The following is a 72,089-nucleotide window of genomic DNA, read 5'->3' as shown; positions in this document are numbered from 1 at the left end:
TCTTATAAAAGAAGTAGAACCAAGCAACTTTATTAAGTACTGTGAGGACTACATGCTATGTACTTTAACTTTTACAGCAAAAACAACAGAGATCCCAGATTTCTAAGAGAGTATTTTGCCCACCACAACATCACTGAGTACATCTTGTCCTCTATATGCAACCACAAAAAGTCAAGTTCTCACCGAGTCCCTCTAATGGAGGGAAACTCTGTCTGCGCACTCAGTAGTTCTCATGTGGATGACGACCGTCGGTACGAATGCAAAACTAAAACCGGAGACCATGTATATACACAAATTGTTATTTTTTAAATGACATTTTTGAAGATGAAAAAAAAAGTAATCTGTTTAAAGAGAAACACTTGATGTCTTGTGGTTATTTACTGATAAACAGCATTGACTGAAAATAAGACATTATCAAAAGATGCAAGGTCATTGTTTCTATATCAGAGAAAAATATTTTCACCCGCAGAGCTATAGTTTTTTTTATTTTTTATTCTCTGCAATGCATTGTGGGTAGATGCATAAACCGTCGAGAACGACCGCGCTGTCTGCGGCACGGAAATAAACGTGACTTCTTTTTGTACTTTTCTGTTTGAACCAGAAAACAACGTACATTGCAGTAAAACAACAAATATATGGATGTGCAGCATTATGGGTTTTTTTTAGTTTCTTCATCTTTTTTTTCCGTTTAATTGCAAAGGCAGACCTTTTCAACTGTCATTTAAACACCGGTGGGTCTGCTCGGATCTAATCGAAATTGATCATTTGCATGCAACCGATGAGGGAAGGTTTGCTAGTCTGTTCTCTCCAAAATAAGAGGCTCTCCACCCGACAAGAGTACTGCATTGCAGCCCGAAGGCTGGCTCCAATAAAAACACTGAGGTTATGCTTTGTGTGTATGAGTATATTATTTCAAGCATCTTGTCATCTAACAGTGACTTCAGATGATGCAAACATGGTTACCCTCTGGGATTATTGCCTGGAAAGACACACAAAACATGCAGGAACACGCACACACACACGCACACACACGCACACACACGCCTCAATGCTGGCAGTCGAGGCACATCTCTTTAAAAAACAGGCTTAAATCTAATTTAGAGACAAAGCGGTGAGACGCACCGCCACACCATGAGCAGCTTTACAAGAAAGCCTCATCTGATTAACATGTTTTTTTTTTTCCTCCCCTCTACCGCTCTTGAAAACAACTTCAAAGCAACAAGGTTCAGGATTTTGTTGGGGTTTTTTTACCGTGTATTTACAGGCCTACGGATCTGTGTGTCAATTCCCATTGTGTCGCTGCGACGTCTTATCACAGCCGCTTTATTGTAAATGGAGGTTTGATGCTGAGCCATCTGCTGTCAGAGCTCATCACGTCAGAGCAGGTTGATTTATTCCAACCTCGTTTGGTCGACTCTGAACTAGCGAAAATTTATTTTCTGCTCCGCCGGAAGGTCAAAACAAACAAACAAACAAAAAAAAAGGTCCCGGAGAGAAACCTCTCCCTGTTTTTATTTGCTGCAGAGAACTCTGGCTGTCAGGAGTCGGCTCAACTTCCCTGCACCCATTTGTCCATTGATTTTGTTTTCTCACGTTTGACGAGTGCTCCTCTGGATTTCTCACCATGCAGAATATTTTAAGTGTTTATTTAGATTAATGTGAAATGTTACACCCAACCAGAACTTTCCGATTTTCAGCAAATCAAAAAATATTTAAAAAGTGATTTGAAAACAGCTGTAAAAACTGTGACTGGATCAGGAGGTTCAAAGCATAAGCATCAATAAATAGTGCAGTGAAAGGGAAAGAGCAAAAGGAAGAGCAGATGCGAGATGACCACAGATTGGTTGGGCAGAGCTTGGTTTCCCCTTAATAATTCATGCAGTGTTATGTGAGGGTCACCTCATCTGCAGAGGGGGGAGAGAAGGAAAGAAAAATAAATAAATAAAGAGAGGACAAGGCTGAGAAACTCAAAGAAACATGAGAGGAAATGGAAGGAGGAAGGAAGTGAGAGGTAAGAAAGCCTGAAGGCGGCAGATGCTGATAGAAGACGGTAGAACAACAAATGGCTGCGATGCAAGAGGTGGAAATGCAGCAAATAATACCGCAAAACAAAAACACACAAATAAAAATGAGCATGAAAACAGAACACCAACATTAATGGTGGTAAAAGCTAGAATGCGTATTTTGGATATCAAAACTTGATTTGATATCCAAATCAACTTGAAATCTTTCATATTATACAACAGAGAAAATGTGTGAGAGCTGCCAATTTATCCAGTGATCTTTGAAGCCGTGATGCTGCGAGGGAACGTGAGATAGCAGTTTGACCTTTCACCCCAACCGCCTCTTGGCCTTGATGAAGAACCGAAAGACTCAGCTAACAGGCATTTATTAAGTGTCATCCTTTTCTTTTTTCCCATGCACCATGCAGATTATGTCAGTGCTGAAATTATAGGTGACCTGAGGTTGACCTGCGAAATTTCTCTGACATTTAAGCTGCCATGGTCTGAGAGACCAGATGCTGGCAAAACCACTGATTTCTGACTTCAATACTGTCTCCATCAAAAACTCAAGGGTTTGTTTTAACTACACAGTAGAATATATTTTAAAAAAAAAACAGTATAATAAACTGTTAAACTGTCTTAAGTTCTGTTTACATGTTAATCCCCAATTTAAAAAACAAAGACATTTATATGTTCAGTATCAATATATATTTTTAAATGATACAAGGTGTAGATAAGTATTGACACATTTTAGTCCATTTCTAAGTGCCTAACTTTTCTAAATTAGGTTTAAACCAGATTAAAAGCAACAGATTTAAAATTTAAATAAAAATAAATTGCATGTTTTCATAGAAGTGTAACATTTTCACGGGTTTTACTAATTCATTAAAAGTACCAATTTTTTAAAAAGCTTAACCTGCCCATTCGGATTTTGTCCGATACCAATTTTTATTTATTTATTTTGTTTATTTTGTTGTCTGAAATGTTGCTCATTATAGCAAGAAAGTTGTTGAGTTGGCAACAGCGGGGTCACTATTGTTTATTGTAAATGTGCAGACATGACTTGGTGGGCCGGTCTGTCAGTCAAACCTCTCTCACCGGAGAGCAAAAGTGGACAGTGATCAATTCTTAGATCTTTGCCAAGCTAGATAAGATCGATGGATAAGATTGGCTTCATATGTAAAAATCGGCCGATCACCGATCTCCCAAAATGAAGGAAATCGGCACCGATAAATTGGCCGGTCGATAAATCGGTGCACCCCTAATTAAAAGCCCTCCAATACATACCCTTAATTTTAGTTAAAAAAACAAAAAACAAAAAAAAAAACAGTTCAGTTGTGAAATCATACTGCACATTAAAAAAGTATAAAATTTACACAGAAGTTTTATACTTTAAGTACTCTAGTTTCAAAGGTAACACAGCCTAAAGGCTATTCTTACTGCTTGAGTTTGCTACATTAATATCATTATGATTCTGCTGTTTATGACAACTACACATAAAAGCATCAGAAAACATAGCTGTCTAATGCAGTCTATTTAATAAAGGTTTGTTTTCTTTTTCTTTTTCTTTTTCTGAACAAACACCGTTGATGTTCACGTTGGCCACAGTATCTCTGTTTTTGAGCTGGGTAGGTTTCAAAAGAGTGCCCTCTAGCTCTGCATCTGATGCCTCTACAAGGGCCCGGCTTGCTGCAGGGCTCTGGGCTTGTTTGCTCCATCCTTTATGTGCAAACTGAGACAAAAGGTCACAGACTCTGTGCACGAGGGCTGAGAGCTGCACTCGCTTTGATCTTGACACCTTACAACATCTGCACACACACATTACACACACAGGGTGATTATGTTGCACTTTGTGTGTTTGTATAACACACCCTTTGGCTCCTGTATGACAGAACAAAGGTTTTGCAACGTGTTGTTATAATTTTGATTCTAGATGAGCAAGAGTGGTTATTACTTGAGCCAGAAGAGGCCTAAACAGTTTTGTGGTCTTACTCAAAAGCAATACAAAGTTATTTTGCTTTCCTCATCGTGGCATAAAATTACATTAAAAATGACCTAAATGAAGAAACGGTTCTATAAAAACACAAAATTCATTCCATCGTTTGACAGCATGCATCGCCAATGCAGTCTGTATCTCGCATGCAGACAAATCTAAAGATGGGTATCTTTAGATTTTGGCCCTCTCTTCATTGTAAGCCTACAGACGCACGCTCTGGTTTTGCTTTCTGATTGCATTTTAAGATTCGCTGCTGCACTTGAGATTACTGTCCTTTTGCAGGGCCCAGTTTCTGCAGATTCAATTGTCAGGCAGATGGCCTCAAGCTTATTAAAGCTTCTCTATTCACAAACAAGCACAGAAAGATATTATACAACTGTTCAAAAGAAACGCTTTCAAGAAACGTTGTAGTTTATCCAGATGCTACTTTGAATGTTTTCTTTCATAAAACTTTCTTCAAACAAATTATGTTTTTTTTTCTTTTATTATTATTTTTTAAGTAATTACCGTACTATGTGAGGTCTAAAAAGTCTTCGATCCTAAATTAGGGTTAGACTGTGGGTTTTGATGTCTTTGATGTTCTTGATGTTTTTTTTTTAAATCTCTTTAATGTTTTTATCTTTACTTTTTAATTTCTTTTTATTTCTCCGTTTTAATGCTTTCTTAAAATCTCTTTCCCTCTCTCACTGTTTATTCAATGTCACATGCCGTTTTTATTTTAATTATGTGAAGCATTTTGAAATGCCTTGCTGCTGAAATGTGCTATACAAATAAAATCTGATTGATTGATTGATTGATTGGATGCAACTCTGTTTTGGCGGTTTCTCTGCAGATTACACAACCTGACCTCTGGGTGAACTTGCTCGAACATCCACTCTTGAGATTGTTGGTAATTATATCCAATGGATTTTTTTTTTTGTTATTCTCAGGAATTACATCTTTCACTACAGAATTCACTAAGACTGTTAGCACATGTTTTTAACCCTTTCTATACCGAAGACGTTGGCAGTGACTTTAGAGAAGCACCAGTTGCCTCTTCAAGGTCGTTATTGATGTGTTACCTCCTTGCTAACACACACCTGAAGTCGTGCAGGGCTGCTAACAGCTGCAGCTTCTGCTTACATGAATCAGCTCACACTTCTTGACTAGTTAATCAAGTTCATTAGTCTATCCTCACCTTGCTGCTACTTCACTCCTAATCCTGGAGAAATGTTTGACTCTCACACCCCTCCCCCCACCCCCCACCACACACACACACACACACACACACACACACACACACACACACAAACACCCAGCAGCTGAATTTAGCTACATAAATAATGACTGAATCAAAGAGATGGCGCCGACTCTGAATGTTTAGGGCTTGGACACTTCCGATATTTAAAAATATACAGTAACTATCTACGATATTTAAGGACACATGTTTTAAATTTATACATAGATGGATTCATCAGCGTTCAAAACAAGGAAGGACTTGTCACAAGGCCTGCAGTCAGAAAAAATCCCCCGAAACAAGCGATGACGTCAAAAGATCTCCCACAACATAGTAACTGTAGTAACGTTGTGTGGCAGCATAGAGCAAAGATACATTTGACCACATTCATCACGGTCAGGATAAATGAAGTTTATCACAACTGGCAGCGGGTTTTAAAGTTAGCACTCAGTTGCTCTGCATCACCTTCTGAGATATTTTATCTTAAAAAAAAAAGCACAACATGCACAGTAGGTGTTTGCTATGTGCTGTGAGCAAAAAAAGAAAAAAATTTTAGAGGTGGAGGTTTTTTTAGATTGTTACAGGAAGCGAGGAGAAACAAGGAAGGCTAGCTTGAAAACAGAAAATTGCTTTTGTTCCCACTCTCAATTGGGGGTTGGCAGCCGTTATATTTGCTTTTTCATCAAAAAAAAAAGAATAAAAATCTCCTTGTGATAAGATTTGTGATTTATTTTGATAACAATTAACCAGTTCTTACCATTTGTGAACCACAACAAATTATTTTGGTTAGTGGGCTTGTGACTGTATGTCACTGTATAAAACTGCTGATGTGAAAAAATGTTCAGTGTTTGTCACCCATCCTGTCTGAACATCTGGGATTTGATATTTTTGCAAAAATATTCATGCAAAAGCAGAGCAGAGAGCTAAGAGTAAAAAAAAACGCAGCTGCTTTAAAAAGTAAAATAAATTAGTTAGCATTTAAATAAATAATGGGGTATTGTCTTTCCTACTTGGTTCAAAGCTGTAGCTCTTCATTGCTAACATTTACAATAAAAAGAATGGGGGGAAAAGGATCAGCAGAAAGAGCTATAAATGCAGACAGAAGACAAAGGGGGAAAAAGGTGAAGTCTGGGGTCGTACTTTAAGAGTGTGGCGTTCAACCAAAGGAGGAAGTGCAATCCTCCGAGACAAAAACATACGACTGCCAACAGTTTAAAAAATACTGGAGCTCGACTAGTTCCTCTTAAATAACATTGTAGCGGATGGGTTACATCTTCAAATGTTTGGCGGTCAAACAAGAAAAGACGACAACATCTTGGTGACTCTTGCCGCCGGGTCTCTGTCAGAAACCAAACCCAAATGACACAACACCACTGCAGCCAGGATATCCTGTCAAACGACTCTTCCACCAGCAGGTAGCAACTCCAGCAACGCAGTCAGTGGAGCACTTGCTAAAGTCTCGATCATAGGAGGTGACATAAAGCAGCTGTGGTGCTCCTCAGCGGGCAACACGCCAGGCGGAGTCTACGGTATACCTCTGACAGAGGTAAGGTGAAAGAGAGGCAGAACGACAGAACAAGGTACGAGCAAACCCAAAGCGCGCCGATGTGATCAGGGAAAGCAAGCAGATTGAGGTAAACAAGTGAGTCAGAATCAATTAAAGGTCCTTGGATGACGTTCTGCAAAACCCCGTTAATCACAACATTGGAAGCTATAAAAAATAAGAGGTAGGAAAAAGAGACTACACTTGCCAAAAGTAGGAAAAAAAATGTAGGGCAAAAATAAGGCCTCACAGGAAAACATGCAATCCATAAAGAGCATTTGTGGGGATCCTCATATTGCCTAGTAATTACTTTCCAATAAGTAGGGCCTTTTTCTCCCAAACCACATTCAGAGTGTTTCCGTCCTTCAAATCATGATACCTCAAAAGCTCAAACCTCTAAAATGTCATGTCTCTTTGATACAAATGGCTTCTGCACTTGAAACAAATAAAACTTATGCACTAGGTCAGTCAAAGAGCACATAAACTGCACTTATAGATTATAGCTGCTCCAGAATATGCCTCTAAAGGTAACGTTTGTTTCCAACGATAGCACCGTTGAAGAAAGTAGATCAAACACAACCACCACACCCTGAGGCCTACTGCATCCTGTGTCGCGTGAAGAAAACACACAGCAAAGATGTGAAAACTTACCCCCCCCCCCCCCAAAAAAAAACAAACTTGACAACTAACAGGACGGCGAGTCTTCCTAAATAAAAACACCAACCTGCTTCTCAAAGATGCGACGGCTTTGCGACAGAAAACAAAGAAAAGCTGCTTTCTCTAAGCAACTTCAGACGGACGGAGAGCTTTTTCAGCATCACAAGCCAAAGGCGAGAGCTCCACAACGGTCTGTGCAGCGCTTCGGGTAGAGGAAAAGAGCAACCCAGAGGGTTCTGAGAGACACAGAAGGAGGAAGTAGGCGTTTGTTGAGAAAGAGGAAACAGGTTTGTTGGTGAAAAGGCGGCAAAGTTTAAAGAAGAAGTGACATAAAGAAGACGCTGACAAAGTTCTTATTCACGTGTATTGATAAAGACCAACATCTCAAGAAAAAGGAGAGTGAAATTGAAATCCTTGCGAAATGTAATGCAAGTTTTTTTGTTTGTTTTTTGGTTGTTGTTTTTTTGCAAAACATGCCTTTCTAAGAAGATTTTGTTCATGCATTCAGTTGCATGAACTGAATGCATCCACCACACCAAAGGCTGAGAAGTTGAAAACTTTCTGGTTCAGATACATGGAGGAATTTTTCTGTCATAATCCAAGAGCACACATTTTCCACTCTGAAAGCAGGATTGCATGTCTTTTGTTCTCAAAACTGTGAATACTTTTGCTTTCAAAAGACATGAAATCCTGCTTTCAGACTGAAAATGCGTGCTCTTGGATGATGGCAGAAAAAAATTCCTCCATACAGATAGTTTCATTCCGTCACTGTGGTCACTTTTACTCTGAGTCAAAACTGACAGCCATTTCAGACTCAGCACCCAGCTATTCCTCTATGAACGGGACGCAGAAAACAACAACAAAAAAAAAACAGATGTTTACTCCACCCAGGATGAGGTCAGCTTTGGTTCCTGCAAGCCCCAAAAATGCAAACATTCAAGATATTTGCTTCCAACTTACATTCCCAGAGAGAATCTTTTCTTCGTCCACTCCAGCAACACCAGTAAAAACAAACAAGCCAGAGGAAGAAAATTATATCCCCTCTAAGGTTTTGAGTCAAGTGGGAAAAAATATGTGAAAGCAAACAGAGGGTAAAGAGTGTATGGCTGCAGTGCAGTTAGTAATTTAGGCAAAAGCAAACTTAAATGTTATTATGACCTTAGAAAATAAGGTTAGCTGCCCCGGCGCACAGTGAGACAACAGATTAACCACATTTATTTAAACAAGTTATATTTGCAGCAGCTGGGAAGCATGGTGATTACGTTATAAATGCTTGCTTAATTTTTTTGTGTAGATAACGTTCAGCCCAGGTTATTATGTTGTGAGAATCACTTTAAAGTCCAGACCACGGTAACAAAAACATTATGGAAAGTGGATATCCTCTGCTCCGTTTCACTTCTCGTCCACATGTAAACAGTGGAAAAATGTTCAAAAATGTTTCGTGAAATCACAGCCTTTTTGTTTAATTGTCTCGCTGTTATTTTGCAATTCAAGCATGAACCAGAAAGCTTTTTTTTTTTTTTACCCTCGTCGCACCAGAGACACGGGCTGAAAGGGTTTAAGCGTTGCAAGAAAAAAAAACGTACGAAAAAAAAGCGAAACTGTGGTAGTTTTGGATGATTCCTAGACAGAACTGTCTTGCTTTGTGTTAAGTTGTGCAAGTACTGACATGTGTCCCTTTTTTACATGCATTCTCATCTTCACAGAGGTATTCATTCCCAAATGGAGCAAATCTCAACAATGGTGCAGTCTTGGCCAAACGTCTTTGTTTTTCTTTTAAATATCCTGCCTTTTAGCACCTCTCCTCACTCTTGTTGTTTGCCTAAAAAAACAAAAAAAAAAACTATTTGCTAGTAAATTGATGTTCCAACCCTCTCAAAGCTGTCACCCACCCTGCTTTGAAACACAGTCAAACTCTAAATTACTGTGCTGAACTGCCTTAATCAGCCCCGTAAACACGTCACCTTGGCGTTAACGACTCACCACTTACTGGTGACTGGTACCTACACATGACTGATTCTGTCAACAAAGACCCTGAGCCTGTGAATTCAACCCAAGAGACCAGTGGATCATCTGCCTTAAAAGCCACATGACAGCATTGTGGCCGTAAAGCCATAATGCTTTCCCTTTGACCCCCCCCCTTTTAAGATGCTGACCACTCAGTTCGTCCACTTTCCACCAACTTACAAACATAGTGATTTTCTGGACTTAATGACAAATTTAAAAAGTCACATTCACTCAGTGACAAACACAAAATCAGAAACATTTCCCCACTCATCTGACTGAAAGCAAGATGGTGTTAATTGCCCATTCCGACATGTTGAAAGGGGGCTGGAAACAAACTCGCAACCTCTCAATAGAGTGAAGCAGCCCCTTTGGCTAGAAAGGAGTTCGACTGGCTTCTTTTCACACCTTCTCGGCTATGCTAATACCTCCCCTTTGATGGCTAGGAGATATACGAGCAGTTTGCGCCGCCCATCCCCTCCCCCACGTCCCCTCAGTTCCTCATGAAGGAGTCTCAAGCCCGACTTAAAAGTGTCACAGAACACAAACGGTCTCCATGTGTCTGGGATTTATTGCGAGTTACTCAGCCTCGTAGGTGTGCTGTGTGTCATAGCTTTGTTCATAATGGCTCATTATTTAACTGTGTAAAATAGTGTCACAGCACAAGGACTATTCATTAGTCATCGGAGCCTCGGTTAAATGGTGCCTTGTTTGTTTGTTTGCCGTCGTTTACTCCTGGAGGCTGAGTCAGGGTTTAGTTTTTTTTATGTTGTTGACGGTTTTTTTTTTCTACACAGTCCTCATCGCTGTTCAATAAGGTTGAAAAATGACCAGAATTGTCCATTTGGGATGCTGGTCATTTTTGGTCACTTATTATCCGTTATTATGTGGTTTTTTTTTTTTTTTTTTTTTTTTTGTCTCCTTTAAAAAAATTTTTAAATTACCAGCAGGGATCTACAGGTGGAAATTAACACTTGGAGCTATAATCTGGTACAGCACATCTCTCTTCTTGGAGTTATATTGTGCATCATCTTTATAAATAAATAAATTGTAAAATTGTATTATTTGGTACTTGTGGCGTTTTGGTAATTTCATAAAGAAGTTTTTTGTAGGAAATCCAAGCAGATTATTTAATGTAGTTTACTTTACTCAAAGGCTACAGTGATGAAATGACACCCTAATCTCTTCAAGACCTAAGAAATGGGAATTTAACAAAGGGTTTGCAAAAACAAAAAACAAACATAATTCTGCATGGACACAGTGAGGATCAGCCGTATTTTCCGCCGATTAGGCAATGCAACTTGAAAAATAATTTCTCTCATATTGAGAGCACCTGAGCCTTAAACGTCGTCTGCATAACAACAACAAAACAATCCACTCTGCCTATTTATCGCCGCAAACCGGAAAATATGACCCGAGTAAGAACCAAAAATAATTATCTGCAATTTTTTGTTTGTCTCACTGACGAGAAGCCATTATCAGGGAGCCGTGGCTCTGCCTGCAGCCTGCATCATGACTGCTTGTTTGTAATGTTGGTATTTCAGGAATGCAAGCTTATGGTTGCACTCACCCCTAAATGGCTCTGGATGACGGTGGCAGCGTAGAGACGAAAACGTAAATGCGTGTCTGAGAAAACATGTCAAACAGAAACTGACGTCAGCCGGTTTATTGTGGGTTGGGTTCTGTAACTGCATTTTCCCAATTTATAAGTTTTATTTTTATTTTTTTTTAAACATGAAATGAATCAGTACATTTGCACAATTTGCTTAAATTACATGATTTCTGGGGAAGATATGAGCACAAAACCTCAGGGGATGATCTATTATTTAACATGCATTTAATTGTATTCCACTTAGGAGTTTTAACCTTTAATCATCGTTTCAGTAACATACACACATGACTGTAGTTCATATGGTAACTGCAAAAATATAGAAAAACAGAAGAAATGAGCCCTTTTTGTTTCCAAATTGTTCATTAATCTATACACATCTCCACTGAAATTCGCCACATATCACACTGCACTTCAAAGCAGGTCGGGCTACAAAACATTACAGCAACTGCATCCGACTCCATAATGGCTTGTTCATACAAAGTACATAAAAACAAATAATTTGGCAGTAAAAAAAATGCAGTGCTTCTGGGTCTCTCTGCAACAAGGACGAGACAATTAAATAATAAAAGAATATTAGACGAAAAACCAACTGGAATCAAATCCCAAAACATTTCTGTGACATTTGCCTCAGTGAAGCAGACAAAACTTCTCTCAGATCTTGTACATGTGAACAAATGTTAAAAACCATGAACCCTTTTTCTTTTCATTTCTCTGATTTTTGGCGCATGACATAAAATCCCAATAAATAAGTAGAAATTTGGTGCTGTAAAATGACAAATTGTGCAATTCTCCAAATTCTACCTTTCGTTTGACATTAACAGCCAGAGTGTGAAACGGAGAGCAAAGAGCCAGTAACAACAGACGCCAAACTGCTAGCTTCAGCACCTACTTAATTGGACCAAAACACTCCTGGGTGTATCATGCGGCATGAAATGTCAGGCACAGTGTTTTTACCAGAGTCTTGCTGGCCACTGTTTGTTTAAGTATCCTCCTGTTATCCTAAAATAATAACTGGAATGTGTTCACACGGGCTTGTGTGGTGGCAACATCCAACTTCTCTAACAGTGCAATTACCAGAAAACAGGTTTCATGAAAAAAAATGAGTCAACATTGCGCAAATGGAATAGACAAAATGCAAAACATCACCTTCCAGATGAGTCACTTTTTTTATAGATGCAATCCTTGATCTTTTAAATACCTAGTGGATGCCGTCACCGGGTGCTTTACACCTGCATTTCCTGGTTTTGCCATTTCAAAGGGAGTTAATTACCTGTAAATTACATGCTCACGGCTACAGTCAGCTTCACTTAGTTCAGTCACCCAGACATTTTCGTTTTCTTGATTCTGCGTCTGTAATACGAGGGAAAAGCTGAAAACTAATATGGAAATTATGCAAATGTCAAGGCAGAGGGAAATGATGGAAATCAATGTCTATGATTCACAGAGGGAGTCATTAATGTCAACGTACACTTACTAACATCAATTATAATCGCACCATCAAGTGAGCGAGCAAGATGGAAACATCAAACAGTACTTCCCCCGTTAAAAAAATATACTGTCATATCAATAATTATATTGCCTATTTGGTTGTATTTAAATGTATTGCATACATTTATGGTAAGATTTCTTTTAGAAAAAAGATGAAAACAACCAACTTTCTCATATCATACCTGTGATAAGTCATGTTTTATAATTACTTGGAGTTCAAATAATTGCTTTTCTTCTTTCAAAATAGATAAATTAGATCACGTTTTACTCGTTTAACTACTGTGTGAAAACCATAAAACTGTGCTTTTGCCAGCCTATCCCACCATGTTGCATTTGGTTTCACTGCAAATCTTCCGTCTGGAGCAGGAAAAACAATGTTGTATGCTGATGTGGTGAATAAAGCTTTCCTACTTTACTCTCACAATAAATAATAGAAACAATGTCCAGGGTTAGAGCTGAGACTGAGAAGTAAGGTTTGACCTATAAAGTCTAAACGAACAAATATTATTCGAGTAAACAGCTAGACAACTGGAGTGGTCAAATGCAACCATCTGGACAGATCCTAAAGCGTTTCTCATGAATGAACAATGTCCAACTGTGTCATTATCCATCTCTGATTCATTTCTGCGCAGGATCATTTCAGATGTCTTAAAAGCTTATAAAACATAATCCGCAACGTTGTACCAAAAGCGTACATTTAAATCCCCGTCCACTTCCAGCGCGCATAATTCAAGAGCATTGCGTAAGGTAACTATTATACGTGTTGTTTTTCCTCTATTCCCCTGCTAACAGAAAAACAATAGGCTCCGTTCAAACCCAATGTCGTTTCCTCTTTGGATGTAAAAATAACATGCCATCCTCCCACATTGCATAACTCAATATCAGTCAGCATCGAGGGCGGCAATGAGAGCTTTAAAACCAAAAAGAGGCATGCAATTAGGTGTTTACCCTGGAAGCCTTTTCGCAGTCGGTGTGGAAGAGGGAGAATGAGCGCGAGTGTGAAATAGTGGGAGAACCCACAGGGTTACTGAGTCACTGACGATGTGACCCTGTGCTCTCGGGGCCTTTTGGAAGCAGCATAATCAGGTCAAACACCCACTCTCTCTACAGTGTATTTCTGTCAAACAGGAGAATATAGTACGACTGACTTAGGGGAATGTTTGAATCAGTGGCCAAGAAAGTTGATCTGGAGCAGGAAGCTTTTATAACAAAGAAACACAAACACACACACAGAAGGCGAACGGAAAACTACGGAGTTTGATTTAGACATTTTCCAGGTGGAAAAAAGTAAATAAATAATGTGGAAAAAAAAAAAATCATCCAATCCGTATGACCATGTATCCATCCACTGGTCCATCATTCATCGGTTTGTCCAGTTTCCATTTACCCATCCTTCAGCTTTTATCCATTTCTTGTCCATCTCTATATCTATTCATTCATGTTTGTTCATCCATTATCCTCCATCCATTAATTACGTATCCGTCTAACCAGTCATTCATACATTTCTTTATCCATCCACCATCAATCAATCTGATCATCCATCTATTTTTCCATCATCTAATCAGTCCATCAACTTATCCATCAATCCATCCATCCGTTTCTTATTCAACTCCATCCATCCTTGCGTGCATCCATTTGTCAATTAATCTGTTTGTCCATCACCCATCCACCTCGTCTTCCATCATTCATTCATCTGACTGTCCATTCAGTTTCATAAATTCAAAGCTAACTTTTGGAATAACAAAAGAACTATGTTTGTGTCTAGAAAAGAGTTTAAAAGTGTGTGTAACTGGTACCAGTAGCTTTGCATCGAATAAAAATGAATATAATCAGAAAATATAAAGTAATATCTCTCACAAAGTTAGATTTGGGAAGTCACATAGTGGCTAATTAAGCAGAAAGAGAACGTAAATTATATCTGCAGACAGAGAAGTCTGCAATTGTACTCTTCCTAGAAGGGAATTCTGCATTACCCAACCTAAAGACTTAGGTTTGGGAGATAAACATGTCAGCTATGCTGTGTGCGTCCTCAGAGCCACAGATGCTGGGGCCTGGCTGCAGGCCTCTGTGGTCTTACTTGGCTTGTCTAAAGGAATGATGCTGGATGAGAAAGCATGGATACTTAAAGGAACAGAAAGGAATCTAAAATAGAGCAACAATACTTCAGTGTATAGTCATCATCTATGAAAAGGATTTTACCAAGTAATCCTGTCGTTGTCGTATACTTGGAAAATAGTTAGACTTTAACGTTTTTTTCGTACATCTTTGCGAATCAATGGGCTGTTTGTCAGTCATTTGCCGTGTCTAGGATGATATTTAACCAACTAAAAACATTGTATTTCACCAAACAGTCAAGAAATTTCTCCAGCTTCTACTCAAACCACAGCCTCTACTTTCCCCTCCGCACAGGACTCTGAATTCCTTTATCCTTAAAAACTTGAACTTGGTTCAAGCGTACCTCTCTTGTTTTGAAACGTAGAAGTTTGTGTCGCAGAGAACATTAAAGTGCTTCAAAAGCAGCAGAGAGCAGAGGGGGTGGGGGGTGGGGTCTCCTTTCTGGATGATCACCATGGACAATAGTGATTAAAGCCTCTGGGGCCACGTTTCAAGGAACAAGTCATCCTGAAAAAGTTCACTGGACCCCTTCGTCTGTGCGTGTTTGGGTGAACGGGGGGTAAAATATGGTGGGGATGGTAGGAACCAAACAAAAAACCCCTGTCAGGTCATGTGACTAAGGAGGGAATAGATGGCGCATTTCGGTTGGTTAGAGAAGAAAGTCATGGAAACAAGTCTGTAGTGTCATTGTGTCTCTGTGAGAGCCTGTATGTATATGTCTGTGTATGTGTGGCTGTGTTGGAGGAGGTGGAGAGTGATGAGTCCTTAGGAAAGACCACCGAAACATTGTTCATTCACAACCAGAACAACAAAAAAAAAAAACGCCTCCATCATGGAGTGACCTTGACTACTTTGTCAGAACAGTCAGCGCATCAGAGCATCTCCGTTACACCCCCTCTCAGTCCAAGTGGGCGCATTTCAGAAATACCTTTTTAAACATAAACTGACCACTTCTTTTTTTTTTTTTTATCACTATGTAGTTCAGATTATGAAACTGGGAGAAGCAAAAAAAAAAAAAAAAAGACATCAGGACAGACATTAAGTCATGATGAGCTGCAGTCCCACGCCGCCATGTGTGACCAATCAAACTATGTTCCCGCCGGGCGAATCAATACCTCTCCACTTCCATATGCCGGCTGTACTCTGGCTCATACAAAGTCTCCCACAGCAGCAAAAATATCTCCCCTACAAAAGCAGCGATTGTGTAATCAAATTGCTTTCTGGTTGGTTCTTAAAATAGGCCAGAATTCCTGAAAAACAGACTTTAACTGGCACGGATCGTTCACTTCGGTGAGGTCAAGTGCAACAGTCTTCCAAGTTTACAAAAAAAAAAAAAAAAAAAAGGTCTTAAAGCTCCACTTCCTCAAAATATGCTAAAATTACAACTCATACGTCGGAAGAAGAAGAACACACCAGACAATAGGAAAAGATGCACACATCCTAAGGATCTCTGATCCCAGCAAACAACACGGCTCTTGAGGGATATTCCTTTATCTAGATAATCGCTGCCCATCACGAACTCGGCGTTGGCACAGCTGATCAATGAAAACAAAAAAGCCCCGGCGTTACGGGAAAAGTAAACCAGGCTGGAAAATGAGCTGTGTCCCGTCTTCCGAGCAGCCGGCGAATCTCGGAATAGAGATGCAGGGATTATGGGAGAACAATGCTGGAAATGAAGGTTTAATCTCACTCATTTTAGAGAGAAAGCATAATTCTATACTGCCTGACATCATGGTCAGCGTGGCAAAGGAGACTAATTAGCGTTTGGTCAACATGATCTCAAAAACAACTTAAGAAAAATCACATTCTATGCTGGAGGCATGTGTCATACAAGCTTAATAAAAGTTAAGAAACACATAGTCTTGCTTTTTTTTGTCATATTACATTATGGATTCGCTGCATCTTGTTGATATTTTATGTGATGGACCAATCACAGCAGCATCTAATAAGTATTAGAAAATTGTGACATTCATATTTATACATCCCCTTATAATCAGATACCCCCAAATAAAATTCAGTGCAACTACCTTTAGAAGTCACAGCTCACCATCCTCACTGGTGGAAGTTCAAGTGACAGATGTAATTGCAGCAAAAGTGATTCTACAAAGAATCTTTGTTTTAAAAATGTCATATTCAGGTACCCTTTTCCCTCCACTTTGCAATGATCCTTTAGTTTGTTGCATAAATATAGTAAAAATTGTGGTTGGGATGTAACATTTTTTTTAAAAAGTTCACAGGGTTTTAATAATTTTGCAAGCCAAGCATTTCCATAACTGGTTCCGCTATTGATGTTTTAAGCCCTTTATGAGGAATTGTTCAAAGATTATACAGATTATACAGCCTAAAAAACAAAGTAAAACAAATCTCTAGCTTTTACACAAATCTGTGTAAAAGTGATTTTTTTTTTTATGTAAACAAGAACCTCAAAACATTTTAAAGCAGGCCAGGGTGAAAACAGCACTACTGCATCAAACTCTGCAGTGCGGTCCTCAAATAATAATTAGTAAAATAACAATTGTAAGTTAAAAAAAAAAAAAACTAAGTGATTATGTTTTCCTACCTTATTTAATTATAACACAATAAGAAAGACAGACTTTAAAGACCAAATTTCAGTTATATACCACAAGCATAAAACGTTATGAGACACTAAAAGTTGGTTATAAAAAGCTGAAGAGTTATGGTTGCAGTCTTTGGGTTTTAAACTAAAAGGTTACAGCTAAGCTGATGGTCAGATGGCTTTTTTAGATCTGCTTTGTTACATTACGCGAGCTTAAATCCTCCTGCTCAGTGCAAAAGCAAGGACAGCATGTGTTACAATGAGATAAATGTTACGGGAAGGATTATGCATCCCGGGACAGGGTGTTTCCATGACAAATTGTTGAAACACCAGGTACACTATGGCATTTCACTCAGCATTTTAGATCAGCAAAAGTAATCGGGGAAAATCCTGACAGTTCTGTGCACAGAAAGATTATTTGTTCATATATTATTGCAATTAAAAAAGTGAATCTAGAGCTCATCAGAGTCGCTTGCGGATAGGAATGAAGTCCCACCATCCAAAAACAACACTATGGAGGTTAACTAAATACTTTAAACGGCCCTTAATCACGGTTGTTAGATATAGAAACTTTTAAGTCAAGACGTCTGACAAAGTATGTTTTTCTATTTGTTATTCGCTAATTACAAATGTGGCTGTTTTGTTCCCCCTCCCCCGATTGTATACTTCAAATACTGCACTTCAAACCAGTGAATCTTATAAAGACACATTTTTATTATTTATGCAAGACTGTAAAAAAAGTACTTGGTTCAAGGGCATCAAGTGTGCATGGTGAAGTATCAGTGGGCCTGTTTCCCTTAGGGAAGCTTGTCAGAAAGCACGGGAAAAACCAGGACATTTAAAATAAACTCTGTTACCTGTGCCAGAAAAATGGTTATGAGTTATAATTGGGTCTTGTTATAAAATATAAGGGTTAAGGCAATAAAGGAAAAGTACATTGGACACTAGGGATGGGAGATGCAGACTTAAAAGTTACTTGAGGTGATTATTTTAAAAATGATAAGTGATGATAAAAAGCATTGTGAAATTTAGCAATTTTTTTGAAAATAGATTGCATCTCTGGGATTGAATATTGTGACGGCCAGAGCCACACAAACACAAACAGTGCTATTAAAAATAATAATAATAATAATAATAATAATAATAATAATAATAATAAAATCAATGAAAAAATGTAATTACTGAGTAGGCTACTTCAGGACACCAATTATTTTAAGAAGAGCAGTCGAATGTATTCATATTTTCAAAAATACTGATTCATACTGCTACTCTCAAAAAAATGGTAAAAGTAACAGTTTTAGAGGTGTATCAACATTATTGTGTCAAGTTTATTGCTGGCACAATAAATGAAAAATTATTATGGATGATAGACGTTAGACTAATTGCCCTTCAACCTTCTGCCATCAATCATCTCGGTCCCTAAACCCAAACCCTCGAGAAAACATGAGAGGTGAGCAGCAGAGAAGAGATCATGAGAGAGAAAACCTTTGTTTCATCTGCATTTTTTTCCCCCTTTTACTTATATCTATAAGTAAAATGCGATGTATTTTACTTATACATCGCATTTCCATACATATCTTTTTCAGGGTCGTCTGGGGTTCTGTGCGATTTTCATTGCTTAGAAAAAAAAACAAAAGGTGAGGCAGAATTGGTGCCATTTGCAAGTCATATTTTAGTTTCTCACGGACTGCGGTGGACATCCTATACATCTCTACATGGAAACATGGTCTCCACTTAGCTAAATTCAATAGCTCAGAGGATTACCATCTCCACTGAAGTACGTAATAACCAAAAGGTCAGGCCATAATCATAACTCACCAATTTATAATCCGTTGCTGCCTCTTCAGTGGCTTTAAAATGTGCTAAGACCTAAACTACCACTCGGCACATTTTTGAGAGCATTCCCTCCACTTAAGTGCCAGTTTGACCGTCATTTTGCCCAGCTTTGAATGCTCTATCCCCTGTTGGCTCAAGCTAGCCTAGATTGAGATGCACACAGATTCATTGCTATTTTTACATGTCCTACTTGAAATTAATGTAGCAGATTCTCAGAAGAGGAAGTCAAGCATCACCAAAGCTTCCAGAACATCTAGAATCGCTATGAAATGCAGTTGGTAGAGACAAACTGGGTACTATGGGGTTAAACTTCTATGAAGAGAGAAAAATAAGCTATTAAGTAAATCCTCCCTACATTAGCGTGTGGTTTTAAAAGACTTCTGGTAATCCGAAGAACATTATTGTGCAGCGAAAGATAAATGCCTACATCAACACACACACTCGCATAGTTGTTTTTTTTTAATACAAGAGAGATCAAATAATGGCTCTCATGTGACCTTGCACCCTGATGAACACATTCTAGGCAGTGACAACTGCCTAGAATGTGCTGGTTTTCTCCCAAACCAGCACAGAAATGGTGCACATGTGCACAAGGAAAAAAAAGACTTTATTACACCGTAACTCCAGAGGCTGCACAAACAGCACTCATTAAATTAGGAGAGGACACAGGCTACTGGTGCTGCAATTATGTTACCACTGATGACTATCATCGCGAGCGTAATAAGTGTTATACGGGAGCACTAACATTATGGAATGCATGGTTATTGGCTCTATTTTGGAAAAACATCTGTCATAACAAACTCCTTGTGAGAAGACAAACATGGAGCGTGCGTGGCCTCAACGTGGCCTCAATTTGTGACTTTGCCTGGGGGACAACATCCTACCAATTATTGTATTGCTTAGATGCAATGATTTTAGACTTAAACACTCACTCTGAAAGTGTCTCTGAATTGAGTGTTTGGCGCTTGCTAAACATTTTTGTCGATGTTCTCCAATTTTGAAATAAGAAAGGAAGTAGCTCTTGCCCTGGTGTGTTACATAACTGCTAACTGTGAGGGCTGTGCGTGTGGCATAGCAAAGCTAACACGTGACCGACAAAATAGGATGGAACAGAAAAAGATAATGACAGTGACGGAAACGCAAAGTGGCAACATCCTCCAAGAACAACGCCAACTTAACAAATGTATTAAAAACATGAGGGCAGTGCTAGAAACAAACGGACCAATTGATTTGCACGATGGGAGCATAAATGGCCCTTTGAACAATCTGCAAGGCAACATTCCGCTTACCCAGACAAAATGCAACTACTGGCTAACAGATAGCACCTACACAGTTTTTCAAAGCAACGTTCAACTTAGGCCACGTTCACACTGCAGCTGAAAGCAGATTATATCCGGTGACGATACATCTTAAGCGCAACAACCCGAGCTTTTAAAATCAGGCAAGGAAAACCACTGGTGTGACCTGAAGAGTTCATCACTGAGAGCAAACGGGAAACAACGTCAATCATTTTAGCAGTGCTTTAGCCGTGCGTAGGATATTCTTGTTTTGAATGTAGATGTAATTAACGCCACCTGCTGAATCCAACAGACTATTTGGTTGTGAATTTTTCAAACATGAAGAATATAGTTTTAAAGCCAAAACTTTCGAGTTGTGTCCCTGCAGCACCATTCATCACCGATTACAGATTTTTTTTTTTTTCTGAAACAAAGGTTTTTAAAGTAGGGTCCAACAACCCAGAGGTTTCAAATTAACACCAGTTGGACCTTTAAAAAAAAAGCAAAAAAAAGCTATATAACAATAATGATGTGTAACCAGCGCATTTATATGTCTAGTAATGCTGCAAGAAATAAGAAAGAAAAAGTATATTAGACCTATGATGTTACAGTTTTGCCTTCAGTATTCAAGCGGCGGGAGTCATGAGTCTCCTACACCATTATTTCACGAGTCGGAAACTAATATGTTTGGGATCCAAAGATTTGGAAACACAGTAGTATGTGATTTGTAAAACCTTATAAAAACAAAAATTCTTACAAATGTTGCCAAAACCTCATCTCATCTCACGAGTTCTCCCGAGCTCTGCATCGTGTTTCGTCTCCTCCGGTGGGTCGCATGTGTTGAGTCACATTCCTATTCATGCGAGCAGAGGCCGAGCGCGAAGCTAGACTGTGTATCTGGTCTAGGTGCAATGAAAGGGTTCAGTCACTTCACAGATAGGCCGTCCACTCGCTGCGACTGGCACAAGCGAGTGGGAACAAAGGAGTCACTGTGGCTACCACACACACTCCTCGTTACAACGTAGCCTTTGGCCTGCCAGCTGTCTCTCTGTCCCTTCCATGTCCACACACCTCGCCACTCCTCCTCACAACCCCAGCTGCGGTTGTGCATCAAACACCCCCCCACCCCACCTCACCCCGCCCCTTAATTCAGGGTGCACACACAAACCGCCCTGCCCTCTGTGGCTCCAGAACCCGGTCACACCAGAACACTGCTCCCCACCCTGCCGGTGCTCGCTCTTTGCCTATCTGCCACGCTGAATGACTACCTGCCTACTCTGTTGGAGGCACATGTTTTTTTTTTTGTTTTTTTTTCACCAGCTCCCAACGGCTCATCAGTACCATTCAGACACACACAGCCACACATGAGCTCATGCTCCCTGAATAATATGGTGTAGCTGGTTTTCTAAATATTTTCCATGCACGCCGTTTCCCTTTCCTTTTTTTTTATATTCTGTCTCAGAGATGCTTGCTCTCGTCTGCTCGGTTTATTTTCCTAACTTCCATGTCCCGCATGGTGCACAGGCTCACCACACAGCCCTCCCTTTGCCTGACAGATGCCCCATCTCTGGCCTCGCCCTTTAAATTACAAACCCTCAACTTTCAACCGCTTTTCTATTAATTGTTTGTCTGCCACTTTTCTTTTTTTTTTCACAAAAAAAACCCCTTTCCACCACTCATACTTTCCCTTCCCTGTATTTACCGGCCGACTTAGAGGCTTCATACCCAAGTGGTCAGGTGGGTCAGGTGCCAGCTCTCCTCCACCCAAACAGTGTGGTGACTGGCCACTGCGAAAATCCTTTTCATCCCTTCTGCAGCGAGTTCAAAACCACTCGTTTGAGCTCTGCTTGTAGCTGGTCTATTATTGTCAAGTTAAAGGGAACGACTGTGGGTGGGGGCTCTGCTTGTGGCAGAGAAATGAAATGAGGCCGGAGGCTGACTATTTTTGGACAGGAGCTGAAGATTCAAAGAACTTATTTTTGCCTTTTACGGGTTAATTACATGTAATACACATTTATGTGCAGCAGAGAAAGAGAAGGGAAGAAAAGGGGAAAGACGAGAAGCAGTCGTGGGCATTTCTCATGTCTGGTTTTATATTTCTGCGGGTAGGAAGTCACTAAAATTATGCGACCCTAACTAAAACTTTAAAAGAAAATTGTGCATCTTCTGGTTCCGAATATTCAAGTTTTAAAAAGTTACACTTTGAAAACGGCTACATTTCTGTTGTTAAAGCAGTTGTTAGTGTTTGGATGTCGTTTTAATACGTTTCCAAATAAAGTGTAAAGCAGAGCAGCCCCTCCTCCACCTGTTGCTCCTCAGTCTCAGTGTTGTAGTTTCACATAGAAAATCAAGTCCATCACACACAATTCTTATAAATGTTAGCATCATTGACAATTATTGTCAGACTTAAACAAATTCAAATCTATTTAGATTGTCGTTTGATTGAACTACTTTCTTGTTAGTTTGTCGCTTGTTAATGCCACATGCTGCACTGCTCTAAAAACTAAGACTACTGGGACCATTTGAATCACATTCACACAATGCAGTTAGTTTTAAGAGTGATTATTTCCCCCCCCCCCCCAATTAAATCAAAATTTACAACAAAATAGTAAAACAATTTGAAAAACAAATTTGGTTATAGACGAAAGAGCAATCTATTAGAATGAGTTTGATGAAACAGTCTGTATTTGACAAGCAGTAGATAACCATTTGGTATAAATCCAGGTTAGTCTATCCCCGACCCTGAAATTAAGACCTGAAAGGGGGTCAAACCAAAGTGGGTTTATGCAGTCTTAAACCAACTTCAGTTTCAAAAATGTCAGTGGTTCATTAGAACACTATTTTATGAACCTTTAAATCGTAGTCAAATTTAAATTGGGTAGTTCTTCACACTGCAGCCAATGATTATTTGTGGGAGGGAAACAGAGGTAAGAGATAATGTGCCACAAGCGATCTTCCTGGCCAAAACGCCCTGAAAATAAAACACATACACCTTGTTTGTGTCAGATTGCCAACCTAATAAAAAAAAAAGCAAGTGTAAAACAGTGTTCACTTAAAACTCTGTTACCTTTATTATTATTTACTATTGTACTTTTTACATCAGATGGTTACTCTGACCAGAAGTGCTCTGAATGCTCAATCCTCGGTACGTTTTTCCCCTACAGGAAGATAACTGGAGGCGCAATGCCTTCTTCCTCCATTTGCTACGTGGGTAATCACTCTTCTTTGTCTAAACAGCCCAATTAAAATGCGCAATGGTTTAAAAAAATTTTGTTTATTGTTGCATAAACTGCTACGAAATGTTTGAAATTGGAGACCGGCTGTTAGGTTTCGCCTCCGTTACCAGCCAATCTGGAGTTCAGTAAATGAAGCAGCCATGAGAGTCACCTAAATAGAGATCTTAACCGATTATAATGCCATTTTAAAAATCTTGGGATCTATTAATTTGTAACTTTATTACAACTGTAATAGGCAATAATAATTGCCTGTTAGTAGGAATATTTCTTTGAAAATATTAGTACAATATAAATGTTTGTGTTAATAGGGTTAAATCAAAAATGTTTTCACTGAAATCTTGATAAAATCATTAACTTTTTTTTGTAACATTGGGTAGTGTCTGCATCTCTTGACCTTTCTTGCTCACACTTTCTGTCAACAGGATGTGAATGGGTACTAATGCAGACAGAGGCAGGAAGTGGGTCACCTTCCAGCCACAGCTCAGAAGAGGCCCATTACCACTGGCATAATGCACCCTTAACGCAAAATCACTGCTGTAAAGTACTAAATGTACACAGTGCTCTAAACAGGTCTCGCTACTGTTGTTGTAAAACTTCCCTTTCCTAGCTGAGCCTTTCTTGTCGCAGTGCTGTCTGTGCTGGAAAATCCAGCCAAACAAGTCAGACACTCATGAATAAAAATACAAACACCGGGAACTAAGCCTGCTCCTTCAGACAGCAAGAAGAACAAACACAGTAGCGTGCCCCGGAGGCAGCATTAAGCCCGGCTCGTCTGCCATCGCTGTACCTCTGCTCTCGATGAGAGCCGAGCACGACGAGCCGAGATGCAGCCGCATTTATCCTTCGGTGCAGGGCAGCGGGGAAGTGCAAGATGAGGGCCAGGCGTGTGGACAGTGCGCAACATCAGCAGGAAACGGAGGAAAGTCTGATGCGTGGACGCCGGCGAGCGGCCAGGGTGACACGAGGTAAAGCAGGTGGCTCACAGATGGGGGATCTGCTCGGGCCACAAACGGTGGCGTCTCAGCTGAGTCTGAGAGAGCCAAAACAATCACTGGATGTTTAGTCTCAGATGGTAGGAAAAACCTGTAGCTCCACACACAACCGTAGCAGCAGGAGAGAGCGATAAGAAAGCACAAATACCGATTAGTACCAGCAGGCAGAAGAAAAACCTGCACCCTAAATGGTGACTCTCACAAACCTGTTTAATTTTTCTCCTGATTTTGACACCATGTTATTTTTCAGTATGTTAAAGCAAACGTCTAACAGCTTAACTATATAGCTACTGTTTGCATTTTGGACTTAATTTAAAACAACTAGGGAAATATCCAGTGACAAATTTGAAATCCATTTTCTTATGACCGCAAACTCTGAAGACAGAAAATAAACTTGGGAGCAAATGAAAACATGAACCAAGACTTCACCCTGCCCGAGGAAAAAAAACAAACAAAAAAATCCATCCATTAGCATACACTTGCTGACCTGTTGTTCCACATCGGTCAGAGATCAACACGACCTTTAGCAAATCGTTGGCAAAGCTAATAGAAGAATAATCCTGGCTGTGGCTGTTTCGCAGACGCAACGCTTATCAACATTTTTTTGTTGCCACCAAGGCACCGCCAGGGTATGAGGATTACCATAGTTTCACTTCACGGCCTGTTAACAACAACAGGAGCTCACCTCAGGCTGCTACTCAGCTTAACGGCAAGAGCAAGAAAGATAACTCATGAAGCTTTAAGCAAGTGGATCTATCCCAGACGTCCTGACTAACGCTGCCGCCGCGGGTGCTCAATGTGTGGGCACAGCGGATAAGAAACTGGGGAATATTTACATGTTTTTTTCAATGCTAAAAACTCAAAATCAGACAACGCAGACGAAGTACAGTAAAAATATTACCAGAATTCGGCAGAATGCGTGAGTTTCATTCACTGCAGCCTCAGTTGCCGTCGCTATGAAAGTCCTGGGATCGTCCAAAAAATAGCACTACAGTGTCACCATTTCAAACTGAAGCATACAATTCTGCTTACAAAAACTGCAGATCCAAGAATATCACATGCTGCATCTCTGACATTCTTATTAGGCAAATAGAAATTTCACACAAATATTTTTTTTTACCAAAACATCATTACTTTAAGTAAAGTGCTAACTGGATGCTCAGAACAGGCATGAGGAGAACACTCTGAAATGATCAACGAAATCTGTAAGCTGCGAGTTCATTTCAAGCTTCCTCCACCATCACACGATGTTGTGCTAAACCCCAACTTGCTCACAAACCTCCATATCAAAGTGGATGTGTACCAATTGCGAGTGCAGCTGGTTGAATGCGACTCTAGTGTAAAATGCTTTGAGTGGTCAGTATGGCTAAGGAAAAGCACTCGAGTAGATCGTTTTTCATTCCACTAAATTATTGAAAAATGTTTGTTTTTTTTGTTGAATAAGTTAATTTAAGAAAGACATAAAGACAGAAAGTGTGAGAGCAAAAAAAAAAAAACGAGAGTGTTTTAGGTGTCCTTCTCTGTTTTGATTTATTCAGAGTCTCTCAAGAAGCTCCAGCATAATGCAACACATCTTCAGTCCAAGACTTACAGTTTCCCAGCAAAAAGGAACAGGCGAGATGATGACCTTGGCGCGTTGTGAGGCGCGCTCCACTCGTCCTCAATCTCTCTCTCTTTCTCCCTTCCTCTGCAGCCTTGACTAGTTTAATGAAAAAAAAAACCTGCTGCTAAATCACATGGCAAGCCTTGAGTAGTGACAGAATGGGTTTAAATCTGTTATCTTGGGCGATACATTAATTAAAAGCCAGATTTATATAGGTGGGAACTCTGTTCAAAAAGTTAATAGAAAACTTTGTAATTAGCCGTCTGAAGACTAGGCTTTAGGTTCTCTTTCGGCCACAGCGAGTGGGACGATAAATCTGAGCAGAGACATCGTTCATCCATCGTTCCTGTAGGAACTTGTAAATATCCGCCTCTATAGAAATTCAGAGTCAGATTTACTTGGGTGTAATTCTTTTTTTTTTTTTTTTTTTCAGAAAATATATTTGAGCGAATGAAATATTTAATTTTTCCAGAAATACGCTTTCAATTTACAGGACGTTAATTACTGAGCATGCTTTACATGTTATAAAAATTAATGACAGAACAAATTGTAAAATCATAGTTTCTCCTTCCCATGAAGTACTTTTTTTTTCACTGTTGATTCTATGTGAGTGTGTGTGTGCATGGTTGTGTGTCCTGTGTGTCTCCGTGTTGCCCTGTGACAGACTGGTGACCTGTCCAGGGTGACCCCGCCTCTCGCCCGGAACGTTAGCTGGAGATAGACACAGCAACCCTCCCGACCCCACTAAGGGACAAGGGTGTAAAGAAAATGGATGGATGGATGGATGTTTATTCTACAGTTATAAAATTGAAAACAGCCAGAAAACCAAGAAAATCTCAAAACCAAAATGTTGACGAAAGGAAAAATTTTTTTTTTACATCCTTTTACTCCCAGCATGGAGAAAGAAACATCAAACTCTGTCCACTGCCTCCAGCACTCTAGAGGCTAATGCTAGTGAAAGTTGACTTTTAGCCTGATGCAACAGGCATCGTTTAAAAAAAAGTGAAGTTGCAAAAAAACACACAAACCTCATCACAGATGCACCATGAGCGAGGCACTGCTGAAAAGAATTAAGCAGCTTGTTTAGCAAACAGCATTGTGGAAAAAAAACTAATTTTGTCTCCTGCCCTGACCCCAAAGTTCATTTCATTGGGATTTACCTTCACCGTCTTGAAAAGGTTTGCAAATCTATAAGTTCTTACTCGCCCTTTTAACTTAGTTTTCCTAGTTTTAGCCGTACCTGGCCAAGTTACTGAAAAATGGAGTTATATCCTGAGGTGAACTTCATAGCTGGAAACACATAGACAGCATGCGCTTGAGCGAGAAGATGAAAAATACAACAACTCTTACTTTTCCTTATGAGCCCACTGCCGCACCAGCCTTCAGTTTGTGGTATGCTTAACAATTCGACCGATATCAGTCAACATTCTCATGGCAGGGTTTCCATTTCACTCTGAACAAAAACAGCTCAGAGCTTGCCAGGCTTTTCTTCAAGCTCACAGTTTCTGGTCAAAAGACAAATGTTCGTTTCAATTTGGCAAACCACAGGCACATTTACGACACGACAGCAGTCAACAATGGCAGCTCTGATCTGCTGACTTGCTCAACTGTCTGCGCTTTCACCAGTGAGTTTGTTCAGAGTTTTGCGTTTATTTACTGTCCTTTGCAAACTATTTATTTAAGGGCTTTCACACGATATTTTAAAAAGGAAAGTAGAATTTTATTGTCTTGCATTTTGCAAAGATGTTCCGATGTTGTAGGTTACCAACTCATTTCAAGATTTTCCAGTTTTTGCTATTGGAAATGGAAGTTGTTCAATTCTTCAAGTCTGAACAAAGGGGTTAAAAGATCCTAAAGTGACTGGGAGCATTCAAGCACCTGCTGATCTTACAAGAGGAAATCCTTTAAACCTTGGGAATGTTTAAGGACTTTGTTATGCTTCCATCTAAGCCTTTAATCGCCCATTCCGAAGACACACAATACAAGAGGGAAATGGGACAAAACTACAAATGTCTGATGACGTCAGCGAGAAAAGTACTCAGAAGGCTGCATCCCTGCTGAGTACAGGCCGCAAGTCGCATTGCAAAATGCAATTCAGCGAACAGACGCCAGCTTCAACGATGTGAAGAAGCAAAAGGTTTGCAACGTCTCAATCTAGAACTGTTGGGGTTTCTGCTTTGATAACGTTCCAACAAAAACATATCCATGCTTAATTCTTAGACCTCTTTCAAGTGACAGAAATCAGGACTCATGAACTGCCTGAGTGACGATCGTCATGGACACAGAAATGGGGCAAACAGGAGAATGGACACTTAAAGTAGTAGTAGTAAGTTATTGAACTAACCACAAAAGCAGCTGTCTACGGAAAATAACCAATCAAGCATTGAGCCGTATTACTGAACAGTGCTCACATGGTTTGAAGAAGCATCTGTTACTAAAACGCACACAAAGAGACTCACTCGGTGGGTAATTGCTGCAGAAAAAAAACCTGCGATTAGCTCCTACAAAACTCACCAGCATGAACCTATGCAGCAAAAATGATGCAGGCAACCCATAAAAACTGACACAGCAGCGAAATTCTGCTTCCTGGTGCACATGTGCACAAATGCTATAAATCACACACAATGCGCAACCGTCATCACATAAGAACAAGATCACCAACACGCCAAGTCGACCCTCACAGACTCGGTTGTCTTTTAAAAACCCCAGGATTCTATGTCATCTCAAACATCCCCGCGCTGTTTTTTGGGGGGGTGAGAGGAGAACTTTATCCGTTTGACTGAGAGGCTCTTTCTGTAACCGTTTATCATGGTGGGTCAGTAGGGTTTGAGGCTGAAAGGCTTTTAGCTGGGAAAGCCTAAATACCACAAACATAGAGATACACTGTTCAAACGGGCTCTCTCTGTGTTTACCAAGCTCCGCAGCTGGAATGCAGCGGCAAGGGCAAGCACACAAAGGCGTCCGTATCGGTTTCTGGGTCTTTTAGGCTGTCTTCCCGCCGCATGAAGTCGGGACAGAAAACTCCACCTCGGGGTCCCCAGATTTACTTACAGTAGATCCTGAACGCCCTGGGGAAAGAGCATGCACATGCAAAGGGCTTACGTGTTGAAATCCATTCTTACAGTGGCAGATCCTGATAGCAAAAGCACAACCTCGCACGCAAATATGTGTAAAATCCAACCATTAATCTGAATAATTTTAATTTAACGTGGGGGGGAAAAATACCATATTAGTAATATGACCCACTGAAATACATTTTACTTAGTTAGATACCATTTTTTCCACAAATTGTTTTTGCTTTTCCGTTCAACTGAAATATATATTTTAGCATGTGAAAAAAACAAAAAGTAAATCAAACAGTTAGTTAAAAAAACAGAGCAATAACAAACTGTAAAGCTTTTTTTAAATTCTACTTACTACTTTTTAAAAATTAATTGTATATATGTAGCGTGATACTGAGGTCAGTTTCTCCAAGCCACTTTTCAAAATTGGAAACCCAATCACCCACACATAACTTGATAAGTCAGGAAATGGTGCAAGGAAAGTAGCTACTCAGCTACTACTCACATAAACTTACCCACATCTATAGTCAGTGTAATAATTAAAAAGCTAAAAGCATCTGGAAATCTGACAAGTCTTGAAGAGGAACATCATTAGCCTAATAAAACTGAAATTTAACAACATATAGACATAGTCTGATGTTTGTAAACTCCCAGTGCCAAGGGATCCAAATATTATTTCCAATTGTGGGAGTTACAACTGCACACATTTGTGTAAATGGTGCAAAGAAGACAGCCTGTTGATAATTAGTAATTTTATTTTTAGAGCGGTATCTGTAATTATGATGAATTTAAGAATACTTTTTCCTGACACATTTATTATCATCAACAAAATATTTTTAATACAACAAAATATCACATTATCTTAAGTCCATATTGCCCCAAATTGCCAAAGCTACATCCAGAGGGATACTACGAAAAGGCCTTTATGTCCCTTACAATCACAAATGTGAACATGAAAACTTTAAGTCATTTGGGACTTAAACTGAAACCAGGCTTTAGTCAGACAACGTAAGATCTTTTTTGGCAATATACAATCCAGTTAGATCTTGACTTATGGTATAAATGTGGGAAAAGATCTTTCGGACACTGTTAAGTATGATATACTGTGGGCCTGTTTTGCTACAAAATGTACTGGGAAACTTTTAGAATGTCTTAGAATGCCATCATGAACTACTATAAATACCAGGAGGTTATATAAAACGCTGTAATTTGCCAGAAAAGTGAAAGCTAAAGATGCACCAACCCAATCAGCTAAAGCTTGGAACTGGTTCATTTTTTCATGGCCTTTACAGAAAACATACTGGTTTTCGCCAGAAAAGGCCTGATTGTTGTATTTCTTCTAATATTGGTTCATCACTCGGTCAGGCTAATGATCACGACGGAAATGATTCACAAGATAAAGTATTTATCTCTTTCAATCTCCAGCAGAAAACCTGTGTGGTGAGACGAGGGGAAGAGGACATAAAAGAAGGCCCGGGACTCTGGCTACGCGGTGATTTACATGAATATTACCAGAGGCAAAACGTAGAGCAGAACATGACAACATTACCTTTGAGATGTCTTCTCACCCACCTTTGTCTGCTCGGCTGTCTAGCGCCGTCCCATTGCACCTTTAGTACCTACACACTGTTTTAATTAACTTCATACCACAGGGAGCAATTATGCAAGGCAACATTCATCCAATTTGGAACTGCAAATGAGTCCACCTTCAAGCTACAGAACGACAGGGGCTTCAATGCGTTCAGGACAAGAAGATACCGCAAAGATTCATCATTTAACACACGATTTTAATTGCTGCGGAAAAAGACTTTGGGAAGTTTCCCCGTTTCTGTTATTTAATGGTGCGATTCTAAGCTTTTAGGAAAAAAGAAAGGAGGCGGGGGGTGGCTCACGAAGATGGGCAGATAGCAAGCGGGGCATAAATGAAGGAGAAAACAATTTACATACCTCCACTTCCCCTGGGGAGTGACAACTGAGAAGGAGAAAGTGGATGAAGGGATTGGGGGAGGACGAGGAGGAGGATGAGGGCTGTGCAATAGCAAATGAGAGGGAAGCGCAAAAGATGGAGGGAGAAAAGTGTTAAAACTGATGGAAACCGTGCACTCAAAGGAGAGTAAGCTAATGAGAGAACGACGACAACCTGCAAGGACGGGGAATGTGACGAGAACTGCAAGAAATTGGCGAGACTGCACTTCGGAAGGTGGTGAGAGGATGCCAAACAGGGAGGCATGAGTCAGATAGATACACAATAAAATCTAACATGTGTTACTACTAATTGGTTACAAGTGCTTAAGGAGTAAGCACTTGTAGCCCCAAAAACCCATCCCAGCCACTCAGTTTCTGTCCATAAATCAGATTTTCTGGAATAGACCTGAATATCTAAAAAAAAAAAAAAAGGGGGATCAAAGCACTCAATTTCTGTTTTTTTTTAATGTGTCTATTTGGCTTTTAATTCATGATGCAAGTCGAGGATGTTGTGTTTTGCCTAGCTCTTTAAATCTCAGGCAGTTCATTGCTGCTGTTGGAAGTGTAACACCGCATAGAGGTAAAGAAATATTTATTTAGGAAAGCTAGCTAACAAGAAAATGAGCTTCGCTGAGGCTAATAAAACTGCTTTTTGCATGGGTGTGCATTCTTTTTGACATACAAGTCCCTCAGGTGGCTGTTAAAGTGAAATGTGATGCTTCTGCTACGCTGAATCATGCAAAGCTAGACAGCTAAGTTGTATATACCTGTTCAGTAGAAGAGTGAGCTAAAACCGGCAAACTTTAATACACAGTCCCTTAAAAAAAGTATTTATGCTCTTTGAAACTTTTCCACATTTAATAATAAAAATAAAAAAAAACTAATATTAGTACATTTTACAGGCGGTTTTATGTGACACATCCACAAAATTAAGTTGAAGGAAAATGATGTTTCGTATCTCCTACATGTGAAAATATTAATAAAAAAAAAGAGTGTGCATTTGTTATCAGCCCCCTTTGTGCTGATACATTCTAACAAAATGAAATAAAATGGTAAATCTGAAAAAGTTGCAGAGAGTACACAGGAAGCACGCGCTCTGGTGAGATGAAACCAAAGTTAAACACTAATGTTAAAACCATCATATCTACTGTGAAACATGGCGGTGGCAGCACCATGCTGTGGACAGTAAAGCTGGACAGAGTTGATTGTTTGGAAAGACATTTTGTCTTGAGAATTGTAAAGCTGACAAGAGACACGAAGCCAAGAAACTTCCTATGCATAAGCTGCAGTAAAAGACGGTTCTCCAAGGTATTCAGCGTGGCCGAATAAAAATGCACACCACACACAAAGAAAAACCCAAACAAAAGTGATACTCTCAATAAACAGAAAACTGAAATAACTAAAGTGCTACAAGAATACACACGAGAAATAAAAACAAAGTTTACAAAGGTTGTTTCCTGACATGTTTAAATACTTAATGAGGTATTACAGCATTTTCAGCTTCAACGCCATCAGCTCTGTGCTGAAGCGAGCCTTCCTCTTCAAACTCCCCATGTGCTCCTCTGCAAACAGGGCATTTTCTGCACCGTTTGCATTCCTCTGATGTAATAAAGAACTGTGAAGAATCTCAAAGACAATTACAGTATGTGGTAAAAGTAAAAAAAAACCTGTCGGTAAGGCAGGTAGACGTCGGGGTGCGAGTGCTTAATTGAGCACGTCTGTAAGATAACGTTTATTTTACGACTCGGTGAACTCTTAATGTCTGCCAAGCGAATAATGTAATAGAAGCACAGAGGCCTAACGGTTTTAACGCGGTAACGTTGTGGGAACCAACGGAAGGGTAAGACAACCCTGGACAGGTCGCCAGTCTGTCACAGCATTTAAGCTTCATATTAGTTTAAATTAAATGTTAGTTGCAATGCTGGGAAGCATAGTCAGAACTCTTAGCAATAAGCCACCCTTAGAGCCTCTCAGACTAATGCAGTTTGTGATGCTGTATCTCAACGGGCTTCCTCCGTAGTATTCATAAGGAACGGCTTGAAAAGATGCGAGCTACAAGTTCATCACGTTGCCTCGACGGAGAATCACAATCACGCAGAACAAAAGGTTATAGAGCTCGGTGAAATGAGAACTACCCACACGACGCTGACCTTACAATTAATCTCCCCGTAGGTCACTCCTCAGGGTCGTCGTTTCATCATTCAAGCATGTCCCTGATAGAAAGTCGCAGCAGCAATTCACACTTTAACCTGATGTACTAATTAAATGAAGAAGAGAGCGATAACTTTCTGTGATGAGATCCTCCACGGATTCAGGCCCAGAAGAAACTAAGACAGGACTGCACACAGTCCTGTAGTTTTCTTCGTAATCCTCACATTTACTTGTGCTAGTCGTTAGACTGGTTCGACACAGAAAACATGCATGATGAGCTATCAAAGTAAGTGCTTCATTAGTATCTAACTATAACTACCAGAAGTTGCTTAGATAACTGAAAAGAAGAGAATGAAGTGTGAAGGGGAAAAACGGTCCGATTCCAGGAGTTGTAATGGCTTATTTGTTTTAGTATGCTTATTTTTACCTACAGACAAATAGATTTATGTCTCGTAAGATCGAATAGGATTAGCTAGTCGAGTACATGTAGCTTCTGTGTAGCGTAGAAAAACCTTTAATTAGCATAAAAGCAAAGCAAATTAATCTAAAGTAAAGTTGTCTCTTGTCTGCAAACACACAAAGGAAAAAAAAAAGACACTGCTGCATTTCAGTGGCACACAGACATTCATGTACACGACAACTCTCAAGAATGAGAGGTGATAATGCACCGGCAGAAAACGTAAGCTTTTAAATAAACCAAGAAATCGTGTTTTAAATTCAGCTGTTATAAGAAAATAATGCAGTGGGGCTTGGCGGCTCAGTCTGCATCTGATGCCCAACAGAAGAATGAGTTAGATTACATAGTCTCCATAAAAACGGGAAAGAAGGGAAACACATTTTTGTTCTCACTAGGAACCATGCTCAAAGTCAGAGCTAATGCTCCACAGCTTGGATGCATTATATTTTATGCATATGTCTGTAGCAAAGGGCAATATCTCCAGTTTTTCACAGCTGAGCCACCAGCTGATGACTCAGCGCCAGATGAACTTGTATCACAGCAACATCGAGAGTATTAAAAGGAATGTCCTCAGCAACGACTACAGGAAGCCACTGAACACGCTCATTAAAGTCACTATCGATCAAAATGGTTCACAAAGTGCAAAATTCATTAAGCACACCATAAACGACTCCATGAGCTATGAAGCAAAAGACTCAGAGGTTTTAAATTCTTGTTTTGCCCCAACTTCCTGAAACGGGTAGGTGTGCTACAGCGCTATTGCTAGCTAGCAAAAACAGAAACAACACTAGGAGATTTCAGAGGTGGGGACTCGAGTCATGTGACTTGTGACTTGGTCTTTTACAACAATGACTTGGGGGCCTGAATCAGACTTGAACCTGTTCAATTGAAAAGACTTGATATTGTATCCAAAATCTGAAATTTAAAACAGATATTTACAAAGTGCGCACCAGTGATTTATTTCACTCATTCTATATTAACATCTTTCTTTTTTTTCCATATTCTGTGAGTCACCCAGATTAAAAAAGAAAACACTAAAAACAAGTGTGCTACCAAGAGTAATTTCTTTGGGGTACATAAACTACGGAGAACTCAACAAAAAACGAAGTGCAACATGCAAAACATGCAAGAAGAGAAACAGACGGACATGGAACAACTTCCAACTTTGCCCGTCATTTAAAGTTGCATAAATGAAGGTACGATTTCTACCGTACCTCCTAAGTAGACTAGAATATCTTTAAAAAAAAAGAAGAAAATTCACATTGTGCCAATTTTTAAGTTGAAATGTAAGTATGATGAAGTCATTGGTTATAGCCTGCACATCAAACTGCCTCACAACATAAAAGCACGAGCCAAAAGTCTCACTTGTGTATCATTCCAACGTTTAAGAAGCTCCTCGGAAACTTACTGGAAACTCAATCCGTCAGAACCCTTTTTGGAAGGAATGAATCAAAAGACCACTTCTTGTCCTACATTGGTGTCTGACCTCCCAGATATGCTTCTTAAAGAATAGCCAAACTTTTCTATGAACACATCCCTTAACCTTGTACACAGCCTCCAAAGAAGGGATGGAGTTATAGCTCCCAAATGTGGACCATGCCGAAGTAAACCTTACAGATTAGGAACCGTGTCACTCCGCTGATTAAACAGCTTTGCAATTATATCTTACTCATGCCAACAAGCTTTCACACCCAAAATCAATTAATGTTGGGAAATCTATCCTCTTAAATAAACGCAATGAAAAAAAAAACCACTTTCAGTAAAAACAACAGGTCAAACAGGGGAAGCTTCCCTCATATCAGATGTAATACATGGGCTACAGAAGCCATCAAGCAACCAACCTGCATATCGGTGATCATGTTTCTTTGCCTCCAGTAAAAACGCAACACTTCCCAAAAGTTTCTGACACATAAATCTGATGCATATAATAGGAACGAAGGCAAAAGCCTTCGGAAACTTCTCACGCAGAGATGCGAAGGAGACGAAAATGCGATGAACGCAACTGCAACGCACACGTGGATCGGTGTGATGTAAAAGAAAAGCAGAGGGGCTTTCAGTGCTCATCAGCTTTCCTCTTGGCCCACAGCGCGGCCAGCCTGACGGGGCCGGAGTCGGAGACCGCTAATGAAGGCATCTATAGGTGCTTGCACTTTCTGAATCCAGAACAACAAACGCGCACTTGTTCTGCAAACAAGCCCGAGGAGGGCAGCGGGAACGTCAGCTTCCTCGCTGCCCATAACGTCCCTGCGAAACACGCAACTTCCACGGCCGCTGCGCACTTGTTTCACGAAACCAGAACTCAAAGAAGCGCAGGGCGAACAATCCACCGGCCACTTTAATTCCTCCGCCGCGGCTGAAACGCGTTTGGGTGTGAAAGCCGCTGTGAATGACACAGCGATGGCTCTCCATACAGAACAACAGGCATGCGTGTCAATACAAAAACAGAGGGGGGAACACGGCGCCCAAAAGCCGCTAAAGGCCACTTCACAAAGTAAGCGACGTGCAGCGGGTGAAGGAGAAAGCCGCGGAGAGAGAGAGAGAGACAGACAGAGGAAGAGAGGGAGAGAGAGAACCGACAGGAAACACAGAAATATCCCGCTACAATGTAACCAACACACACGGGGGAGAAAAAGGCTCTGTGAGGCAAAACAGAACCAAAACATCGCGGTACATCAACAATTAGCGCATAACACAAAGCAAGGTGAAGCTGAATGTAAGCCGCAAATATATATATTTATATATAAAAAACGGAAACGTGACTGAACAAACCTGTCGAGTCGAGGAGGACACTTCTTCCCCTACAGCGCTGATGTCCGGAGTTTGTGTGTGTGCCGCTGCGACGCTCCGTGCGTGTGTCTGTGTGCCACTCTTTGGTGTTTCCTCCCACCCTGAAGAGATAGTGCTGATGTTTCCACTTCCTCCTTTCTTCTGCCGTCTGCTGGCTGCCTCGGTGCTGCCAGATACGCAGGATTCACGAAGGGAGCAGCGACACAAAACAAACACAAAAAGCAGACGATTAAAAACAAACAAACAAACAAAAAAAAAAACAAAAACACGTTTAACATATTACATTTATATTTCAAAAATGTCCATTAAGGGTTTTTGATGTGGAGTAAATGTGCAGTTGACCAGGGGGGGCGTGAGAAAGGAGGTGCACCAGAAATCAGAGATAAAAAGAAAAAAAAAACTGTCTGTTGTTCCTGGAACAAGTTTTGTATTGCTTTCATGCATATACAGGAAGTTGGAATGGGGAACTGTTTTACATGGTATGTGCAGGACTGCCCTGATTTGTGTCCCACCCCAGGGGTAAAATCGGTCCCATGTAGGCACAAATTGACACTTTTTATTTGATCACCTGCTTTTACCTATATGACATCATTGTTTCTGATAAAGATCAGTACTCAGCCACACTCAGTTGGGTTCAGAGACAAAATACAAGAATGCTCTAAATGTTATCACATAAATTCTGTTGGTAAATGATTTTACTATCAACCTAAAAACTCTTTTACCAGAATAAAGAGTTATTTACCTTGGGTACGGTACTATCTGCTTTTAACATATTCACAGAGCTTTAGTCCAAAAGTCTTGAAATATCCTTTTAATCCTGCATGGTCACAGGTGGAGCGGGACACCGTGGACAAGCCACTTTCCATCCCAGGAAAACTCAAAAACTGCCATTACAAACAAGCATACAGGCATAGATCAGGTAATGCAAATTAACGAAAAAAAAAAAAGTTTATCCAAGGAAATAAGGAGATTACCTTTAATCTACTAGTGAAATCCAAACAAACAGGCACAAATTGATAGTGGAAAGGAACAGCTTCCCTTTAGCAATAAGAAAGTCCAGCAGGCGACGGCTCGGTTGGTAGAGCACCACACCTGCTGCAGATGCAGGAGTTCTTGACCCGTTTGTCCTGGATTCAATTTCAAGTCTCTTTCCTTCCTATTTCCTGCACATACTGTACATGAGAGGCTGTGAGGACAATAAGGTCCACAGACGAGCAACGATGCTATTAGCAAAGACTAGCCCTGCCATAAAAAACTAGAACAAAACAGACTTATGGACAGTTTCTGTGAGCCTTTAACAATGCTTCCTTACACGTTTGATAACATTAAACCAAAAATGATTGATAAATGTGACTAATTCTAAGCTACTTTTCAGTAGCATAGATTAACATGTACACCGTCCTGCCCACAACAAATGCTTCGGACCGCATGAGGGGACATAGGTCAACACATTATGGGTGGCACCTGGGTTTATTTTTCATTTTGATGGATCAAACAAAAGGCATATCTATGTCCACTCCTGCAGGCGAGGAAAAGTAAACGGGGACAACGGCTTCAATAATTCACAATTATTGAGCGCTCTCTCTGGCCTGCCGTTCGGAGGGTGAGATTATGACCTTCTAATGTTACATTATGTTGGGAGCAATCCTGGTACAGCTCACTGAGGGACATGCGCCTCTTTATTTCGCAGTTTCATCAGAGGACAAACCCGAGGGCCTCTGTGTATCACAGGCAACAACTCCGCAGGGCCAGATGGGGCCACTTGCCCTTAATTTTTTTTTTTTGGTAATTACCTGCTGTTTGCTATATTGAACCCTTGGTCTCTGTGTGTTTGTGTGTGCGTGTGTGTGTGTGTGTGTGTGCGTGTGTGTGTGTATGCACGGTGGGGGATAAAGAAGTGGTGTCTCGCGGTAGACAGTGGTGCTGCTTATCACACAGCAGGAGCAGCAGGAGGGGGATTATACAGGAGCCCTGTTCCTCCTGCTAAATAATCTGAAGCGACACACCCAGCAGAGAGCTCCCAGTGCCCTCTCTTGCTGTCTGGGCTCTGCTTTCTGAAAAGCACGGGATGCAAAACCCTCAGCTTATTTTAATGACGGCCTGTGTCCTCAGCTAAGCTGTTCGTTTGGCCGAGCACACTGGGCGTCCAAGGAAGGAACGATCCAAAGATAAAGGGGGTCGGGGGTGGGGGGGGGATGCGCATCCTGTGACACAGGTCAGCCATAAACAATTCAAAGAGGAGAATTAATTGCCTCATAAAGGAAAGCCATTTCTATACTTAAGTGAGGCACTGCGATCTCTTCTTTTTGTGACAGTTTAAGAAACTAAATCTTAAACTGGTCTGACAAAGTTGTCCTTTCATCTGCGATTTTAAAGAAGCAGATGAGTAGTTTTTAAGACGCATAAAGTTTGAAAGAGCCAGCTAATGCATTTGGCAAAGCGAAGACAAAGCAGTAAGAGTCACTATTGTTACCCACTTTAGATCTTTTATGTCCCCCCCTCCCCGAAAACAGTTCTTCACAAAAGTTATAACTTCCCTTTGAACATTTCTGTCATGTACCCACAAAGCTCGATATATTTTATTGGGGTTTTATGTGATAGACGAGCACAGTGTGGCCTGATTGTGAAATTGAAAGAAAATATCATTCAAAAACTGAAAACAACAACAACAAAAAACTATTGTTCTGAGTCAATAGAAACACATTTTGCTGCAGTCACTTCTATCTGTGAGTCTTTTCCACGTCTAGAGACTGACATCTGTGCCCGCTCTTCTGTGTAAAACAGCTCCAATAAAGTCAGATTGGATTGAGAGAGTGTCTGTGAAAATTCATGTTTGGGTCTTCCTATGGATTCTTTATTAGATTCAGATCTGGACTTTGATTGGGGCATTTATGTGCTACCTTGTCTTGATCTACCAGATGAAACCCCAAATGAAATTACACTGAATTTTGTGGTGATTTTGTAACAAAATCCCAAAAAAATAGTAGAAAAGTCATGTATATTTTATTGCACATTTAGTTGAACTAGTTAACTTGCTGCAACAAACATGCTTTAATGTTTGGGGGTTGCTATTTGCCCACCAGCCCACCATAACTCCCCTTTTCACCCTGTAAAGTTCCTCAGTCGCTTCAGCTTTTTGATGCTTTTCTTCGAAGACTGGAGAGTTGTGTGATGCACTTGGCTGAGGCTGAGCAGGCAGAAGGCTCTTCTATACCATCCTGCTCACATTCTATTTGGAGAGAGACAATAAACCCCACCATGCCAGCTCTATTATCAGAAAGACTCGCTCAAGCCACGACAGAGGCACCGCCAGGTTTAACAGATGAAGCCGGCGCTTTAGGGAGTGAGTTGTTTTTCTCTCCGTCGTTTGTCTTATGAGTTCACATGAGGCTGTTGGAGAAGTCTTCCCGTTTCTTTTTGAACTTTTATCCCCCCTAATTTTGAGACGTATTTTGGATTAATCTCATATGAGGATTCCTGGGATGTTCAGGTTACGTCTTCTGTTCATTTTTGACTGGCACTACTGAAAGGTTTTTTTTTTTTTAATTATGTAAAATCCTTTTTTTTTCATGGTTCTTTCCTTGGCAACCTTAGAAAAGGTGATTTCTAGGATGAGTTTGTGATCATAAAAAAATCTTCTATGTTCAAAAGCAGTGTGCAGAGGCCAAACTTAAGTGTGTGAGGCAGGACATTGAGTCTGACCTGCCTCTTGTCCAAAATGACAAACTGCTTTAATAAAACGATTCCACTGACCAAAGGCTCTGCATGTGGCGGCACCTCCCTGTGAGCTGATCTCATCTGAGAGATTCATCGTCCTAAACTTGACCGTTTCACCGAAGGGGATTTATCTCTGCATTTCAATGAAAGCACAAGAATGAAAAAAAAAAAAAAAATTAAACAAGAAACAGAGCAGCTGCCATAGAAGGTGCACAAGCAAAGAGGGGAGTGAGATGAAAGGATAAATGAAAACTATGTTGCTCAGAATCGGCAGCGAAAATGGCTCTCCTGACCGGATGATCTGTCACGCTTTGATACAATTTCTCACAGAAACACACGTATTTTCCCGACAGCCGTTGGAACGGCTCACGAGGCTCCAGACTCGAATCTAAATGGAAATCTGGTTTGGCTGGTCCCTGTTGGTCTGCCGTAATTGTCTCACTATCAGGGCCATTAGGAAGAGGGAATGTTTCCAGTTTATTTCCACAGGGACACATGTTGGTGGGGAAGGAAAGTATCAGACTTCCTCAAATTTTCCTAAATACCTAACTTTGTTGGTTTTAATACAGAGAGGGCCTTAGACTTTTTTTCACGTTTTGTCATGTTTCAACCACAAACCTTAACACTATTAGACCAACATAAAGTACAATTCTGAGGTGGAAGGAACATTTGTACAAGTAACACTCTAAAAAGTGTAGCATATGCCTTAAACACCCTCTAAATAAAAACCAACTTTACTTGCCTTCAATGGACCAGTGTGATTTGAAAGTTGTTCTGCGAAGACCTCAGACATTTGAGAACATTAATGAACAAGCAGCATCACAAAAGACCTAAGAATACACCAGCTAGGTCAGGGATAAAGTTGTGGAGATGGTTAAATCAGGTGTTAGTTTATAATACTATCACACATGGCTGTTTCTTTTTTATTTTTTTTTAAAATGGGCTATACGAGCAGCCGCCCAGGAAAACAAAAGCAAGCGGTGTGCGCAAGAACAAGTTTTCTATTGCTTTTACACATGTGCTGTCAGTGGGTAGTTGGAGCCCCCATGTGTTGAGAAGACCTCCCTTTCTTACTGCTGGGAATGGAGAGAAATGCTTTATGCAGGACTGCGCCCACGGCAACATTCATACAAGAACTGTCACTGTGCAACCTCTACTTTAAACATGTCACAGAGAACCGCTCGACATACATTCTGAAAAAATGAAAAAAAAAAAAGGATGGTACGTCGACAACCCTGCCAAGACATGAATGGAAGAGAGGCCACAGGAAAGTTGATGATCACACAAAGCCAAAAAGCTGTCCTGTTTCAATGTTGGCACGAACGGAAACGCTACAAACATGTGGAGGAAGGTGTTCTACTCAAATAAGACCCAACATGTACGCTTTTGGAACCAGAAAATACAGCAAGGAAATGGTTTAAATCAAAACATATCCACAAGTAATAATGGTCCAGCCAAAGTCCAAGCCTACAGCCAAGAGAATCTGTGGCAAGGGTTCAAAATTACTCTGCACTTACTCTCTCTAGACTAAATTGTAAGCTATATAAACACACCATTAAAACATATTAATTTTTCTTTAAAATTTGTTTTTTCCCCCCTAGACAAAATACAGATTCTGGCAATAGCAGTACAAATTTAAAAAGCGGAGTACATACTCTTGGTGAGTTTTTTTTTTTGACAAAATATAACAAATTCTTAATCGTGGGCTACTCCATGTTGTTGGGATCGCGGAGTAAAGAGGAGCATTTCAGAAACACTGCAGTATTCAGTAAACCAGAGATGTTCAGAGGAAAAATGTTGTGGCTACTTGCAGAAAGGTCAGCCCGGTTCTCTCTTAATGGTCTGAGCTCCACACAGCTTCTCAACACCATGTTCAAAATATCAAACCCCCACAAAAAAAAAAAAAAAAAAGTCAAGCGCATTAAATCGAGGCCAAAGATGACAGACATTTTTTTGTACAGCTACAAAGTATAAAATAAAAGAGACTTCTTTATCCTCTGGACACAGACAATTTATTCACATACAATCTTTTCTCATTTCTGTGGTCTTTTTTTTTTATAGAGCAAATAAGCATATTCCAACCTCAAGTCATTCCAAACATTTCTGGGCCTTTACAAGCATTCAAACATTCTGGCTGCAGCGGAAAACATGAACCAACTGCTGCTTTTTATTAGGAGTTTTTCCACCTCTCTGAATTCAACACGTCTACAATCACTGTTGGATGAAATGAACAGCTTAACATAAAAGAAATAAAAGTACAATCAGAAATAATGCTTCTTTTTTTTGTCTTCATATCATCATGCAGATCTGGCCAAATCATGACAGAGAGGGGAACCAAACAGCTGAGAGAAGTCATGCATAGTGGATTTACAGTTTTACAGTGTGAATTCTCTGAGAAAGGCTTAAATGAGCCTCCCCAGAGCACTCTGCAGGACAAACTGGATTTTACATCCAAGTTCCACATTTTGCCCTTCCTACATCAGCTTCAGTCTGAATCGGAGTTGTCGGTTTTGGACGATTTGTGCTTTCGCTTCCTTTTCTTCTTTTTCTTCTCCTTCTTCTTCTTGTCCTTCCTTTTTTTCCTCTTCTTGCGATGATGGTCCGAAGAAGAAGACGACGACGAGGAAGAGCTGTCCGAGTCTGAGGAGGAAGAGGTGGTGTCCTGGAGCAGCTGCTGCAGTTGCTGAATCCTGTAAAGAAGAGAGGATGAAAGGAGGAGGCACCACGGCCGGATCTGGGAGGAAATACAGCCGGGTTAAATCCTCAGGACGGCGAGCCAGACAGAGTCCTTTCCCCCCCAATAGTGTCACTTCGGTCAGGCATAAGAGAAATAGTATTTTTAGCACCAATATGTTTTGATGACCATGATTCAATTTTACGTGTTCAGTAGCATGTGTAGCTGCATCCTTCTTTTCTCGCCTCTGACTTTTTGGACTTTTTTCCAAAAAGTCATTCTTTCAGGCCTTTGCTCGACAATGGCTTCCTTAGTGTAACTTGTCTTTTAAGGTCAGATTTGTGGAGTGAACGATTAATAGGAAGTACTGCCAAAACATTCAGCCCCACAGCATGATGCTGCCCCTATGCAGTACCCCATACCTAAAACGGAGAAATACGCTTGTAAATGTTGCAGCCAACCGAAAATTACAAAGATGACAGCTTTAGGTCTTGCAGACCAAACAAACATCCCCGCCCACTTCCATCTTATAAAAAGATGGACGACGTACTACAAAGAAACAATCCGTCAGAAATTAGGGAGAGACAGACTCGAGCGGCTCACACAATGTCAAGAGATCCTGCAAGAAAAACTTGACAAGTGATCCTACGGGAAGCCATAAGCATTGAAGAAAAGAACGCTTGAAATGTTACAGCGAAACGTTATAAGTGTCCTTGCAATGAAGACCACAAAAACAACACAATGGCCTAGACCTGAACCTTTAAATATTTTAAACTTAAATTTTTTTTAAAAATTCCATGCTTACTGTAAACAGTAAATTCCCACAAGAAAATCATGTAATTCGTTTTTAAAAAGAGGAGGAGGTGACACAAACAATTGACTAAGAAAGGAGAAATAAAGCTGAAGCTACATTGAGATGATTTTCTTCAAATGTCAGAGGTGATCAATAATCATTTAATTGTCCACGCTTACATAATAACCTTTAAATCTGATTTAGGTTTCTTTTTTTTAAATGTGTTTCTGCACACTGAATGAATCCAGTGCTTTCATTTCCTCTGAGAAATTTCCTTTATATTTTCTTTTGGTGTAAAGATGTTGAATCATTTTAATAATGGGATTTGTTTATAAATATAAACATAAAAGCTACAAAAAGTCAGAACCCTCGCCGACCTTCTACTCAGCAGGCCCCACTTCTTGGTTGCTTGTTAAGAGGACTGTTTCAAGGGAAATAAAAATGAAACAGTTTAGACTACCATTAGTGAGCGCACAAGAAACCTTTTTCTTTTAATAAAATATCATGAAAATTGCGCTTTACGCTTGAACAGATTGTCTTTGTCAGACTATCAGAATCATTTAAGCTACAAATCTTCAGCTAAGTTTCCGTCTTATTCTTTTAATGCAAGTAGATTAATTGCATCTGCCGCCTTATAGTTTGGATAAAGTTTTAGATGTTTGTTACACTTCAGTTTATTAGCAATTTTACCTTAATATTTTTTTTTATTCATGTCAGTCTTAAATTTAAATCCTAAAAGTCATAAATTTAACTTGAGGAAATAAAAAGGAACTGATGGAATTTATGTACTAAAACAATGAAATTAAAGTTTTTAATAATGGACTGGACGGAAAATTAAAATTGGGGAAATATAATTAAGGCTTTTGCTAACGTTCTCTCATCCCTCCGAACCCAGACGAATAAAAAGGGACAGTGAAGACTCAATTTGAGCATGACAAAAAAAAAAAAATAAATCAAATAAATCAAGGACAGAGATGAGGAAAAACAAGTGTCAACAGAAACAATGTAACCACCTCGGTGAAGTACGAATCTTTGCGTTAGCGCTGAAGAAGTTATTTGAATGACCAAATCTAACGCCGCTCATGCAAGTACAAGACACACCAGCTCAGGTTCTCACCTTCACTTCAAAGAAAAGGCCAACATGAATGTGGCAGGGAGCTGCGTAGCTTAAACTTTAAAATGCTTCTGGCCTTTCAATAACCTTTTTTGTAATGCAAGCTGAGACACACACACACACACACATGTGAGTGTGCTGCTGCTGCTCTGCATGCACTCAGGCACCCCCACAGCGCGTTTTCATGGTGAACTAACCTCACTTTCAAACATCCTGGTGTCAAACCCTATTTGTTAGCAGAGGGCACAGAGAACCAGCCGCTGTGACATTATTTCCAGGTCATCTGAAATTGACCAAAACCTGCTGGAGGAGCAACAAACATAAATGGCAGCGTCTTAACTGTACAGAGGTCTTGGCTACCTGAGGGTGGCTGAGAAAAGGCTTTCTTCCTGTTTAAAACGTGTACCTATATGAATCATGCTGACGTAAAAAAACAAAAACAAAAACAAAACATGCTTACCTGGTTTCTTTTTCATTTCTTTTGTTTTCTCGGATTAAGTCATACATGGGATCTTCATGAGCCTACGAATTAAAAATGTATGATTAAAAGGAAGAAAAAGAGATTAGTTGCTACCATTCCTATAATAGAAAAGGGCTGCCCCTGCAAATTCCAAGCAATGTTTTGTAAGCACTTTTAGAAAGACTAAGACAATAAAAGAGATAAAAAAAGACAAAACTGCACTTATAGTAATCATTGCAGAGGCTGAGTTTTTCCACAAAGAGTTCTCTTCTGTCTCAGGCAATAGGCAGCCAAGCTGCATTACAGTCTGTTGCAATCATTAGTGAAGTTGTTTCACATCAATAGGAGTTAAACTCACAACTCTGAACTGCTCCAGTTTCTGGTTGCCTTTAATGAAGAAAGGACACTCCCTGTCTCCTGTCCTGTGACCATAGCGCTTGCACCTCCAACCTGCAGAAAGACAAGTAGTAATATTAATTTAAAACTGGAACATTTCTGAAGGGGCCTACCAAGGTGTGCCTGTAAGTTGGAACCCAGCATCCTGGTGCTATAAATTAGCATCAATGCTGAAGTAAGCTACAATGTTCTCAACAGCATGTGGAGAGTCACAAGCATGTTGCGCAACATGGACGTACTCCATTCAGTATGTTAAAATTAGTGTATAAACTAAAATTAGCCAAAATGCTAATGTTAGCCTAAATAATGCCATTTAACATTCAACGCATGACAAAAAAATAAAACACACACAAACACAATAGAAGTAATAACCCGCATGACGAGTATATATGGTGGGGGTGCACACAGCGGTACGAGCTGCATTAACAGTGAAAGGAATGTATTATAATAACACATAGACAGATGCCTCCATGCATTGCATGGAGGCATTTCAATGCTCTCCTATGCTTTACTATGGCAGGCCCCAAAAATAATAATAAAAAAAGATTGTCTTTTGTCTTTAGTCAACAGCTTGCTGCTTGCCACAGCGAGTGCAAGATTAAATCATTCAGCTTCATGAGAACCAAACCAGAGGTGCACCAATCAGACACTTGCAGGCTGATGATAATTTGGGATTTTCTTTGAGGTTTAACCAGCTGATAAGAATTTTTTTTTAAATCTTATTGTTATTGAACTAAAAAAAGGTGCATAAAAACCCTGTGCGTGGATAGGTATTTTTATAAAATTATCTTTTAAACTTTTAACAAATTTATTGAATACAACTTTTTTCCACCTGTTTTGAGCTGATAAAAAAAGGAATCGGACCAGTTCCGATCTTTAAAGAATTGAGTGTCTCCAAACTAACTAGTAAATAATACATTTAGGTTCAAAATAAAACTTTAGCAGACAGACAGAAACTGCAGGGATGTAGTAATTCTGTCCGACACTGGATCTTCCTAATAGAACCCTTAAAGTATTTTTTTTTAATGGTCCTATTAGTGATTATTCTATCATTAACATATAAGTCTGCGACTTCAAACTATATTCAAAACTTAAGAAGGCTTTGGAATGAATAGTGGAATGTCTTCAAAGACACAAGAAGGTGAATTCCCTTCTACTTCATTACTTGTCATGTCCTAGATGCCTGAGAATCTACACCAGATGATTCAGCACATGAACAATAATGTCTCTTATTTACTTACTGGGCTAAGATAGAGAAAAAAAGACAGAGTCTTTTGAACAAATGCCAGTTTAGTGGAGAGACCTTCTGTGTGCTCTCAAGAGTCCCTGACTGTTCCAGCAGCATGACAATGTGTGGGATGAAGGAATGAATGGACCCAGAGTATAATGACACTATTTAATGTGTCACAACAACAGAATGTTATCTCTACAACGCCATTACTAGGCTCTCTCTCCTGTTAGCCAGAAAAATCAATCACAAGTGTTTATATGAGGTTTTATTATCTTCCGAGATTTCTGCGGAGTCACTGGTGAGGATTTACTGTCAAGTCATGTTGGCGCTTTAAAACTAAAGCTATGGTCTTTATAAAAAAAGACCATATATCTACTGTCACCTACAACTAATTTATTTTTACTGAATGTACTTTAATACATGTAGTAGTGCTTTCGGGAAATGGTACTGCATAGTTTGATGTTTAACAATAATTTATGATTATTTTAGTTTAAGGCTTACTCTCATTTCAACATTGGTTTTCCCACAAATAGATACAAACTATCTGCGTGACCTTTAGAGTGAAATCATGTAGTTGCAGGTCTTTTACATGCTCCTCTCAAAGGCAAAACATTTAAAAAAGGCTCTCACTGAAATGGACAATAGATTAATTTCATTAGAAATGAAACACTGCTGGTCTCACTGAGATCTTACAGAAAAGAATTAAGACCACGGACGTAAATGTTTGGACAGAAATCCAGATTCATGATATATGTTTCAAGCCTGAATATTTGAAAATATGATGTACCACCAGTTCCTCAAAACGTTAGATCGTAATGACAGAAAAAGGAATCTATCCTCAAAATGTTAGACTTTGAGGAACTGAGTGGAAAATTTGCCGATTAGTAAATGGTTCATTCCAATAATTCCCTGCTGAGATTTTATGCTTTCATGAAATATATTAGAATCAATGACAAAGCCCAATAGGCCAGAAAGTTTGGTTCTACGAATTTATAGTGGATTTTTCTACACTGGTGAGTCTTTAAACATTAATGAATGGAAAAGAGAGGAATGGATCAATAAACAAATGGACAAATGTTTGCTCTGTAGAGAAGATGGACAGATAGAATAAAAAAAAAACAGAGAGAACTAGATGTACTGCAAGATAAAGGGATGAGTAGGTAGGTTTTCAAATGCATATATCACAATTATACATGGATCGAAGAATAGATTAATGGACACATAAATGTACACAATTAACAGACAATAAGAGACAGAAAGAAGTCTGGAAATCCAAATACATTTCAATGATCTATTTTAATTTAAAGTTATCCAGATCTGAGAAAGAAAAAAATAAATTCTATTCCGTCCCAGACTGCAGGACACCAAGTTAACTGGGATGTAGTAATATGATTGTTGAATACTGCAACAATCATTCCACCCTTCTCAATTTTTTTTTTTTTTCAGTCAATACGATGCTTCCAACACTTTGTTACCTCTAGCATTATTTGGGCTTATTGTGAGACTCCATCTAACAAGCCTGGTGTATATTTTAGGGATGTACTGAGTCAATTCATGACACTTGAAATGTAAAATACAACAAATACTGCATTCCAAATAGTTCTTGGGGAAAAAACTGTGATGACAAAGTATTTGCAATAGCGCAGTGCTAGCCAGAACACGCTCTATGAACACTTTTACATAAACATGTGTTGTATTGGGAGTTTAGCTAATCAGAACTGCAATATGCTTGTGAAAAATCCCGCTTAACAAATGTAGAGCACATTTTTGTTCCAATCAGAATAAATGCAGGTAGAGGGTAACTGAATGCACTCACACTGCATCACCTTCACCTCCTTCCCCAGAGGCATCCAGAGCCCCTTGGTGGGGGCGTTTGCCAGGAAGTTCCTGGCGTCTTCATTTCCAGGATCAGCAGGAATACAGTCTTCTGGTTTTTCCTCGTGCTCCTGTAAACACAAAATGTTATTAATAAGGGAGGAAATTTAAAGGAAACCTTTAGTGAAAAGCATTTTATGAGTTTGTATGCATTTCAAAACGGTACCTTAATGAACCCTGGTGGGGGTTTTTCATAACTGCACAGAAGAAAATAAAGAAATTAATTTCTTTTTTTTTTTTAACTCAACACGTAGAAATTATCTTTCTTTAATGTGAAGTAGTATTTAAAGTCACTTACAAAGTCTCGATGTGTTTCAGTTTTTGTACCTCTTGGTTGAGTTTCTTCGTTTGTGTCTTCAGTTTGTCCAGTTCATTTTTGGATGTCTTGTGTTTCTTGTGCTCCCTTCTGTCCTCACTCTCCCTATCTTTTGTTCGTTTTCTTCCCGACATGGTTTTAACGACAACAAGCACTTCTTCTAATTAAATGAAACTTTACTGCACTTCATGATGCATTATAAAGCATTTCGAGTTGAGAGTTTTGACGCAAACTCGTCCCTTTAGGTTGCTAACGGCTGGCTAACTGCTAATTGCTAGTTTCTCTACTTCCTGTGCGGTCGGGCTGGTTATTGAAAGTTCAGCGCCATCTGCAGGACACGGGTGGGAAAAAACTCTAGACATGGTGTGATTTTTTTTCCCCAGCAAAACGAAAACGACACGTTCAACGTTTTAAGATACCCTGACCTAAAATAACATCTTTACACTGGTATAAATGTCTATATTACAAAGCCCATAACAAATTTTACACTTGTTGATATTGGATTTAACATTTCCTGTTGTAATTTCTATCCAATTTATTCTGGCCACCTGTATAATTGACATAAATCCATGTGTGATCATATTTCAATTAACAGTACCATAAAAACAATATTCACTCTCTTTGGAATAGATCACATTTATAATCAAAAATCAAATCCATTTTATTGTAGTGTTATATTATACCCCAACACGTGCTGCAAATCACATATTTGGAAGGCGGAATAACAATAATATGGTTTATAAAAAGAAATCTGAAAATCTAAAGCCGGAATCTAAAGCCTAAATAAATGGGGGAAAAAAAATCACCTTAAGCTTTGAACATCTCACACAGTTCTGTTTCATCCATCATAAAAAACTTGATTTATTAGTGGCATTTAAGGAAGAAACCAAAAAGAGAAAATCAATTTATGAAAGGAAGCTGGTAAAGTTTCTGTTTGCATGTGGTTGACTTAGCAAATGGGGGAGAAGAGGCTCTGGTCACACAGAACCTAAGAACTCACAGCGAAACGTGTTTCTGCAAACCATTAACAGATGGGAGGGAACATGTGACAAACTTATCAGAAGAACATCTATTTCTGCAAGCAACTAAATAATTTTAATTTGCTTTATAGTTGTTTACTGCACATAAAGTTGTCTGTTAGCTATTAACAGACCACTTTTAACAAGGATCCAAAAAAAAGCTGATCACTATTATGCATCATTTCACAAAATGCATTAAACTTCTAGGTCATAAAATTAGTTGATTATCCTATGTTATAACTCTAATCAAGACCTTCTCCTTAATCAGACAGGCTAGGTGCAAGAAACAAAGCATCACACAAAAAGAGCATGAATGGTGAAAGTTTTTTAATATTGAAAAAGTTTAATTTCAGAAGCAGTTTGAATACAAATGTGAGGTATTTCAGAATACAATTCACTGAACATTTCCACAGTATAGCAAGAAATCAGTCAGTACAAAAAAACAAAAAAACAAACACTAGATTCATTTAATACTAATGCTCTTAAGAAATTGTTTAAAAGAGTAACTGTATTTAGCCCAAGGAGTTATCAAACAATCTCTTAAGGAGTTTTGATGATATTCAATGTTCAGACAATAAAATAATAAAGTTTACTGTGTGATATGTAAACGTGTGATTTCTTTTTTTCTCAGTTAAACTTGTGAATATTGTCAGTTTTGACTTACACTTTCAAAAAAATGTGTATACATATACAAAATTGCTTTGGCAAAATATATACACAGACATGATTAGCCTCCCTATGCCATTATAAATGCCTAACAATGAATTAAAGGCTAAGAGTTAGCAAAAAAAAAAAATTAATTCCAAAACTTTTTACATCACATTGTATGAGATCAGCTTGTTTTGAAAAAACAAAAAAAACAAAGAGGAAATCAACCTATGAAAGGAAGCTGGTAAAGTTTCTGTTTGCATGTGGTTGCATGTCATAAATGTGTGGATGCAGAAAAACTAAAGAATATTGGTGTGTAAACAAGCTTGGTGGAAATGCCTCAAAAGTAGCAGACATTGTAAGAGAACCAACTCCAGTTTAGGAGTTTTCAGGAAGCATTCCACTTCGCCTGACACAGCAGAATGTGCGGGAACTGATTGAAAGCTCAACGCTTCTCGTTATGAATTTTAGGACGTTCAGGAGCTCCCTTCCAATCAGCCCGGCAACACTGATCCTTCCCACACCACCTCGGAAACTTATGCCATTTAAGTTCCTCGTTAGCCTGTGCTGTAAACAAGTTGGAACATTGGTCTTCCTTCTCGTTTTTTTTTAAGAGCGAGAGTAGCGACAAAAAGTCAGCGAGGACCTCAAAGTGAGGAGAGGAAGTCCTTCAAGCTTCCCTTCTTTTTGCCCTGGCTGTCCTCTCGTGTGAGGATTTTGCTGAGACGCTGAACCACCCAGTTTTTGGATTTGGAGGAAGACTTGGAGGAAGAAGAACTCGACCCTGAAGTAGTGGAAGTAATTGAGGATCTAAAGGAATGAGACAGAAGATACAAAACTCAGATAAATGTAGATTTTAATTATGCTGGGAAAACCCCCCAAAAAAACTTAAGTTATGATTTAATTATTAACATCAATATGATTGGGTAATGTACCTTGGTGTACTAGACGGTGTCTTATCTTTGCCAGGGGTCTTGGGTGTGGTCGTGTTGGATCTGCTGCTGGACTGGGGAGTCTTGTATTTGCCAGCGCTCCCTGGTGTGCTGTGGGTCTTAGCGAAGCTGGATATAAAATCTCTGTTCACCCCTTTGTGTATGGATGTCTTACTGCAAGCGTGGCAGGTGGCCATCTGGAATAATGAGAGAAACAGGACATATTCATTAATTCTTCATGACCCGAGTTCTCATGCGAAATGAAGTTTTCAGGTCAAGGTGGATGCAGGCTCGTCAAAAAGTCCAGCAAAGTTTAGTTTTTTTTTTAGTTCACAAAACATTTCTGGGAGAATATTCAAGACTTAGTAGTCAGGTTTATGTTTTATACCCTCGTCAAACATAATTGTATTTTTCAGGAGCGGTATTGATATGATGGGGCTGTTGCTGTGCAGTTTGGCCTATTTGAATAGCAGATGTCGGCTCTAAACGTTAAATACTCTAGACAGAATTTCTTCATGAGTATACAGTTCCGACACACTTACACATGACCTATCTCAAAGCAGAGAAATAAAAAATAAACCTGACATATAATGCGGATGTCGGAAAATAAAACATCTGGCTATGTCGAAGAAAAACCAGTAGACGCCAGTAAACGTCAGAAGGCGAAATGTTCCCATTTTTAGAACCTCATGATTCAAGACGGCAGTCCAAGATCCCTGCCTCCAGTAAACATTAGCGGCTCATTAGGTTAGAGTCGAGCATGAAGAAATACAATTGTGTTGTTGCTTACAGAGTTAGATCGTCAGTAATCAAATTAGTGAAAATTGGAGTCTTACAAAAAAAGGTAATTTTAACCACATTGACTGATCAAGAGAGCAAGTCCAGAGGTGATCAACAACCTTTTGTAAAATGTGCAGTTTTCCAACAGTTTGCTTTTCTTTTTAAAGCATAAATTTAAAGCAACTGAACCAGATTAAAAACACAGTAATTGAAATCATATTGAACCAGATTAAAAACACAGTAATTGAAATCATATTAAGAGCCAAAGTTTCCAAGAAGAAAAGAAAAGCCAGAAAACTATTTTTTAACAGCAAAAACAACCCACTAGTTTTCTCCTTGAAGCAATGTTTTTGAACGTATAAAATGATCCGTAGATTTTAATTGTTCAACTAATTCCTAACATGATTAAAAGCAAATCTAGTCTGTCTCAAGTCATGTAGAGTTGGCAAAGTTTTAAAACCGGTTGGAGCTGCTGACAAATGCTGAGGAGGTGGAAAACTCACCGAGACGAACGTAGCCATTTCAAGAGTCTGACAGGTGGTATGCGTTGAGGAGTCGAGGATGCCGGAGTTCAAACTGACTGAGTAGAAAGTGTTTACTACACCAGTCTGCGTGTCCAGCTTTATAAAGGCCCTCACACTGACCCTCCCACTGTTACGCAGGGGCGTGGCTCAAAGGAGAACCAGCCAATGCTCTGCAGAAACACAGTCTAGAGTAGTCAGGAATATGTGAACCTAATGCAGGGTTCATGTAACTGCAACATGCACCAAAAAGCTAATTTATTGATGATTTAAATTAAAAAGTGATAAATTAACTAATTATTTCAGTTAACAGAATTATTTTCAGCCAGTATTAGCAATAACTGCCAATGAGCCTTTTACAAACAAGTCATTGCAGACTTGTTTTAATTCAGCCATATATGGGTTTTCTAGCATAAATGGCTCATGCTGTAGAGCCTCAAATTTATTTAAGCCAGGACTTTGACTAATCCACTCCAAAACCTTTTTTTTTTTTTAAGAACCATTCAGAGGAGGAGTTAGACATGTTCTTTGGATTACTGACCTCCTGCACAACACAAGTCTTCATTGACATCATCAGGATATTTTTTGGTGCTGTGAGTCTTTTGGTTTCTTTTGGTCAGTTATGTTTTTGTTTTTTTTATCACAAAAAACCCCCAAGAAACGCTTGTTTTGTTTTTGTAACCAAGAAACGTTTCCATTAATGTCATATCTGCTTGTTCTTACTGTTGTATCATAAACACTGACTTTAACTGAGGCTTCATGGATGAGTCACCAATCCGGTCTAGAAGTAATTTTTGGAGGCCAGCCTCTCACATGGGAACTTTCACCACTAAACCATTTATTTGTTGTTATTATTTATGTGTTGCCCTTTGAGATCTTCATCAGACAGACTTTATGTAAGCAGATAATTGACATGATGCTGGGCCATGTTGGTTTTTCCCTTAGGGAAAAAAACCAAAACAAAAAACAGAAGACAAATGTTTATATTAAGTCGGATTGTTCTTGTGAGATATTAATAATGAACTTAATCATTAAGCAAGAAAAAAAAAGAAAAACATAAAACTGTAAGCAGACAAATACTGTTTGATAGCACTAAGTTTACTGTCTGATTTTAATAATCACAAACTTGGACTAAATATCAACAACACTTGGTAACTATTTTATTAAATATGCTTTTTGCTCATAATGTTGTCTATAAAGTAATACTTGGAGACAAACAGATATTTAGTTGGCTAGACAGGCTATCTGCTCAAGTAGCCTGCTGCTGACTAACAAACATGGCACCCCAAACCTGCTTGTTGTAGTTTTAAAGCAGCATTACTCTCATAACGCTTTTATAGTTTGAACAACATTGTCACCTGTACTTGTACCTGCTAAATTCGTCTGCCTTGAAATTAAGGAAAACATATGTGAGGCGTCTTTCAGTCAAATGACAGCCAGTACCACCTACAGAGCAAGGTAAGTGATATAGTAAGATAAGTGTATGCTCCACACAGAGAAACCTCCAGTCATTTGGTTGGTGTGTTATCAAGATAATTTAAAAAAAACAGCAAAAGCATGACATGCAACATTTGTAGTTTTTTTAAAAAGTGTAATTTCTTAAAGAATTGGTATACCTTCCTACCAGAAACAGGCTAATGCTTACTTGGTAAGTCCTTTCAAGTCAAATTTTTCAGCATGTAATATTCTATGATGTTTAAAGGCTGATGTTGCCTCTAAACGTCAATGTCATCAGATATTGTTTATCTGGCGACAAACAGAAATGAAACAATACACACAGAGATCTGAAGAAATGAGCAGTAAGGCAGGAAAGATTCCTATCACATTCTACTGGTGTTCCGGCAACAACGACCTCTGCCTTCCGGTAAATCATTACAGCTTCATCAAATTAAGCCCAAACAGAAAACTGAAAGCTACGGTTTGCTCTAGCTACTGCAGCCTTCATCAACACATACTGGAACGAATTATGGTCATAGAGACTTATGTAAACGCTTTGATTTCACTGGTTTGAACTCGCTGACCGGTCACGATGTTTGCTGGGATTGATGGAGTGGCTTGTACTGAAGGGTGTGTTGCTCAGAGTTCTGGATGAAACGCAGACGGACAGCTGGCTACAGATGTTTACAGCTGCTGTGACATCATGCTGGTTTATCCTCCGTTTTGCACTGCCGACCCAGAAGACCCTGCAGCACTGCAGTATTGGAACACAACTTTGAAACGGCAGCTCTTTTGCTGGGGAACTAGATTTACGAAATGGATATAACAGGAAGTCCAAGCCACAGCGCCACGTGTGCCTGTTTAATTTACGCTAATCCTTTGACATGTTGCGAATGCAACTTGGAGGGGCACACGTGAGCTGCTGCCATGAAGAGATTTAATTTCTTCATCTTCCGAGTCTGGCTGCGGACAAATAAGCACCATGGTCAATCAAGCATATGGCACAGGTGAAATGCTTCAGGACAGAACAGGGGATAAGAACCTATTTATGCACATCTGGAGGAATATTAAGAGTATTTTCTATTGGTGAAAGTTAAAAAAAATAAATGGAGGTTGACCATATGGTCAGACGGATCAAAAAGTACATAGGATTCTTTTATCAGTCTATTATTCTCTCCATGTTGTGTATTTTTAGAGAAGTATTTTCAGCCCTTATCCTTCAAAACAAATATATAAAGTTTCTTATCAGACTTGCATGCTTGTGTGTGTGTGTTTTTTTCCCTCAATGGCCAACACAGATGACAGAAATGCTTAACCTTCACCCCAAAACAAATATATCATAGCTGTTTAGTTTTGGATTTCATGCATGACAGCAGATGCAGCTATTAAGTTTAATGCTGTTGGCAGGTGCTGTTATGAAGGCAGGACTAATTCATCTGTCAAGTCGCACGATGCCTGGATACTGAAGAACACTGGTTCTCACGCATGCACAGGCTGGGCAGAAACGGCAATGTCATATTGCAATTCTGAACAAACTGTTTTACATAACAAACTGCGCACGGACACGTTAATCCTTTTGGGGTCGGACTGATCACGTATCAGACAACTTAAAAGAATAAGCTGCAGAAACGCTGATGTCACCGTCCACAGTGGAGCCATTTTCACATCAACAAGAACTGAAAGGGTGACAATTGAGAAGAACAGCCTTTGCTCCAAAAGCGACACCTTCAAGCTCGACTGAAATGTGCAGCTGCCTGCTTGGACCAAACAGAGAATCGACCAAACATTAGCGGGTCAGGGGGTGTTTATACATTTGAGTCAGCACATATAATCTCATCCCCAATGGTTTAAATAAAACAAATTTCAAGTCTGTGTGTATAAACTTCTGGACTTGGTAGTTTCTCTAAATTAAGAGCAAATTTACCAGGAGCATCATCTGCAATGTGAGCCACAGTCTCATTAAGCATGAGCTTATGCATACGTTTAAAAGAAATAGCTTTAGGATTTAATAAGCTTAGAAGCTAAACCTATAAAGACACACAAGCCCAAACAGACCCATATAAATCAATTTTGCAGATGGACTCCTTCTATATTTAGCCTCGGCTGCATAAATACCTCCCCTTCCCGTATTTCTCTCTTGGTGCCAGAGGTTGGCTTGGGTTGATTAGTCTGACCTTAGCATTGTGATATAGCCAAAGGGATGAAGATGAGCCGACCGACACGGCGACTGACTGAATTAAACGCATGTTGAGATCCTGAGCTCAGATAATCACCCATCACAAATGTTTGTAAGTGCAATGTGTTGATGGTGATGTAGACAAATATCTGCTGGGCTGTGAAAGTCATCACAGAGAACATCGATTCGGCACAATGAACCTGAAGGAAGAAGAGCAGCCGGGGGTGATCGATACGCGTCCCAGCATGGCTGAGCTTTTCTATAACAACAGCTGATCACTGTGATCGGATGCCATTAGACAGTTTCACCGTTTGGAGGCCAACGGCTCGATAAATGCAGAGAAAAGTGTATGTAATCTGCGACATGGCGCCATTTTAGAAAAAAATAAATAAAAAATGTCATGTGCATTTATCTCTTCCAGTCAGTCTCTGGTCATAATAGAGGTTACATTTTCTCCTGCGCCACTCATCTGATACAAGTCAAACTGCACCACAGAAAGGACAGAGAGGCTTCTGCTGAATTACTGGTAGTCTGTGGCGTTGTGATAATGTCCAGTCAGTCAGATTGGACAAGATGATTTTAATCGTGATGCTTGAACTTTTATAATCTGTTGCCTCTTCCTCCCTGGTATGTGCGAAAAAGTTATACCAGCCTGCACATGTTGTTACAGAGTTCCTTACCAAAGACTATCAAAGATATAATTTTATGACATAATAATCTAATGAATTTAATCATAACTAGAGGAGACGGAGCCTTTGGTTCCTAAATTGCGGGATGAGTTCCTGCTAACGGTCAGGCAGCCCTGTCTCTTCCTGCTTTTAAAGCTAGTTTAAAAACATTTTTTCTCTTTTGGTTTTAAGCCCAGAGTGAGTGTCTTGATGTTGCACTCTGTGTGTTTGTGATGTTTTTATTCCTATTGTTTAATACTTGTCTTTTTGTTTTACTGTTGTTCTTTGTTTTTATTTTTGCACAGCACTTCGGTCAGCTGCTATGCTTTAGAAATAAAATGGTATGGTACGGCATGATATAAGCAGAACCTCCAGCACCTACTGAAATACTTAGGAGGATTTATGTATGTGCATATTCAAGCCTCCACATATTGTTTTGAAGCGTAAAAAAAAATCCACTATGAATTTAAACTTCTGTGCTCAGCTCCTATTGAAAAAAAAAATAATAATAATTCAAGTATTGAGCTGTACAATCACAAAAGCAGCAAAAAGAACAGCTAAAATAAATCTTACTAAACGATTGACCGGAACTACATCTTTGTCTTGCGGACACGCACAAAAAAGATTCCAATGTGTTTTTTCACATCAAAGATGTTTAACACACAGAGAAATGGACAAAACAGCTTGGAGACAGATGTGAATTTAGAAATCACCGATTATCATTAGAGGTGATGAATGGGGCCTGGGTGGCTTCATGAATGTCACTAATGTGAGGACGTGCTGCTGGATTCAGTTACAGCTGAGAAGAACCGCAAATCCTGGTGAGTCAAGGAATCCAAAAGCTGCTCACTGGGGGCTCATAAATAAGGACCAACATGATTCATTACAGTTAAAGCAACAAAAGGATCACAAGTATACAGAATTATTAATAACATTAAGATTAAATAACGTGAGGCAGAGAGCAACATAGATGGCATGCCACAACGATGTAGTAAGTCTCTGTTTGTATTTAGCTGGACAGTGTGTACCCTAATTTAAAAAATACATAAATATGAAATAGAAATGATAAAATGCACTATTTTATGTTCAAATGAAAGGACTATTTAAAGCTGTACAAGAATTTAATACTACCATTTTTCTTCTGTTAAGGGGAAAGTTGTTTAGTTTACGTGCAATACTTGTCCTGTTTTTGAGAACATGTCTGCTTGAAGACAAACGGCATGACAGGAGAGAACAAGGGGCTCGTGAGGTTAAAAAAAATAAATAAGAAAAAGTGATTATAACCGGACAACTAAATCAACTGTTAGTGAATCCAAGTTCTCTTCGGTCATTAACTACCCAAAACACCGTGAGTATATTTAGCGGGGCAAACGACTGAACTGAATATGTCTCCACTGTAATAAATGATCCTCCCGAGAAGTGTAAATCTACTCTCAAGGAGGACGGAGGGAAATATGGAAGAGGAGAATATGCTGTTCTTCTTCGCTCCATTTACGGTCCGTCTCCCTCTTGTGGGGGCTGCAATCCAACTTATTTCCATATCCGCTGCGAGATAACCTGTCTAGCATGCATAAACATTTCTGATTTATAATATCTGCAGGACATAAGCTCCGCAGGGCTGAGGAAAGCCTGTTGTGTGTTGGCATCCACCCCAAGGGCAGCACATACATGCACACACACACACACGTCAGGGAGGCAATATGGTGTGAAATTAGAGGGTGAGGGGTGATTTACGGCTTTGAGTATAAATATTCTGAGCATCTCAGTGAATGAGTGTGTTTACAACGGGCACGTGTTTTTCTTAAACCAGCATCAAACTTTAGAGACAAAGCTGCAAGCAATCTCCTTGGAACCACATGGGTAAAAAAAAAAGGCACTCAAAAGAATGTAAAAACAAAAACAAATAATGTGGAGCATTAATAAATAGTTCACGAGCTAATTTAAGTAACTCACAGCATCCTTCGGTCTAAAACAGGACCGCACAAATGTTGACACTTCAAGCGAACAAGAACAATGGGTACCAAGATCTGCTAATACTCATACCTGGTTTAAAATAAACTTGTGTCAGGGGCTACACACTCACACACACATGCAATCGCGACTTGGTTACAGTAACCTAGCGCCGTGATTCATATCTGATGAAGCGGCTTTTTGTATTTGACAGCAAGAAGATCAGACAAATGTGAGCACAGCCATAAAGCTCTGTGTTGACACAGTGGTAAAGCACTAGCAAAGGAGTTTAAACAAGTCTAAAGGAAGACAGAGGAGACTCCAGCTAAGGGAATGTAAAATGTTTTAATGTAGATGTAATATTGAACATAGATAGACTAAAGTCTACTTGCTTTATCCAGGCTATTAGAGTCAATTGAACTTCTGAACAAGTTGTTAAGACTTTGGAAGAAACTACAAGTATTTATATTTTGTACTGGGTTGTCAGCAGTTCATGGTTGGAGCTTTAAAAGGCTCAGCTATGGGATTATTGCTGATTTTTTTGTTTTTAAGTAAAATTATGATAAGTATGTCGATTACAGGTGAGCAGCTGAGTGACAATAAAATCTGTCTATGTCTAAATAAAAGCAGTTAGATGGTGCCAGGTATTCTTGTGTCTGTATTTTCACTCACAGCTCAACTGTGAAGATACAGGTCAATTTAAAATTCACACAGCAACAACCTGCAAAAGGATTTTTAGAATATTTTTGTTTGCAAAATGACCAACCATCTATGTCTGTCCTGCTAAAAAAAGGAATAACATCCACAAAGTGCTCAAATGAAAAGAACTAAGAATCACCAATGCAGATGTTTGTTTTTAAAACATAAAAAAGGAACCTACATTTTGCCAATTCAGCATTTATCACACTTGGTGTGTTTCATAAATACATAAAAAAAACAACATAAAAAGCAAAACAATTGTAAAATGCTGAGTATTACGGTTTGGGCCCTTTGAACCAGGGTTGATTTTTATCAATAATAAATTTAAAACATTTTCTACTTTTACCTCCAAGTCAGAGCTACAGAGTCTGGCTCTCAGACTGACAAACACCTCACAGTCTGAGTTCTCAGCTACCCCGCTGTAAAAATAAAGCAAGTAAGCATCTCTGCATTTTTACAACCTGCTTTTAAAAAAAAGGTACTGGAGGTATATATACTGCTAAAAAAAAATAAAGGGAACACTTAAGTGTTCACTTATTTAATTTCCCATAAACATTAACCGCTATCTTCCTGAGAATGACTAACAATATAACAGGTGGAAAAAAACAAAGCAAAGTTCTGACTTTTATCTCATCAGGGAAACTTAAAACGGAACTAAAGCGAGCAGCTCTCGAGTGAGCCAGAGCTCACACTGGGATTAATCTTTTTCACACACATACCGTATACGAAACAGGGTTCATTTAATTAATTATCTAAGCTGAATATTTTTGGAAGTATGCCGTTTAAGTGGAGGTGAGGTAAAAATAGAAGAAAGGAAAATTCTCAGGTATAAACAGTCCTTGAAGCACCTCTGCCGCTTCTATTTTGAAACCATGACTGCCATCTTCTATGTTTAAAGAACACTAGAAAATATTTTCCTCCTGCCACTTTGCTGTTGCCATGCTCTGCTCATCTGCATGGAATCTAGGAGCTAAACAAAGAGGACCACTCCACATTCCTCCTCTCTCATCTTTACCGATCCAACAAACACCTTGCTATTGCCCCTCAACTGAGGGCAGGTGGAGGCCAATTCCAGTCGACTCGCCAGAAGACGACAGGGCAGCGACCATTTGAACAAAAAAAAAAAACAACAAAAAAAAACAGAATAAAAATATCTGTGGGTGACATTCACGGAGCAGATAATTTCACAAGGAAGTCTGCATAAACACTGTTCGTTGTAATGACAGCTGACACGTGAGTAAGAGCAGATATGCGCAGTCACGGCTGAGTGAGGCCCAAAGTAAACACAGAGGACGTTTGATGACAGCGTAGTTTAACAGGAGAGCTAATCTTGGCTGAAGCTGAACCAGAAATAATGATACTTATTACATGTTCTGTGGTACCAACAACTTTGCTCCCATCTGTAAATCCAATTTAAGTAACAGATGCATAATTTTGGAGCATATTTTATTCACGAGTTCATACACTATAAATACTCCATGATGACAGTGGCATCAAATAGAGTTAAAGAGACGTTCAATTAAAGTTCAGACAGGTATTTTCTAGCTGATAAATTGATTTAAAAGGTATCTTTCCATTGCAAACACAACACTAAGGGATGAGATAAATACAACCTTGCAAAATGAGACTTGGTAGTTCTTAAAAAAAAAAAAAAAAAAAGTTATACATGCTTGTGTTTCCTGGGATTTCTTGCAATGAATTTTGAACACCTGAGAACTCAGAATCAAACTCCACTGAATCATGGAGCAATTTAAAAAAACAACAACTATTTATAGACTAATAAACATTCTTGGTGTTATTTTTCTTCACATTATTACACATACAAGAGTAAAAATGGCTTAAAATAAACAGATTACGACACTTCTCTGATTTTTACTTGTAAAGGGACAATAAGCTTTGTTTCTTATTCACTCCTTTTTGGTTATGCCAGCTACTTTTCCTTGGTTATAGTGTTCTATAGTTATTGTGCTTCCTTCAATTTTTATTTGCTGTTGTGCGATGTATGGTATTACGCAACAAGTGAGAAGCTAGGTATTACTTGCATATTCAAAATAAATAAATAAATGAACAAAAAAATTACAAAATCTCTCATTTTGCATCCATTGTCTAGCACATAAAAAAAATCCAAATAGACACACTGGAGTTCAACAGGTCATGGCATATCAATATTGATGGAAGACATGACTTCAAAAACTCACAAGTCTTTCTATCTATGGATCCATGTATGCTCCCACTGTATAAACATGCCAAGTTATGTGATTGTTATTTTCAGTGCTGTCACAGACGGAGTTCCTGCTCGCTCATGATTCTGACCGCCTATTAAGCAGCTGTCTCCTCTCTGATTGGTGTCAAGGAGTCGACAACTTCAGTGTGAGACAATTTATTATGGTAATATTGATGGAGCACTCACAGGAGTCCACAAAGGCAGAAGAAGAAGAGCACACAGCGAGCAACGGGTGTTAAAATTACTGCTACTGCTGTTTCACGTTCAGAACTTTGCTGTGCTCGTCCTTTCGCTACTTCCCATCGCTATCTACCCCATTTGCCCTTAAAGTAAATTGCATAAAACAATAAGGGAAGGGTTCAGACTTTCTCGTGAGGCAAAGATTCTGCAAAGCAAATGAACCCAGGCAGAGTTTATTGAGTGCTCTCACTGAAGCAGCATGAGGTGAATGTCAGACGGGCTCTTCAGTGTTTCTCTCCAATTTCAGCTGACGGATAGAAGGGAAAGAAGACCCCGTGGTTGCACAATCCATCACCAGCACCCTCTTCTAAATGAGATAACCAGGAGAGTGGGAGTGTGACAGCCAAAATATGCTTTCCATTTTGTCACTGGTAGGTGCCATCCATTAGGAGGACAGGGGGAAAAGAAGCAGTGTGACCAGCAGCGGAGGACATGGATTCTCTTCCAGGTACGCCAAATATTAAACTAAAGGCCATGGTAAAGGGAGAGGCATGAACAAAACATTATTAAATAGCTACTTTGTATTACAACAGGGATTGTTTTCTAACGTGGAAAATAATAAAGATAAACTTTATTGTTTATCTTTGCATATGAGCAAATTTGGGTTCAAAGTCAAGAGAATGATTGGAGAATTATCTTTATACACCGACCTGCAAACATACATCAACAACATACCATCAAATTGATCATCAAGCCAGGTTATATGAGTTCATAAAAAATAAAAAAAAACCTTTAACTTTTAATTAACGTAGGATTTTATGTACTGGAATAACAAAATACTGCACCACCACACATCCAGTTGAAGGGATTTTTCAAGAGTGTTACATTTTCTGCAACATTTAAACATAGCTGGGCTGCTTTACATAGATTTTTGTAGCAACTCTGCCTTAAAATTATGATTTTGGATAGAAGGGAAATTCTAAACTCAGACTAGCGTTATCTTTACTCACCACCATTGAAGGCGACTTTTGGAAGCGGATCAGGAGCTTTTTTTGCGCCAGGCTCAACCATTTTCCTCTGGCTCTCCTAAGCAGCACTTGCTTCACCCGCGCAGAAGGACGCCGCTTTGGCCGCAGCCGCACCCGGTGGTTATCGGGCTTCAGCCACTGGCAGCAGTACGAACACAATGACATGTCCTGCAACAAGCTGTGGACCCAAACTTTGTTTATCTTCTCTTGTCCTGAAATGACAAGAAGAAATCAGTCAAATGTTCCGCAACCTACCAAATTACAGCAGCTGACATTTCTGTGGTACAAAAAGAGGAAAACTAAATAGCAATTGAGAAAGTTAATTATATTTATGCATCTCCAATCACATTAAACTCAGTCTCATCTATTAAAAATCAATCAGAATTGCAAATATGTTAATTGACCAGCAAGCCCTTATGCCATACTTTAAGAAATAAATATGAATATATTACAAAAATATATTTTTGAATCAAAATGTCCCTGTTGTGATACAATACAGTCAATCAACTAGAAATTGAAAGACTATATTGGATCGAGTCACTACTAATCAATCGTGATTGATTAATTGGAATATATTACAATGATTAATTAAAGAGAAAGAACACAATATAGAGCATCATGAGTTGATTATAGGTTTAACTTTAGAAACATTTTTCCCTCTCTCCAAAACGCAAACTCAACCTCACGCTGATGAGCCCAGCTTGAGAATCTCTATGTAAGGTGCATGAAGGCAAAACAAAACAAACCTTGATAAGAAAGATATAGTGAACAAAGCAAAAAAGTTAAACTAAATGATAAGTTTGGAACCAAATTTAAGCCAAGTTCCGTAACTTGAAGTAGGACTCTTTAAATATTCAACCAACAGGAACAGACACAAGAACGCATTACGTTTTCAGACCATTAATAATCGTGGGTCTTTAATTCCTAAGATTTTAATTCCACAGTCCAATTAGTTGTTCTCACAACAATACTGTGTGTTCTGCAGACAAGCCAGTTGTTTCTTTCTAAAGCACCGGCTCCCGTTCTATTTGCAGAGTGAAACCTTAGCAGTCTTTGTTAAGTAGCGTCATTCTCCGCGCCCTGATGTGGTCTATGTTGGCACGGGTCAGAACACGCGTGTGCGAGCGCGCGCTTGATCCCAACCCGCAGTCTGCTGCAGACAGCTGGACGGCGGGGTATGTTTGGCCGCGGATTTAGTGAGTTTCATCAACCTTGACAAGCCGGTGACAAGGTCCTGCTCGCTACTTTGTTTTGTGGTTCTGGCTTTTACACATGCAAGAATTTAAAGGACAACTTCAAATGAAAGGGGAGACCAGAGATAAAAAAAAAGAAAAGATTCAACTTACTTTCAGGCTGGTATGGCAGATGCCTGTGAAAGAAGAACATGAGATGAGATTAGGCTTTAATAAAATTGTAAATAATTTAAATCATTAAAAAAATATATGTATGCTTTCTTGTGCATTTTATTAGGTTACTTGTGCATAACAAAATAAAAATATATATAACTTTTTTCTTTATTTCTCGCCTATGAATGGATTTCCGGAAACAACCTATTAGAGGGTGGAAAAATCAATCTAGAAAAAAAATGTTTGACACCGACTTCTCTCCTCCTGTTATGTGTGGTGGAAAAACTCCAACCGGAAACCCGGTGGGGTCTCTCCCGAGCAATATAGGGCAAGTTCACCTTCCCAGAGGGCCTCGTCTACTTTTAGAGCATTCTCAATTAGATATTTGCACAAACATTTTAACTAAGCCACCGATAAGCCCTGCTAAAATTAGCTCTGGGCCTGAATCAATGACTGGGGTCATTTGGCATCCAGCTGCACGTGAGGCCGGGTCAGGCTTATGGAAAAGAGAGGGAGGAGATATCGGGTTGTTTTTAATCTGGAGCTGGCCCACAGCGGAAGGATGCTGCATCCCACTGTGGGCCAGCGTTGAACTTTTTCACATTTTGTCACATTTACAAAAACAAACTTCAATGTATGTTGATTCTCTCTGAAACACTGTCTGTATTAGAGCTAGATGGGGTTTAATGAATCTGATGCTTTCTGTGGTGGACAAAGATTTGTGATTTAAATACCAAGTCCAGTCATTAATGCTACTACTCATTAAGGACTGGAAAACATTTTCGGATTATGTCGAAGCCTTTCCAGAAGACGCGTAATTAAAGACAAGCTGTAGTTCTCTGCAGAGGACCTTGAACGGTTTGAGAAAAAAAAATGCTTAAATTCTTCAGAAAGCTGTTTATTCTAACACTTTCTGCTAATTAGGCAACATAATATTCGACTCCCTCAAGATCCAGATGCAAAACCACAATTCAAATAACTGCCTTAGTTTAACCTTAAAGGAGAGCGACTACTACACAGTCTGATTGCAGAAAACCTTGTTTTGAAATTTTCCGGCACGCAATCAAAGCAAAGACCCTGGGGTCTTCTGGGAATTCAGCCTTCTTCCTTTTTCTCAGATGAGCTGGCTCCCAGAAACTGCAGACCACAACGACACACCCCACTGCACGGAACTCATTATCATACTTGTCATGCATCTCCTTTTAAGTGCATACTTCGTTGTGGTGATAGAGACGGGAGATATGTGCTGTAAACATGAACTGCGGTCAGCAGGGAGATGCGATCTGTAAAGGACTGTGTGGTTCATAAAGAAAAGAGGGACACACACTTAAAATAAAACTGGAACTGATATTGATATTAACTCTTGTAGACACTCAATGTTAATCTAAACATACGCTGTGATGGTAGACAACATACGTGATTTATTATATTTTATCTGCTGTCCCCAACTGAGATGCAGAGTCAAAGCGGTGATTAAAGGGCGTGACTACACATCCAGCTCAAGAGAGAAAATTAGACAAGACTTTAAGAATTATTTTCAGAGATTAGGCAAAACTTTCACCAATTATAAAGTGGTTTTCATTCGGGCTTCAATAAAAGTATTACTGTAATAACTCTTTTGTGTTTGTTTTTCATGCAAAATCAAACTGTTTAAGTAAAGGTAAAAAAAAAGACATTGACAAACTTTAATGTCAAAGTAAAAACTGATTTATATAAAAATGACAAAAATACGAAACATAAGATAAGTGACAGCATTTATATTCACTCCCTTGAAAGTGACTGACCTAATTTAACAGAGGTCCAAGCAATGTTTCTAGTAGTCTCACAATAAGTGGAATATAGATCACCTGAGTAAGTGTTTGTCAAGTGGTTGTACTATAGAGACACCTATATCTGGTTAATTAATATTCCTAGCTACCGTTACAGCATGAAGACAGAAGAACACTTCAAGCAAATCAGAGGAAAGCTTATTACAAAGTACATGTCAGGGGATGGATCCAAAAAAATAATTGAAGCAAAATTATGGGGTGTTTATGTAGTCATTTACGTTGCATTACATATTTGTATTTACCTGCAATTATTTTGTGGAAATCAGTTTTGATTTTGGTATTAATGTTAAATGGCAAAGTTGTTAACATAAATTTTGTTGTCAATCATGATAGCTTTGTAAAAGCAATAGAAGGGTAAAAGAATCTATGGGGGTGAATACTTTTCATAGGTACTGTACATCAGGTCATGCCTTTCGAGTCACGATAAACTTTTAACACAATTTCACAAACAGTATTATCAAACTCTAAAAGTATCTTTTCTAAAAAAATATATATACAAAGATGTGACAGACTGGCGACCTGTCCAGGGTGACCCCGCCTCTCGCCTGGAACGTTAGCTGGAGATGGGCACCAGCATCTCCCTCCCAACCCCATTAAGGGACAAGGGTGTAAAGAAAATGGATGGATGGACAAAGACATGTAATCAAAGCACACTGACACTTGCTGTCATCCGTAGACTGAAAAAAGGTGAAGACAGCAGCAGTAGGCATTATTAGCACCACATTTAGTTGGCTGTATTTATGAGCATTACACACCCACAAACTAACATTCTACCGAAATAATGGCTGAGAGACCCTCAATGCAAATGGAAAATGGTGGAAGCACAAAGAAAAACAAAGAGGCATTACTGGGGTTATTTTAATGGACGCCGACAATAACCTTAACACAGTTCTTCACGTCTAGAGATGCTTAAAATGGGGATTCTTATCGGAGTAATTTTCTACCTATTATTCAGCCTCTCATTTTTCACCCTGGCTGAAGCCACTTTAATTAGCTCATCAAGTCAAGTGTAAAATTTTGGCTGCGGGTAATGTTTATGTCTTCCCTGCCAGGCACTTTGGTGTAAAAATGGATTTTGATAGCCGTCTAGAAATGCACCTCGAAATTGTGCCTGCTGCACAGTCGGTTGCTGTTAAAAACTGTCAGAATGTTCAGCAATATAACAGGTTATTATAGCCAGGAAATATGAGGACTAGACCAGAGTACTAATGTGACAGAATGATAACACACACATCTGTAAAATACCCCTGATTTGGGTTAAACAGTAGAACTCATGTTTCTGTTTCCATTCCTACAGACACTTTCGAGCTATGTCGCTTTAAAGCTCTTGGAAAAATTTTTTACCACCGACATTCGGAGCATGACAGCAAAGCTTTGGTATCATCAAGGAGTAACATAATGTGGAGTGAGAGGATTAAAGTTATTAATCCAGTTCAACAAACTGCCTTCAGAAGCCACCTGATCAGTAAAAAGGTCTACTGGTGTCTCTTTTCATTTCATTATGAATGCAGCATTTCTATATAGGCCTGAATAGTTTGGTCAGATGAAATAAAAATGAAAATGTTGGCCTACGTGAAAACTAACCACATACCAGTGAAACACTGGGAAAACAGCATCACGCCACTGCGATGCCCTTTTTCAGCAGCGACAGAGAAGTTGGTCCCATTTCGAGGAAAGCTGGACGTGACTAAAGACGAGGCAATCCTGTTAGAGGCAGCAGAAAAGTTGAAACCGGAGCAGAAATGTACCCTCCAGCAAAACAACGACCCCTGAACATACAGTCAAAGCTACAAGAGAACAACACTCGTGTGTTTGAACGGTCCAGTCAAGACTAAGGATACAAAGCAGAATAAAAAGCAACACTAATGAAGCAGCAAACTGTGACAGTTGTGGTAAATTGGAAGAAGGCAATACCCCTAACCAAGAATTGGCCAATCATCAAAAAGAAAATCAAAGAATGTGTGATGTTCTCCATGTTTATGAAACAAAAACTATAAAGACACAAGAAAACAGATTAAGTATACAGACAAAAAGAAGTTTGGTGTTAAGTTGCATCTAAACCAATGAAATGTATTTTACAGTATAATAAATAAATTAATAATTGGTTATAACACATCACAATATGACAATTAAGAGTCAGTTATCATTTACAAGGGAGAGTATAATTTGATCAGAAATGGCTAATTATCTTTTTATCGGCTCTAATGGTTGGTCAGATATTGAAATACAGAAAAATCTAATTTTGCTAATTAACCAGTCAGTTGAAACGAATAGTCCCCATGGACTATAAACACATCAACCAACAGCATAAACTTTAATGCATAAGGTTGAGGGATATATTCTTTGAGGTATTTATAGGTACAGTCTTGCACTTAGCTTATTTTCTTCTCGATTCAAAAGTACTACCTTTGTCGAAGGAGCAGGTTTGTGTTACTCTTTAGTTTTATAGTCCTTAGAATAAAGAAGCAGAATCGTCTAACAGGAAACGCTCAGATAAGACCTCTGAGAAAACCGGAAATCAGCCAGGAAAAAACCTGATTAGTGCTGTTTATTATGGCTGCATTATTCAATGTTAATTTAGAATCGGTCAACTCTGGTTCGGTGGGCTATTAGTGTGCTTTAAAATACCGGTGACAACAAAGTTACTAGTTTTAAACCAATAAAATTAAATTGCCCTCAGTTATTGATGAAGGTCTTCCACCTAGCGGACTCTTTGTGTCATTACACGGATACAGCACACAGTGGTGTGGCTTTAATGTAAAGCTACGTTTAACGTTGACAAGAAGCAATTCTTACATGAGATACCGTGACAGCTCCGGGCATTTCTCCTCATACATTAAAGACGCCTCCAGCAGAAACTGTGCAGCCATTTCACCAGGACGTAGCTGCATTTTCAAAAAAAAAAAAAAAAAACCCAAAACGGTCTCCTCGTGTGACTGTTGAAGAGTCTTCCCTAACTAAACGGAAATTACGTCAACCAGAAAAAAACTGAACTCTGAAATAGTCGTGTAGTAAAAACCGAGACTTTAAAGAAGCGAAAGTAAACACTGTTGGCACTGTTATCCTAAGATAGGTGGATATAAAGTGTGAAGATGATCACCGGGCAATCACACACGAACTTTGCGTCGCATGGCTCTGACGTCAGCGTCGTTGCATCATGGGAAACCGAGTAAAACTCTCTCTCTCTCTCTCTCTCTCTCTCTCTCTCTCTCTCTCTCTCTCTCTCTCTCTCTCTCTGTCTCACTATGGTGGTGGTCAGAGTAAAAGTATATTTTGAAGATAACCCTAATGCAGGCATTATATCTGTTCATTTAGATCACTTTTTTGCATTAAAAAGTGTTTTTTATTGGTCGGATATGAGACTTATTGTAGATGTCATGTTTTCATTAACTTTAAGTGAAAAATCACCATAATCAACAGAAATGGATTGTTTATAATTAGTCTGTATAATGTGTTTCATGTAGTGCATTGAAAGTAACATTTTAACATTCAAGTTGAAAAATCAGTAATTTTGAATTTCCATTGAGATTATTTCCACTTCTTCTTCTCCAGTTTTTATATGACAAATGTGGATCAATGGATAGAGCCGCCAGCTTGCAGTGAGAAAACTGTAAGTTCAACTGACAAGCAAAACATGCTTACCAAGTGGAACTGGTTGAAAGTTGTTCTAGTTTAAAGCAGACTGAGTAGTCAGTGTGACTAGAAAAGGGTCACCTGCTAATCACAAGATGAAAACATGTTTTATATGATTAAATACAATATCTGGCAGAGTTTCTGCACAATAACCTTACACAAGTCTCACAAAAGGAAGGAATTGGGATTTATTTTTTTCCTTCAATATACACTCACCATCTACTTTGTTAGGTAGACCTTAGTACTGTTTGACTTCAGAACTGCCATTATTCATGGATTTAATTCTACAATATTTTGAAAACATTCCCCTGAGTCTGTAGCACCATGCGCCTAAACATTTGTCAGCTGGATAATTATGGTGTAAATCTTTCATTTCACCATATAGGCCCTCAGGGAGATCTGATTTGAGATCTGGTTGCCATGGAAGCCATGGCTCATTGTCATGTTCAAGGAACTTGTTTGAGATGTAGCCATCAGAAGATGGCCACACTGTGGTCAGAAAAAGATTACCATTATCCGCAAGGTAGACAAAGCCATTTAAACACTGCTCAGCTGATTTCACAATAAGACAGGAGGGATCCATCCTTCCATGTGCTTTAAGTCAAATTCTAACCCAAACTAGGATGCGGTTGCTGAAAGGAAGACATGTCAGAGCAGGCAATGTTTTTACAGTGTGTTATTGTACAACTTTGGTGAGCCTGTGTAAATTGTAGCCTCTGTGTTTTTGTTTTTAGTGGATGAGAGTACCATTCTATGTGGTCTTCTACTTCTGGAGCCAGTTTTATTCTTTCTTTCTTTCAAAACAAGTTGTGTTTTGGGAGATGGCCTTTTGTATACTTACTGTTTTTCTTTTCAACAGAGACCTGACATTTCAGTTTCGGTCTATTTTGTGTCAAATAATCCACTTCTGTTTTAATTTAGTTGTTATCATTTACTGGCTAATACTCAGTAATTGCAGAATTTTACTTGTCTTGAAAATTTCTTTTTAAAATCACCTGTTTAAAAAAAAAACAGTTTATGATAAGGAGCTGGCCTTTTGGATGAGAAAGGGGCCCACATTATGACACATCCTTCACCATGCTTATTAATGGGTGGCTTTATGGTTGCTTTTCCTCGTATTCATCACTCAGCATTAGTTTAACCTAATGCTGAGTGACCAATCAGAAGTTACATTCTCATTTGTCATCAAGACAACCCAACACCGACGTTAGATTAACATCCTAATTGACAACTTCAAAGTTTCCTCGGCAGTCTTTTCTGGTTCCACGATCTTTGACGTCACAGCATTTCTTAAATCTTATTGGACAATGAGAACGCTATCATTGGATAATATTAGAATAGCTGTATAGACATCGCTATATCCGCACTCTGCCTATTAAACATTTTTTTATTACTATTTTTTTTTTTTTTTAGAGTTAGCATACTCGCTGACTATCCCAGCGAGTATAACTCCCTCGCTTGTGCTTCTGCTGGAAATGGTTGCGGAGTGTATTTTGAGGGAATTCAGAAAGAAGGAGCTGGAGTGAAACTGGATATAGTTCGAAGGAGCATCGGGGAGGGAGAGAGAGGCTGTGTGTCTGTGCGAGTGAGTGCGCACCTTTGGATAGGCTGTAACAGAAGAACTCTGGCAGACACAGGAGCAAGGGACCGTGAGAGGACAGGAGAGACGACACAAAGGGGTTTGGACAGACTTAACGCCAGAAACAGCATGCAGCAAATACCGCCAATGTGCAAAAGAGATGAGCGGCGACTTTTATTCACATCTTTCAAACGGTAGGTTCTTTTTACACCGTGTATATATATATGAAAAATAGACGATTTATTTCAGCATTTCAACAAGGTTGCGTTTGTTCGTATTTAACTGGGAATTCATTGTAAAGCAGAAA

The 72,089-nt window shown here is 39.3% G+C and overlaps 3 protein-coding genes and 1 long non-coding RNA gene across 8 annotated transcripts in view; 1 reads left to right on the top strand and 3 right to left on the bottom strand.

The window, feature by feature from the left end:
* The window catches only part of elmo1 (engulfment and cell motility 1 (ced-12 homolog, C. elegans)), a 98,700-nt gene extending 62,018 nt beyond the window's left edge, over positions 1-36,682 (bottom strand). For 4 of the 5 annotated variants that reach the window (XM_008421812.2, XM_008421816.2, XM_008421815.2 and 1 more), the window contains exon 1: positions 36,540-36,682. The gene's annotated coding sequence lies outside the window, so the exon portion shown is untranslated. Of the gene's footprint in view, positions 1-7,482; positions 7,602-36,539 lie in introns of those variants that run through there. The other variant, XM_008421813.2, reaches the window with a different exon arrangement.
* Positions 36,683-42,263: 5,581 nt separating this feature from the next.
* On the bottom strand, positions 42,264-49,437 carry rp9 (RP9 pre-mRNA splicing factor). The gene is made up of 6 exons (XM_008421811.2): positions 49,116-49,437; positions 48,984-49,014; positions 48,759-48,888; positions 45,674-45,765; positions 45,316-45,377; positions 42,264-42,964 (listed from the first exon to the last, which is right to left on the bottom strand). Exons 1-6 carry the CDS (start codon positions 49,265-49,267, stop codon positions 42,760-42,762), a joined length of 672 nt encoding a protein of 223 aa, XP_008420033.1. The 5' UTR covers positions 49,268-49,437; the 3' UTR covers positions 42,264-42,759.
* A 1,027-nt stretch (positions 49,438-50,464) lies between these two features.
* On the bottom strand, positions 50,465-69,716 carry rmp24 (ribonuclease MRP subunit p24). Its single transcript, XM_008421810.2, has 5 exons — positions 69,367-69,716; positions 64,742-64,764; positions 63,378-63,607; positions 51,736-51,929; positions 50,465-51,610 (listed from the first exon to the last, which is right to left on the bottom strand). The coding sequence occupies exons 1-5, from the start codon at positions 69,459-69,461 to the stop codon at positions 51,448-51,450; spliced, it is 705 nt and encodes a 234-aa protein (XP_008420032.1). The 5' UTR covers positions 69,462-69,716; the 3' UTR covers positions 50,465-51,447.
* A 1,927-nt stretch (positions 69,717-71,643) lies between these two features.
* LOC103472294 (uncharacterized) overlaps positions 71,644-72,089 on the top strand; it is an 8,570-nt gene continuing 8,124 nt past the window's right edge. The window contains exon 1 of the long non-coding RNA XR_534833.2: positions 71,644-71,976. This is a non-coding gene — a long non-coding RNA (uncharacterized LOC103472294). The remainder of the gene's footprint in view (positions 71,977-72,089) is intronic.

The sequence above is a fragment of the Poecilia reticulata genome, linkage group LG11 (genome assembly GCF_000633615.1).
Source record: "Poecilia reticulata strain Guanapo linkage group LG11, Guppy_female_1.0+MT, whole genome shotgun sequence".
Lineage (NCBI taxonomy): Eukaryota > Metazoa > Chordata > Actinopteri > Cyprinodontiformes > Poeciliidae > Poecilia > Poecilia reticulata.
The sequence above is the reverse complement of the archived record's forward strand: the minus strand, read 5'-3'. Positions and strand labels throughout refer to the sequence as shown.

Bases quoted from the DNA above. Each gene is read 5' to 3' on its own strand.
- rp9 (XM_008421811.2), bottom strand. From the start codon at position 49,267: ATGTCGGGAAGAAAACGAACAAAAGATAGGGAGAGTGAGGACAGAAGG. The intron at 45,378-45,673 runs GTGAGTTTAACT...TTTAATTCGTAG, and splicing joins AACTGGAGCAGTTCAGAGTT to GCTCATGAAGATCCCATGTA. The intron at 42,965-45,315 runs GTAAGCATGTTT...TCTTCTTTACAG, and splicing joins AGAAATGAAAAAGAAACCAG to GATTCAGCAACTGCAGCAGC.
- rmp24 (XM_008421810.2), bottom strand. From the start codon at position 69,461: ATGCAGCTACGTCCTGGTGAAATGGCTGCACAGTTTCTGCTGGAGGCG. The intron at 64,765-69,366 runs GTAAGAATTGCT...CTTCTTTCACAG, and splicing joins GAGCTGTCACGGTATCTCAT to GCATCTGCCATACCAGCCTG. The intron at 51,611-51,735 runs GTACATTACCCA...TCATTCCTTTAG, and splicing joins ACACCGTCTAGTACACCAAG to ATCCTCAATTACTTCCACTA.